Raw genomic sequence first — 72089 nt, forward strand, 5'->3', positions numbered from 1 at the left:
CAAAGTTCATTTTTTCCCAAAATATCATTTTTGTAGACGAAATAGCTACGTTTGTTCTTCACGTTTGGCTGAGAAATTGCCCGGAAATTGCAGTCACCACAACGCCGAAAAATATTCAAAATTAGCTCCATAATATTGACAGAAGGTCAAGGTCGAGGTGCTTTTCTAATATCGATTCGATAATATATCCATCGGGACAATTCATTTTTCACTAGGACCGATTGGAGTAATGGCTACCTCTGTATTTTACGCGAGAATCTCTCTCGAAACCACCATGTGACCACTTACGCAATGTGGCCACCTACGGCTATTCTTCAACAGAAATGCGTAAAACTACGTCACAATGCTGTAGACACCTTGGGGAATACGTAGAAAGCGTAAGCTCGTTGATGGTACATTCACAGCTGAATAGGGAGTCATTGGAACGCAGCGCTTTCAAAACCTGGGGCACTTCCGGATTGGATTTTTCTCAGGCTTTCGCCTGCAACATCAGTTCTGTTATACTCACAGACAATATCTTTACAGTTTTGGAAACGTTAGAGTGTTTTCTATCCAAAGCTGTTTGCAATTGCATATGCATATTCTAGCATCTTTTTCTGACAAAATATCCCGTTTAAAACGGGAACGTTTTTTATTCCAAAATGAAAATACTGCCCCCTAGTACCTTAATTGAATGTAGGAGAATATAACACAGTAGATCTGGTGGAAGAAAAGTGAAAGAAAGAGCATATGTTTTCTGTTTTTTATTGTTGTAGTATCATCTTTCACATGTATTAGAATAGCCACACAGTCAGATAGGATGCTGGAGATCATTTTGATGGATAACACAAGAGGGCAACTGTAGGTGTGCAAAGTTTCAGACTGATAACTTCAGGAATGGGCGAGCTACATGACATTTAGCATGAAGTCACCCAGGTGTCCCACACAAGTTGCCCAAATGTACCCAAGTGGCCGAATTGGTGAAATGACCTATAACTATATACAACATATCAAAAGGCAATTCTAACACACACAAAAACAATATTAAAATGTTTTAAAAATATTAGAAAAAAAACATGGGTAGACCGTTTGGAAGTCCTCCACACAATATTTTGCTGCCTGTGCCATGTCCCATAGCAGTCTCTTTCTGATGTAAAGCAGAGGCAAACTGAACAAGTGGTGCAGGTGATGGGGGACTTCATGTGACACAGAACACAACGACGCCTCCATGCTGTGCCCTTTTGGCCCGGAGGCACAGTCATGCCTGCAGTAATGAACTGTGGCATATGAACACCACTGGAGGCAGAAGTAGAGGGGGCAGAGGTAGAGCGGGAAGCTTGGCACCGGGGGTTCCCAGTCAGAGTCGCTATCACTGTGAAAGAAAACCTTTAAAAAAATATTTGTATTGTATGAGCCTTTTATCATCACATAAAATAAACAGATATGTATTGTATAGAGCAGAGGGAACAGTCGCTAAGGTGAAGTGCTGTTCCATTCAACTCCGGCCATTGTTGTGGGCCTGCCCTCCCCCCAACAGCACCCAATGGCTTTTTCATATGGAAATGGAGAGGAGTAGCAGGCGCAGTGGCCATGTGTGTGTTTGCTGTTCTACTCCATTCCATTTGAATAAAAAATTGAATATATATTGATAATTGTTGTGTGATTTTGTTGTCAGCACATTCAACTATGTAAAGAAAAAAGTATTTAGAATATTTCATTCATTCAGATCTAGGATGTGTTATTTTAGTGTTCCCTTTATTTTTTTGAGCACACACGCACGCACGCACACACACACACACACACACACACACACACACACACACACACACACACACACACACACACACACACACACACACACACACACACACACACACACACACACACACACACACACTATGGCCAATATGTACTTTACACATTTCATCACACATTTCATTGCAAATTGCAAATTGCAAAAAATGTATATATTGTATATATATTTATATTTCATAAAACGGCATTAGTACTTACCCGTACAGAAGTACGTCCTGTCCTTGCAGAAACAGCTCCTCAATGTTTGAATCATAACACTCAAAGATTCCTCAAACAAAAAAATCTGTCTCACTTTCCCGATCAATCTCTTCTATAATCTGGTGCAAATCTGTATACTTAGACTTGGACTTCGCTTTTCCTGATTTATTCGATATATATCTTCAATGAAATCGTTGAAAAAATACTTTCCAAAATACTACTTTCCAAAACACTGCTGTGCGTAACAAGCGTGACTGCAACTACTCTGATGGTCAAGGCGAGAATGAAGTTCGTTACGCTTGCGTTTACAAACAAGGGATGGTGGTCCACTGTAATACCTGTTGTATTCGGTGCATGTGACAAATTCAATTTGATTTGACCTATTGAGTTGCATCCCCTGTGCTTCCCACAGTTTGGTCAAGTTGGCTGTTGGACCATTCTTGAACACACAGGAAACTGTTGAGCGTGAATAACCCAGCAGCAGTTCTTGACACAAACCAGTGCGCCTGGCACCTAATACACGTTCAAAGGCACTTACATATTTTGTCTTGCCTGGTCACCCTCTGAATGGCACACATACACAATCCATGTCTCAATTGTCTCAATACTTAAAACTCCTTCCTGTCATCTACACTAATTGAAGTGGATTTAACAACTGACATCAATAAGAGATCATAGCTTTCACCTGGATTCATCTGGTCAGTTTGTTAGTTTGTCAGGGAAAGAGCAGGTGTTCTTAATGTTTAGTATACTCAGTGTGTCTTGATTAGATAAGTATTCACCCCCCTGAGTCAATACATGTTAGAAACACCTTTGGCAGCGATTACAGCTGTGAATCCTTTTGGGTAAGTCTGTAAGAACTTTGCACACCTTGATTGTGCAATATTTGCCCATCATAATTTTTTTCAATTACATATATATATATATATATATATATATATATATATATATATAAAACTCCCTAGAAAGGCAGGAACCTAGGAAGGGACCATATATATACACTATATACAAACCTATGTGGACACACCTTCAAATTAGTGGATTTGGCTATTTCATCCACAACCGTTGCTGACAGGTGTATCAAATTGAGCACAAAGCCATGCAATCTACTTAGACAAATATTGGCAGTAGAATGGCCTTACTGAAGAGCTCAGTGACTTTCAATGTGGCACCATCATAGGATACAACCTTTCCAACAAGTCAGTTCGTAAAATGTCTGCCCTGCTAGAGCTGCCCCAGTCAAATGTTATTCTTAAGTGGAAATGTCTAGGAGCAGCCGCGAAGTGGTAGGCCGCACAAGCTCACAGAACAAGACCGCTGAGTGCTGAAGGGTGTACATATCGTATGACCTCGGTTGCAACACTCACTACCGAGTTCCAAACTGCCTCCGGAAGCAACATCACCACAACAACAACTGTTCATCTGGGACTGCTCGGCCATGGGTTTCCATGGCCGAGCAGCCGCACACAAGCTTAAGATCACCATGCGCAATGCCAAGCGTCGGCTGGAGAGGTATAAAGTTCGCCGCCATTGGACTCTGGAGCAGTGAAAACGCGGCTTCTGGTTTGGAACTTGTGGTTTGTTAAAGGAAAGATTCACCCATTTTGAATGTTTTATATTGTTTTTGTGCATCTCTGAGAAATGTTCTATCGATTCCCCGGCTCATTTCATGTTTTCATGTGTGTATCCAACCCTGTTCAAGCATACCGGCTATATTCTGCCTGCTTGAATGGCAATAGGTACGATGTACATAAAAACATGAAATGACACAAGGAATCAATAGAACATAGCTCAGAGATGCACAAAAACAATATAACATTAAAAATGGGCTTATCTTTCCTTTAAGCAAATGTTTGTAAAACTTATTTAGGCTTGCCATAACAAAGGGGTTGAATACTTTTTTAAATCATTTGCTTTAAAAAAATTCAACAACAACAAAAATCCACTTTTACATGATGGGGTATTGTGTGTTGATCGGTGACACAACATCTAAATGTAGTAAATGTTTAATTCAGGCTGTAACAGTAACATTTGGGAAAAGTAAAGGGGTGTGAGTAGTTTCTGAAGGCACTGTATGGGGTATTACCCTAAAACAAGAATAGAATTACACCGAAATGAAGGTGTACCTGGGCAATATAATGTAAACTCTAACGTGTTACCATACTATTACCATGTTAACACCACTTTATTTTGAGCTGTGATGTAAAATGCAACGCTATAGCTTTTAGCAGCCTTTTTACGCTTTTGATCAAACATAGGTTAAAGCAGTGTTCACTATTAAGAACAGTAGCCAGACCAATCATACCCATTACATGTAACAAGTAGGACAGATTTGTTTACATACATATTTCTTCCTGTGAATTGAGCATCTGTGAAAAATCCTTCTGTGAAAAATGTGTTGGGAAATGTATCTGAATATGAATTGAATCTAAAAAAAGTTATTGTTTCATTCATGACAGTGTTGATACAACAAGGTTTAAAAAGACTGAGTCATCCGGATAGTTCTACCAGACACTGCACTGCAGTGCTAAAGACTTTTTGATGTTCAGCTTTAGAGTAATCAATCCATTGTGAATTCAGTCACTTTAGAAAAGACATTCGGGTAACGGGCTAACTAACTGTTAAGTATGAAAGCGATTGAAAAGGTTAACCATGACAATATTGACCTTCAAACAAGAGAACAGTTGGCACTGTTGACTGTCTGTGCAGCAGCTACTGGTTCAAAACATGAAATGTGATCCATCTTTCACGTTATACTTGTAGCAGTATATTTGCAGTAGTACTAGAGTTTAGTAGTATACTGTACAGCGGTGTAAAGTACTTAAGTAAAAATACTTTAAAGTACTACTTAACTTAAATCGTTTCCTGGGGTATCTGTACTTTACTATTTATATTTTTGACAACTTTTACTTCACTACAGTCCTAATGTACTTTTAACTCCATACATTTTCCCTGACACCCTAAAATAATTGTTACACTTTGAATGCTTAGTAGGACAGGAAAATGGTCCAATTCAGTTATCAAGAGAACATCCCTGGTAATCTCTACTGCCTCTGATCTGGCGGACTCACTAAACACAAATGCTTTGTTTGTAAATGATGTTGGAGTGGCTATCAGTAAATAAAAAGAAAAAAAAGAAAATGATGCTGTCTGGTTTGCTTAATATAAGGAATTTGGAATGATTTATGCTTTTACTTTTGATACTTAAGTATATTCTAGCAATTACATTTACTTTTAAAACTTAAGTATATTTAAAAACAAATACTTTTTTACTTTTTCTGAACTAGCATTTTACTGGGTGACTTTCATTTTTACTTGAATCATTTTCTTTTAAGGTATCTTTACTTTTACTCAAGTATGATAATTGGGTACTTTTCCCACCACTGGTAGTATATAGTACAAGTACTATACTATATGTCAAATATTTGAAGGTACATTCAGAGCAAGAGGAAAAAATACATCATACCGGAACTTAAAAAACACACAAACTCCAGACTTCTTTAAGAATAGTTCTTTATATATTTCTCTATGTGAAACAAATGACAATCATACTACACAAATAAGCAAGTACTGTTGTAACAGTCAGAGAAAACCACTCTGGAAATTAGTACATAACATGAAATACAGATACCAGTATATAACTGTAAATTATTGCTTGATTGCTACTTTGTTTTTTGGATAACTACAGTACAATACACAATATTCAGATTTCAACAGAACAGTATACAACAATAACGGACGGTATTGACCTTGTTGTATTGTAGACTTTCCAAAAAAACATTCAAACAGAGTCAATTTTCAACACGACGCAATGAGAATTGATTTGATCGAGCATTTCAGGACTTCGTTTTTTAAAATCTTTACATCAACATAAAAGTAGAAGCCACAATTTTTTGTGATGCACGCTGGAACTGGTCTCGGCAACAAAAACACTTGGCATATATACATAAATATACTTTTTCTCTTTTCAACAGTGACCAAAAATGCACCCAGTTTCAAAGACTGTAAAAAACATCAGATAAGCATCATCAACATAATCATCGTCATTGTCATCAATCATCAATATTTTCACCAGTCAGCACAACTAAAAACTGCTTATGCCATTATGGTGCGTTTCAACACTTGCTGCCGGCTTCGTTTTTAGAAGTCACCTCTGAAAGGACAACGCTTTGCACATGGAAGTATGTTCCAGAGACAAGCCCTGAAACAAAAAACACACATTCGTTCTGTGGTTGCAACCATCTATCCTGTCAAAAGACAAGTTTCCCTGTTCTTCCTTCCACACCTATTCAGTGGTACACTTATATCCAAAGGACTCCCGAGCCTTCAAAACCCCATTAGCGAGAGGTGGAATTCAGATAATTTGAGAGTCGGGACTCACACTGCTCTGTTGGTGAGAAGGCTTCCCAGGTGTTCATCTTGAAAAACAGAAGATAAAAAAATAACAGACAAAAAGAATGTCGATGAGGAGCGTTCTCTCATCTTACAAGGATAAAAAAGAAAATGCAGAAAAAGTGCTCGCATGCAGAGACCATAATGCATTTTTAATGCTATCTAACACGGAGAAGGTTTACGTTCACCACTGAGGCCAAATGTACTGTATTGAACACTTGAACACTCCACCTCAATGGTTGGGCTTTAATTTAGAAGAAAAAAACCCTGACTAGATTCAAAACACCTTTTCATGATGGGAATAAAATCAAGGACTCAACATGGAATAGTCTGTATTCGACAGTCTCACTACATGGAATATGTTTCTGTGACAAAACAAAAACATAAGGACTTTTTATGGCATGAAATCATTGTAATGACAGACACTTGGCATCACATATTCTTTTATTCAAGGTGCATAGTGGGGAGAAAAATCAAACATTCTGGAAATAGTTACTCCTAAAATGATTGGCTAAATGGCTAAAAGCACACTTTATTTATTTAGGAGTTGGTAATAGCTTTTTTTTGGAGGAGGAAAGTAACAACTGTGAATGCAGCAGTATTCCAAATTGGAGTGAATCAAATCAATGCTTTCTCTTAAGTTTCTTGAGTTTCCAATGATTCGTGTTGTGACTGCAAGGTGAGACGAAGGCGTTGGTTGATATCTCCAGAGGCAAGGAGGCCAATTAACAATTTTCACTTTCTCAGCAACGCTTAATGTCAATCATTAAAACCTAATGGACTATTTCAACCTACTGACTATTCAGCTATTTACAGCGAGAACGAAGAAGCGGCCTTAAACTCTCAAGAGCTGACAGAGGAAATTCAGGACATTCCTTCAGTGTAGCTCCAGAGATCTCGAGATTTTCAGTGCAAAACGAGCAATATAGGTCTCAGAAGAAGAAAAACATATATATATATATATATATATATATATAAACTGGGTTGATATCATAACAAGAACCAAAAACAATTACCGGAAAGATGGGAATCATAAAAATGCCCCCTGAAAAAACATCAACACTCTTGAAGATTAACGCTAGCTTTTACTCCTATCCTAAAAGCCCAACTATTAGGCTTTAAGAGAGAGACCTACTCTTAGGCCTTTACTCACACTGTAAAGGTTTCGTTTCACTCTCAGTCTTATATCTTGCTCAGCCAGCCTCTCCCCTCTCACTTGACACTATAAAATTATAGATATGCGTGTCGTCAAAAGCGTCATTCCATTTCCCTGTCGTCTGGACCAGTATAAAACGCCTCAGCTGCCGACTATAGTAAGTAAGCATGCAAAAAAAACGATTGTTTGTGGTATCAAATACATGTTAAGAGGAAGAACACACATCTAGTTCAGCAAAAACCAACATACACATCTCTGATTTAAAAAAAAAAGAAGGACAGAAGCAGAACCAAAAAAAGAAAGTGCAAACACCACCGCAACTTTGTTGTTACCACATGGCGACCTTTTGTTATGTCGTGTGTGACCTCGATAGGTTCCTTTGCTTCGTACAGTAGTTTAGTGTTTGAGTCTCTGTAGTAAGTATTTTTCTCATAAGAACTCATATATACATGCAGACGAGAGGAATACCAGGCAATCACTCCTGATTCCTGTGATAGCAGAAACAACCAATCGGCTGATATGATAAAAGAGCAGAAGAAGAACCGATGTAAACAACCAAAATCTCTCTTCGGAGGTATTGCATGTCCCCGAAGTCCATTGCACACAACTAACCGATGACGGAAATGAAGGAATGAAGAAGGAGAGGTCAGACTAGCGGAACTACTACAGTACTAGCACATATGAGAGCTGAGTGTATGATTCTATGACAGTGTGCCTGCTTTAGGGGGGACACGGTGTTACATTACCACCCCTGGCTGAGTAAGGGTCAAGGGTTCCGTTATCCCTCCCTCTCTTTCCTTTTGAGTGTGATGAGTGTGCGTGTGAATCTCATCCATCCTCCATCATCCATACAGGCCAGGCCGCCTCATTCCATCCAATAGCCACGCTCCGTCCACAAACACCACCAAATGTTTGTCGTTTGTTTGTTTTTGGTTGAATTGAAATGAGGGGCGTTGTCTCGTTGTGTCTCTGCGAGTGCAGAGACAGAGAAGACAGGTCTAGGTGTGTGTTTTGGGGGGTCGTAGGAGTGGGGTCCGAAGTGGAGGGTCCTAGTTGAGGACTTGCGGTGGTCCGTCGGGGCGCCGGGTTTGGACAATCTGCTGTTTCTGCTTGGGGCGCGCTTCGGCGTTGTTGTCGTCTTCGGCGTCACTGTCGCACACCTGCACGACCACACTGGGGGTCGACTCCGTGCCCGCGTGCAGCTCATAATTCTCCCCTAGAGAGGGAGTGGGGAGGGAAGGATGGAGGGGGGGAGGAGAGAGACAGGGAGGGAGAGAAAGAGAGTGAGGGAGAGAGAAAAAAAGAGAGACTAATATACCAGACTTTATTTGCCTTTACAGTGCTACACATGCATCAACAGGCCTACATCAGCATTCCAGTTTAAATATTTTGATTAGATAAGCCCCTGAATGTCGGATCTCCCACTGAAGCAGATTGAAGCGAGTCAACCCACTCCAGGAACAGATGCAAAAGCCAGGAAAAAAATGGTTCTCTCTAGAACCTAAAACGGTTCTTCAGCTGTCCCCATAAGATAACTCTTTGAAGAACCCCTTTTGGTTCCAGGTAGAACTCTTCAGGGGTCCATGTAAGACCCTTCCTGACAGACGGAACTCCCCTGCAATGACCGGTGGTTCCCAATGGCCAATGCTATCAGTTGTTGCAACACTGGCTGGCTGCAGCCTAATGAAATGTACTGCAAGATAGGATAGGATCAAACTGTCTGTTGCTATCATGTGCCAAACAACTAGAGAATTGGCTACTAGAGAATATATAACACGTTATAAATGTTATATGGCATGGAACAAATGTTACTAACGTTATATGATTCTTAAAATATACAGCCAGTATAATATATCAAATAGAGGTGGAATAATACAGATATCAAGATTTTATATACTTCGGTATTCGTGTCATAAGAAGGAATTCTCCTCAACCACGCCCACAAATTTGGAAAAACAGACATTCTTTCCCATTGACCCCCATTGTAAAAGAGCCAACTTCCGTCGTCGATCTTTTGCTATACAGAATTGACAAAACTTCCAGAAAAGCTGCTGGGTTGTTCAATGTGAGTGTAAACAGGTAAAAAAATCCTGACCATTGGTTCGCAATGCGTCCACGTAAGGAAATAGAGCCTACGAGAATAGCCTTCTGGCTTCAAGCTATTCGGTGTGGAAGAGTGCGTGTATTATACATAGCTATGTGTGTGGAAAACATTTAATCATAGCTTGTTTAGTATAGTCTGTTTGTAACTCCACTTACTACTTGTAGCTTTATAGTCTTTATGTTTGTGTTGTTGGTCTTGGCTAGATTAGAATATATTCGTTTTTAGATGAGTTTATTACTCACATGCACATGGTTGCAGATGTAATTGTAGGGTACTTTCACACCCTGATCTGTCTCACCTGTCTTTGTGCTTGTCTCCACCCCCCTCTAGGTGTTGCCCATCTTCCTCATTATCTCCAGTGCATTTATACCTGTGTTCTCTGTTTGTCTGTTGCCAGTTCGTCGGTTCTGACCTTTCTGCCTGTCCTGACCCTGCCTGCTGTTCTGTACCTTATTGACACTGACCTGGAAAGGGGCATGAAGGAAGCCCTCACGTGGCTTAATGTTAGCACCGTCATGAAAAGGGGCATGAAGGAAGCCCTCACGTGGCTTAATGTTAGCACCATCATGAAAAGGGGCATGAAGGAAGCCCTCACGTGGCTTAATGTTAGCACCATCATGAAAAGGGGCATGAAGGAAGCCCTCACGTGGCTTAATGTTAGCACCGTCATGAAAAGGGGCATGAAGAAAGCCCTACAATATTAAATATTTCTAAGTAGTGAAAATGCTTGGGAGCAGGCAATGTTGAAAAGTAATCTAGACATGTTGTACATTTCTTAAATGTAGTTTTGTTATTGACTAAAACAAGCATAAAACAAGAGAATTGTGTCTGAAAAAGATTGTTTGTTTTTGCTGTGAGCCAATTGGGTAACCAAGGTAACCACATGTTGTTTTCCCATAGGTGGGCAGTGCCTCAATGTTCTATTTAATACCGACTAGGCAACACCAATGCTCACATCACAACTGCCCTCAAATACGCATGCAGATTGTATCACGGTTGCCATGAAGACCAGACAGGGCAGAGGGAAACGTGATAAGAGGTTTCCCACACCACTGTCTGACAGGAAAAACAAGGCCCTATTTTGTCCCGGGAAGGTCACTACCATAGGCGGCCAGCAGAGAGTGCTAGGGTGCCACACTGCAGCAAAGCACTAATCTGAATCCGAGGCAGGCTAAAGAAGCCCAAACAAGCGTCAGCTCTATTTCCTGATGCCTCCTCCTGTTACCATAGTAACAGTGAGTGCAGCGGTGGTCTGGGCTTCAACATGGTAAATCATGTAATGTAGGAATCATGATTGTTCTTGTAATGCATTAGAGGGGGTTGTGTTGGTGCATTTGAAATTAAGCCATGTCAGAGGCTAAATGGCATAGGCTATATCTCGTTTAACAGCCCTTAATGTTCCCTGGTAGACTATAAGAGAAGCACTCAAAATGGTACTGCATGTCCTGATGTCTGGATGAAAAGACACTTCACACACAAACTTATTGACACACATGTAGAGTGAAGAACACACACCTATAATATAACTAGGCACCAGACCTTTTCCTGACAACAGGCCAGGAGTTTTTCTTGGATCAGGTCACGTGGGCCTATTAAAAACATATTATGGTGTAACTGACGACCATATCTTAGAAGGGTCTCCTTTTTACAGATGACAAGGGTCTTTAGCATCATTAACAATGAATATGTCCTTCCTCCTGAAGTGTGCAAATTGTTGGTTCCCTTCCCTTCATTAACATTTGTGGGGAGTTGTGTATGAGCGCAAACATCAGGAGAAAGGACATGTTACTGGGACGCACACAGTGAAGAATCCTGGGAGCTTGGTGACCTAGTAAACCATGTGACCCTCCTGACCCCAGTATGAAAGAACACGGGTGTCATTACTCCAACACAGGTGTCATTACGCCAAACACAGGTGTCATTACTCCCTGTTTGATATGGCTGGCATCTCTCAAAGGTCACCGCCTGCCTGCAAACGCTAGCCCTTTACTCAGCCAGAGAGACAGAGAAGTGTGGATGCCATAACAGAGAGGCATGAGGGAACATAATATAATATATAGTCTGAGGATGAATCTCTTTTTCTGATGGACATTCATACTTAGTCAACCACCCAGCATGCCGCACAAAGCAATTGTATGCTTGAATGCTAATTGGTGCCCTTCTTGTGACCTTACTGTTGTCCTATGATTCTCACGATACCACAGCAGATAAAGCTGGTGAACTCAGTTCAGTTAACAATTTGAGTAAATGTTTATAAAAGGGTAGAGTGTGTGTGTGTGCATTTGTGTATGTGTCTATATATGTATTTATATGTCTGTGTCCGTGTGTGTGTGTGTGCACAAGAGTGTGTGTAAAGTGTGTGTGTGTACTGACCTGGGCCTAGCTTGGCCACAGCACACAGCAGGTCGTAGTTGATGACGGGCGTTGCGTCTTCGCTCTGGCTCCAGCCCACGGCCGGCGAGGCGGGGGGCGAGATGAGGAACTGTTTGACGGGCGCGGGAGGGGCCAGGTACGACTTGTCTATGTCCTCCCCAGAGTTCTGAACCTATAGAGGGGGAGAGAGGAGGAGAGGAGACAGGGGGGCATGTCAGAACGGATCATGTTCATTTGGACACACCATGGAAAATTTTTAAAACATTTCAATGCTGGAAACATTAAAGTAGAAAACATTAAAGATACGTTGTGCATTAATGAATACACCCCGGCTGCTGTTGTATAGGAAGCACACTGTGTTCTCTTCCTGTTGGCTCTTCCTGTTGGAACACTATGTACTGGATCATATCTATATAATACACGCACTCGATGTAGGGATGGACAAGAGTAATAGAGTACTCGAACGAAAGTTTGATTTTTTTTAACCTGAGATCACATTTATTTTCAAATACTGTATAATTATTTGGTGGAATGTGCTTAGTGCCTGTCTGAAAAAAATGCATTTTGTCTTGAAGACGATGTTAATTTGCTTTGACTCTAGTGTTCCATTTGTACATGTGCATTTGCAGAGCACAAAAAAAAAAGAAACCAAGCCAAGCATTAGACAGTTCTTCTCCCTACATTTCCTTTCCCCTTCCATGTCTCATTCACTCAATTGCGTTCCGACCGCTCCTTCTACACACGTGTGCTGAGTGCACACACAAGCTCCTGTTACGCATACAGAGATAAATGCATCTAACTGATGGGATACTACACAAGCTACACAACCTTGCCAAATAACGACAGTTTCATCACAAATTGAAAATGGACTGGTTGATTGAAGTAGGAAAATATGTGTTCCAACAATGAGCTGCAGTTTTGGAATAATTGCTTCCTGTCTATTTTCCTCTTAGGCTACTTTGCCAACTGCTAGTGCCATTTCCCGATTGGTTAGCCTCGGCTATAACTCAATAGACAGATTCCACACTGAAAATAAGCAAAAAATCTAGTTTGATAAAGACAGTGTATTTTTTTATCAGAATCATTAAGCATAGGCCTACATAGGTAATTCATAATCATGCAGTGTTCAATGTGTAATTGTTCATCCTTTTTGAACAGGCAGAATAAACTAAATCGAACTGTAGACACATTTTGGTTTGTAACCTTGAAAAAAAAATTGTCTTTCAACTCACCAAACTGAGCCCTGCTTCAAATGATCACCCCGTGAGAAAGAATGTTCCAGACGCGCGAGATGCATATCACATCGCACTGGCAACTTGTTTAATTTGGAGAAAAAAAAAAGTATGTTCTATTTTATTCTGTTATATTACATCATGTTTGTTTTTTTTAACTATAAAATAGGTTTGTCTTGACTGTGATAAGGCCTTGGAAAATAAGAGCTTCTTGTCTGCTCAATTAACAAAACACTACAACAAACAATTCCACACACAGACATGGCGGGAACAGAGGGTTATATACACGTCACGAAATGTGGGAAAACAAGACAAAACAAATGGAAAATGGAAGGTGGATCGGCGATGGCTAGAAAACCGGTGACGTCGACCGCCGAACGCCGCCCAAACAAGGAGAGGAACCGATTTCGGCGGAAGTTGTGACATGGTTAGTCCCCTTAGCGGCCCACCCACGTAGAAAACACACTCAGAACAAACACATGCTGAGCACAACCAAGGAGCATAGTCATTAGCAGAACCCACTCACTCATTCACACACACACACACACAATACACACAAGGACGCATGCCCGACTACACACTCTCACGCACAAACACAGAACACACTCACGCACACAATGCCTGTAGAGAGGCATACAAAGACACACACACTTGCAATGACACAAAAGGGAAAAAATGTGGAATTAATGACAACGCTTCAGAAAAACCTCAGACTGAGGGACCTGAACCCATTGTGAGTGGAGGACGAGGTCAGGTCTCGCTCAGAGGCCACTACATTCTCAATGGGGAGAGTACAGTATAGAAATAGAGAAAGAAAGGCTGCACACAAATATGCTGCTCCCGAGTGCTTTGATTCAACCTGCACCACAAGGCTATCTGTCTTGTATCTTGCATATGAAACATCTCTCTCGTGGAACCAGTGCAAATAAAGTACTTGGGAAAGTACTTAATGGGAGCAGCTGCCAATGGCATGTGCCGGCTCTATCTTCGTAGTACATTGCACTCCACATATAGTGATCACATTTGTTCTGGACGATTTGATCACTCTAAGCAGTTGATTACAACAATTACAGAAAGCGCATTCACAATAACAGAGTGTATGGTTTTTGTTGTCGGGCCATGGACGGTGTGAACATTTGGGATGAGCAAATCACTTCCTCACACAGCGTTGGAGAGTACAGTAAAGTAAGGTATGTACCTGAGGATACAGTGTACTGACGTGTGGCAGGTAGCCTAGCGGTTAAGAGCGTTGGGCCAGAAACCAAAAGGTCGCTAGTAAGAATCCCAGAGCCGACTAGGTGAAAAATCTCAACCCTATAAGTCTTCTGGATGAGAGAGTCTGCTTGATTACTAAAGTGTAAAATGTAAGTGCAGGCCCCCGGTGTCCGGTCTGGAGTGTGAAGTCACAAAATACTCCTCAGTTTTATCAGCTGTCCTGGTGGTTGGTCTCAGACTATCCCGCAGGTGAATAAGCCAGATGTGGAGGTGGGCTGGCGTGGTTACACGTGGTCTGCGGTTGTGAGGCCAGTTGGATGTACTGCCAAATTCTCTAAAACTACATTTGAGGCGGCTTATGGTAGAGAAATGAACATTGAATTCTCTGGCAACAGCTATGGTGGACATTCTTGCAGTCAGCATGCCAATTGCATGCTCCCTCAAATCTTGAGACATCTGTGGCATAGTGTTGTGTGACAAAACTGCACATTTTAGAGTGGTCTTTTATTGTCACCAGCACAAGGAGCACCTGTATAATGATCATGCCGTTTAATCAGCTTCTTGATATGCCACACCTGGTGGATGGATTATCTTGGCAAAGGAAAAATGCTCACTAACAGGAATGTAAACAAATGTGTCCCCAAAATATGAGAGAAATAAGCTTTGTGTGCGTATGGAAACATTTCTGGGATCTTTTATTTCAGCTCATGAAACATGGGACCAACACTTTACATTTTGCGTTTATATTTTTGTTCAGTATAATTAGTATAATACATAAATCCCCATAAAAAAATCTGTCAGTTTAAGCTAGAGATATCTATTTCTATGCATTGGATGAGTCACACTTCCGCATCTGCGGTGAAATCTGACAGAGCTAGAGCGGTGTTTGTCAGACCATGAGTTATCCAGAATATAGGTCTTATCACAAAATCATTTTTTGCATCCGGAACTGTTTGGCCTACAAACAATTATGACTACTCTATCGAAAGGGAAGACTCTCACGAACATGAAGTTTACATTAAGTTACCAACGAACAGTTCTTGTGCTTTGCTTCCAGAATCACTGAGCTCTTCAGTGAGGCCATTCTGCTGATAATGGTTGTCTATGGAGATTGCTCAATTTTATACTGGCTGAAATAGCCAAATCCACTAATTTGAAGGGGAGTCCACATACTTTTGTATATATATTGTACGTCTGACACTGCAGGATTTGAGTCCCTGGCGGCGTAGTGTGTTACTGACGATAGGCTTTGTTACTTTGGTCCCAGCTCTCTGCAGGTCATTCACTAGGTCCCCCCGTGTGGTTCTGGGATTTTTGCTCACCGTTCTTGTGATCATTTTGACCCCACGGGGTGAGATCTTGCGAGGAGCCCCAGATCGAGGGAGATTATCAGTGGTCTTGTATGTCTTCCATTTCCTAATAATTGCTCCCACAGTTGATTTCTTCAAACCAAGCTGCTTACCTATTGCAGATTCAGTCTTCCCAGCCTGGTGCAGGTCTACAATTTTGTTTCTGGTGTCCTTTGACAGCTCTTTGGTCTTGGCCATAGTGTAGTTTGGAGTGTGACTGTTTGAGGTTGTGGACAGGTGTCTTTTATACTGATAACAAGTTCAAACAGGTGCCATTAATACAGGTAACGAGTGGAGGACAGAGGAGCTTCTTAAAGAAGAAGTTACAGGTTTGTGAGAACCAGAAATCTTGCTTGTTTTTAGGTGACCAAATACTTATTTTCCACAATAATTTGCAAATAAACTCATTAAAAAACCTACAATGTGATTTTCAGGATTTTTTTTTCTCATTTTGCCAGTCATAGTTGAAGTGTACCTATGATGAAAATTACAGGCGTCTCTCATCTTTTTAAGTGGGAGAACTTGCACAATTGGTGGCTGACAAAATACTTTTTTGCCCCACTGTATGGAGACTGTTTAGTGCTAGAAATATGGGGATAAATACAGTTGAAGTCAGAAGTTTACATACACCTTAGCCAAATACATTTAAACTCTGTTTTTCACAATTCCTGACATTTAATCAGAGTAAAAAATCCCTGTCTTAGGTCAGTTAGGATCACCACTTTATTTTAAGAATATGAAATGTCAGAATAATGGTAGAGAGAATGATTTACTTCAGCTTTCATTTCTTTCATCACATTCCCAGTGGGTCAGAAGTTCACATTCACTCAATTAGTATTTGGTAGCATTGCCTTTAAATTGTTTAACTTGGGTCAAACGTTTCGGGTAGCCTTCCACAAGCTTCCCACAATAAGTTGGGTGAATTTTGGCCCGTTCCTCCTGACAGAGCACGCTTTTTCAGTTCTGCACACACATTTTCTATAGGATTTAGGTCAGGGCACTGTGATGGCCACTCCAATACCTTGACTTTGTTGTCCTTAAGCCATTTTGCCACAACTTTGGAAGTATGCTTAGAGTCATTGTCCATTTGGAAGACCCATTTGCAACCAAGCTTTAACTTCCTGACTGATGTTGCTTCAAGATATCCACATAATTTTCCTGCCTCATGATGCCACCTATTTTGTGAAGTGCACCAGTCCTCCTGCAGCAAAGCACCCTCACAACATGATGCTGCCACCCCCGTGCTTCACGGTTGGGATGGTCTTCTTCGGCATGCAAGCCTCCCAAAGTTTGTTCATCTCTAGGAATGCGTCTCCAGAACGCGTCTCCTTCCTGAGTGGTATGACGGCTGTTTAAATGCACAGTCAACTTAGTGTATGTAAACTTCTGACCCAATGGAATTGGGATACAGTGAATTATAAGTGAAATAATCTGTCTGTAAACAATTGTTGGAAAAATTACTTGTGTCATGCACAAAGTAGATGTCCTAACCGACTTGCCAAAACTATAGTTTGTTAACAATACATTTGTGGAGTGGTTGAAAAACGAGTTTTAATGACTCCAACCTAAGTGTATGTAAACTTCCGACTTCAACTGTACATGTAAAAAAAAAAAAAAAAAAAAAGGTTCCTGATCTTTCTTATATCTCTCAGATCGAGGACAAACACTTCACAACACATTTCCTTTAGATTCTGTTAGTCCATGTATTCAATGTGTTTGTATTGGCTAATAGCAGTCAGCCAATTATATAAAAAAGCATACTTTTTTTATACTTAAAGGAATTTTAAAATTCAAAATCAAAGCAAAATTATCCTTGGTATAACCTTCTTAAAACAATTCCTTATAGCATAGTAGAACCCCCTAAGGGCGTTACCTGTATTAATGGCACCTGTTTGAACTTGTTATCAGTATAAAAGACACCTGTCCACAACCTCAAACAGTCACACTCCAAACTCCACTATGGCCAAGACTAAGTACACCTGCAGCGATCGGTTAGCTGCTCAGATAGCTGATGTTTAAAGTTAGTGAGGGAAATGTAAGTCTCCAGCTTCCGCGATTTTTGCAATTCGTTCCAGTTACTGGCAGCAGAGAACTGGAAGGAAAGACGGCCAATGGAGGTGTTGGCTTTGGGGATGACCAGTGAGATATACCTGCTGGAGCGTGTGCTACGGGTGGGTGTTGTTACCATGACCAGTGAGCTGAGATAAGGCGGAGCTTTACCTAGCATAGACTTATAGATGACATGGAGCCAGTGGGTCTGGCGACGAATATGTAGCGAGGGCCAGCCGACTAGAGCATACAGGTCGCAGTGGTGGGTGGTATAAGGCGCTTTGGTAACAAAACGGATGGCACTGTGATAGACTACATCCAATTTGCGAAGTCGAGGATCGGTAGGATAGTCCGTACTACTAGGGTAAGTTTGGCGGTGTGAGTGAAGGAGGCTTTGTTGCTTAATAGTGTCTGGATTGTGACCAGATTTCCCTGGTCCCTCCCTGTATGCAAATTATTTTACAGCTATTATTTCAAAAATAATATTTATTTATTTATTTTAAGATACATATTGATGCATAAGTCAATGGTGCCACCTGTCAATGATTTTATAAGGTGGGATAATGATGACTTAAATGGTTTTACTGTCCTGATCCATCTACACATGTAAGATATCCAGACACAATGCGTGCCTGACTACCTCCGGAAGAGGTCAGGAAGATCTGATCACAAACAGTTCACAATGCGTCTTTTAATCGTCTACACCTGTCTGAAAATGTGGGCACAATCAGAATGTGGAAAAAATCAGGACAAAGGATGCATGTTAGAACTATGTATAAACGGGGCTTCTGTAACACCTGGGGTCGTGTTTACTAGGTACCAAATTGAAAAAGAAACACTGAAAAATGGAGGGACTATCCAATCTAGACTTTAAAAACATTCATTTTAGTTTTCCATTGCAAAACAAACCTTAAACCAGGAAGAGTTCACTCACCTGGGCAAAGTAAAGCTCGAGCTGCTTCCCGTTGAACTCGGTCTCGTGGAGCTCGACACGAGCGCGGGCGGCTGCCTCCGGAGTGCTGAAGCTGATGCGGACTCGCCTGAAGCTCTTGAACATCTGGAAGGACGTCTGCTCGTCATAGATCCTGAATAAGGCCTCAAACCGCTCCTGGGAGAGAAAGAAAGAACAATTGGCCATTTTAGACTGGAGTTGATCCTGCACCTGTCCTGAAATGTCACCATTAAGCATTTCAGGCATTTTTTGTAAGGTAGCATATCCCTACACTGCAGCATAGCTCCAGAGGTATGTCCCCCCCCCCCCCCCCCCCCCCCCCTTACAAGGATTTGAGCATCTGGAAAGGTGTTATATAAATGCAATCAATTAATGTAATTATTATAAACCTACATATATAAATCTATATCCATAGATGCTGCTCCATGGCTGACCCTGTGCCTTGTGTGTGTGTGATACACGTGGATGTGTGCATTTTGGGGAGGGTTAAGATTAGGCTGAAATCAAAAAAGGGACAAAAGGGACAATATAGTATATATTCTATTAATTAATGAAAGGGAGCAGACAAACAGTGGGAGAGAGGGGAGTAGTGAAAAGGGTGGGTGAATCAATCATTCAGCCATTTGAAACAGAATATGATCTTGTCATTTGAGCAATAGGGGACATAGGGGTGTCCTGTGTCATAGTTCCTCTCTTGTGGCCCATTCTCTGTTGTGGTAGCACTCTAGCGGCATCTGCTACGCGTATTGGATTTTCTGGACTGGCGGACATGTTGGATTGTGAAATTTGAGGTTTTCAACTTTCCAGGTCACCCTCCCCTGTTGTTCACTAAGCAGACTGGAAAAGGCAGACTTTTTGAAAGAATAATAGTGTATATCAGATATATTATAGTGCATTTGGAAAGTATTCAGACCCCTTGATTTTTTGAAAAAATAATAGTGTATATCAGATATATTATACAGTGCATTTGGAAAGTATTCAGACCCCTTGACTTTTTCCACATTTTGTTACGTTAGTCTTATTCTAAAATGAATTCAATTGTTGTTTCTTTCTCATCAACCTACACACAATACCTCATAATGACAAAGCAAAAACAGGATGGTTTTTTGTGTGCAAATGTATTAAAAATATTCAGACCCTTTCCTTAGTACTTTGTTGAAGCACCTTTGGCAGCGATTACAGTATCGAGTCTTCTTGGGTATGATGCTACAAGCTTGGCACACCTGTATTTGGGGAGTTTCTCCCATTCTTCTCTGCAGATCCTCTCAAGCTCTGTCAGGTTGGATGGGGAGCAGTGCTGCACAGCTATTTTCAGGTCTCTCCAGAGATGTTCGATCGGGTTCAAGTCCGGGCTCTGGCTGGACCACTCAAGGACATTCAGAGACTTGTCCCGAAGCCAATCCTGTGTTGTCTTGGCTGTGCACTTAGGGTCGTTGGTGAACCTTCGCCACAGTCTGAGGTCCTGAGGTTTTCATCAAGGATCTCTCTCTCCCAGTCCCTGCCACTGAAAAACATCCCCAGAGCATGATGCTGCCACCACCATGCTTCACCTTAGGGAAGGTGAAGCATGGCAAACTCCAAGCAGGCTGTCAAGTGCCTTTTACTGAGAAGTGACTTCCGTCTGGCCACTCTACCATAAAGGTCTGATTGGTGGAGTGCTGCAGAGATGGATGTCCTTCTGGAAGGTTCTCCCATCTCCACAGAGGAACTCTGGAGCTCTGTCATAGTGACCATCGGGTTCACCTCCTTGACCAAGGACCTTCTTCCCCGATTTCTCAGTTTGGTTGGGCAGCCAGCTCTAGGAAGAGTCTTAGTGGTTCCAAACTTCTTCCATTTAAGAATGAAGGAAGCCACTGTATTCTTGCTGACCTTCAATGTTGCAGATCTGTGCCTCGACACAATCCTGTCTCGGAGCTCTATGGGGCAATTCCTTTGACCTCAAGGCTTGGTTTTTGCTCTGACATGCATTGTCAACTGTGAGACCTTAAATAGACAGGTGTGTGCCTTTCCAAATCATGTCCAATCATTTGAATTTACCACATGCGGACTCCAATCAAGTTGTAGAAACATCTCAAGGATAATCAATGGAAACAGGATTCACCTGAGCTCAATTTCGAGTCTCATAGCAAAGGGTCTGAATACTTACGTAAATAAGGGATTTCTGAATTTTATTTTTAATACATTTGCAAAAAAGTCAAAAACATATTTTCGCTTCGTCACTATGGGGTATTGTGTGTAGATTGATGAGGGAAAAAGATATTTCATCCATTTTATTATAAGGCTGTAACGTAACAAAATTTGGAAGAAGTCAAGGGGTCTGAATACTTTCTGAATGCACTGTAGTTTCGAAATCGTGACATTATGAACTTTTTAAGAGAATAAGCTGTTTCTTGACTCTATATACATGAATATACAGTGCCAGTCAAAAGATTGCACACACCTACCTACTCATTCAAGTATTTTTCTTTATTTTTTACTATTTTCTACATTGTAGAATAATAGTGAAGACATCAAAACTATTAAATTACACATATGGAATCATGTAGTAACCAAAAAAGTGTTAAACAAATCAAACTATTTGTTTTGTTGCCTTGATGATAGCTTTGCACACTCTTGGCATTCTCTCAACCAGCTTCACCTGGAATGCTTTTCCAACGGTCTTGATGGAGTTCCCACATATGCTTAGCACTTGTTGGCTGCTTTTCTTTTACTCAATTTGGTTGAGGTCGGGGGATTGTGGAGTGAGCTTGTGGCCACAAAATGGGACCACGAGTGTTAAAGTGCATAAAAATAATCTGTCCTTGGTTGCAGCACTCACTAAGGAGTACCAAACGGCCTCTGGAAGCTATGTCAGCACAAGAAGTGTTCGTCAGGAGATCTGTGAAATGGGTTTTCATGGCTGAGCAGCCGCACACAAGCCTAAGATCACCATGCGCAATGGCAAGTGTCAGCTGGAGGGGTGAAACGTTCACCGCCATTGGACTCTGTAGCAGAGGAAACGTGTTCTCTGGAGTGATGAATCACGCTTCACCATCTGGTAGTCCGACGGACGAATCTGGGTTTGGTAGTCGTCAGGAGAACGATACCTGCCCGAATGCATAGTGCCAACTGTAACGTTTGGTGGAGGAGGAATAATGGTCTGGGGCTGTTGTTCATGGTTCGGGCTAGTTCCAGTGATGGGAAATCTTAATACCACAGCATACAATGACATTCTAGATGATTCTGTGCTTCCAACTTTGTGGCAACAGTTTGGGGAAGGTCCTTTCCTGTTTCAGCATGACAATGCCCCCATGCACAAAGGGATGTCCATTGAGAAATGGTTTGTCGAGATCGGTGTGGAAGAACTTGACTGGCCTGCACAGAGCCCATACCTCAACCCCAAATGAACACCCTTGGTATGAATTGGAACACCGACTGCTAGCCAGGCATAATCGCCCAACATCAATGCCTGACCTCACTAATGCTCTCGTAGCTGAATGGAAGCAAGTCCCCGCAGGATTGTTCCAAAATCTAGTGGAAAGCCTTCCCAGAAGGGTGGAGACTGTTATAGAAGCAAAGGGGGGACCAACTCCATATTAATGCCCATGATTTTGAAATTAGATGATAGATGAGCAGGTGTCCACATACTTTTGGTCATGTAATGTGTATATATGCCCAAAAGTATGTGGACACCTGCTCGGCTGAAATAACCGAATCCACTAATTTGAAGGGGTGTCCACATACTTTTGTATTTATAGTGTAGAAAACATTAAAAACACCTGCTCTTTCCATGACATAGACTGACCAGGTGAGCTATGATCCCTTATTGATGTCACCTGTTATGTCACCTGTTAAATCCACTTCCATCAGTGTAGATGAAGGGGAGGAGACAGGTTAAAGAAGGATTTTTAAGCCTTGAGAATTGAGACATTGATTGTGTATCTGTGCCATTCAGTGAGTGAATGGGCAAGACAAAAGATTTGAAGTGCCTTTGAACAGGTAATGGTAGTAGGTGCCATGTGCACCAGTTTGAGCGTGTCAAGAACTGCAACACTGATGGTTTTTCACACTCAACAGTTTCCTGTATGTATCAAGAATGGTCCACCACCCAAAGGACATCCAGTCAACTTGACACAACTGTGAGAAGCATTGGAGTCAATACGGGCCAGCATCCTTGTGGAACGCTTTTGACACCTTGTAGTTCATGCACAAACTAATTGAGGCTGTTCTGAGGGAAAAAGGGGGTGCAACTTAATATTAGGAAGGTGTTCCTAATATTTTGTAAACTCAGTGTATTTAAGGTATACACAGTGTTGGTGAGTAACGGATTACATGTCGTCCGTGTACATGTAATCCGTTACATGTAAAGGATTACAAAAAACAGTATCTGTAATCCATTTTGTTACCAGCTAAAATAGTGTAATCAGATTATAGATATTTTGAAAAATTTGATGATTACCTCGAAGATTACTTTGAAATTCAGAAAGGATGCTTGCGGGAAAAAATCTTTAACACTTCTCTGTTTTCTCAATGACATTCAAATCAGCATTGAAAAAAGTTTGTTTGTTTGTTCCTCCTGAGCGAGTCTGACCACAAGTCAGAGACCACTATGATGGCACATCAAACACATTTGGTGTATCGCGGGAAAAGAGCAGGAATAGACTTTTGTAGGCTACAGTCCAGGCTATGTCTTCCAATGGTGCAACTGCTGTCGGCATTTGGGTAATCTGAGTTTGCGTAATCCAAAAGTTACGTTACTGATGACAATTTTGGACAGGTAACTAGTAACTGTAACGGATTACATTTAGAAAGTAACCTACCCAAGGCTGTGTTTACAGTATTATGATCAGAGCCATACAATACATATGGCCCTTGGTCAGATGTGTGTCTGTCATATTTAGCAAAACAAAATCTTGTTGAGGGAGTTCCACTTTCATTCAGTGTCAACATTCAGAATGGTGGTATTAGTTTATGCCTAATATATATATATATATATATATATATATATATATATATATATATATATATATATATATATATATATATATATATATTTATTTATACACTGCTCAAAAAAATTAAGGGAACACTAAAATAACACATCCTAGATCTGAATGAATGAAATATTCTTATTAAATACTTTTTTCTTTACATAGTTGAATGTGCTGACAACAAAATCACACAAAAATGATCAATGGAAATCAAATTTATCAACCCATGGAGGTCTGGATTTGGAGTCACACTCAAAATTAAAGTGGAAAACCACACTACAGGCTGATCCAACTTTGATATAATGTCCTTAAAACAAGTCAAAATTAGGCTCAGTAGGGTGTGTGGCCTCCACGTGCCTGTATGACCTCCCTACAACGCCTGGGCATGCTCCTGATGAGGTGGCGGATGGTCTCCTGAGGGATCTCCTCCCAGACCTGGACTAAAGCATCCGCCAACTCCTGGACAGTCTGTGGTGGAGCGAGACATGATGTCCCAGATGTGCTCAATTGGATTCAGGTCTGGGGAACGGGCGGGCCAGTCCATAGCATCAATGCCTTCCTCTTGCAGGAACTGCTGACACACTCCAGCCACATGAGGTCTAGCATTGTCTTGCATTAGGAGGAACCCAGGGCCAACCGCACCAGCATATAATCTCACAAGGGGTCTGAGGATCTCATCTCGGTACCTAATGACAGTCAGGCTACCTCTGGCGAGCACATGGAGGGCACCATGACTGACCACCCGCCAAACCGGTCATGATGGAAGATGTTGAAGGCAGCAGAACGTTCTCCACACCGTCTCCAGACTCTGTCACGTCTGTCACGTGCTCAGTGTGAACCTGCTTTCATCTGTGAAGAGCACAGGGCGCCAGTGGCGAATTTGCCAATCTTGGTGTTCTCTGGCAAATGCCAAACGTCCTGCACGGTGTTGGGCTGTAAGCACAACCCCCACCTGTGGACGTCGGGCCCTCATACCACCCTCATGGAGTCTGTTTCTGACCGTTTGAGCAGACACATGCACATTTGTGGCCTGCTGGAGGTCATTTTGCAGGGCTCTGTCAGTGCTCCTCCTGCTCCTCCTTGCACAAAGGCGGAGGTAGCGGTCCTGCTGCTGGGTTGTTGCCCTTCTACGGCCTCCTCCACGTCTCCTGATGTACTGGCCTGTCTCCTGGTAGCGCCTCCATGCTCTGGACACTACGCTGACAGACACAGCAAACCTTCTTGCCACAGCTCGCATTGATGTGCCATCCTGGATGAGCTGCACTACCTGAGCCACTTGTGTGGGTTGTAGACTCCGTCTCATGCTAACACTAGAGTGAAAGCACCGCCAGCATTCAAAAGTGACCAAAACATCAGCCAGGAAGCATAGGAACTGAGAAGTGGTCTGTGGTCACCACCTGCCGACCACTCCTTTATTTGGGGTGTCTTGCTAATTGCCTATAATTTCCACCTGGTGTCTATTCCATTTGCACAACAGCATGTGAAATTTATTGTCAATCAGTGTTGCTTCCTAAGTGGACAGTTTGATTTCACAGAAGTGTGATTGACTTGGAGTTACATTGTGTGTGTATATATATATATATATATATATATATATATATATATATATATATATATATATATATATATATATATATATATATATATATATATATATATCAGGGGTAACCATGGTGTTCCTCTGCCCATCCACTGCTGTGTTTGGTAAGGAAATTAGATTTCCCATCTGAATCCTTCTGGCCCTCCAGATGCTATCGTCTCTCTCCTCTCCCTTTCTCCCAACCTCTCTCTTTTCTATCTCCGACACCCTCTTTTTCTCAATGTTCTCCCTCTCTCTCCATCCCTCTCTCTCTCTCTCTCTCTCTCCCTCTCCCCCTGTCGCTCTGTCTCTCTCTCTCTCTCTCTCACTGCTTGGACAGAGTGACATTTTAGCTGTGAATTCAATCGATGGACTCTGTCGGGAGCCAGTAACTGGGAAGAGACCAGGGAAGGTGGAGGCTGGCTAGTTGATACAGGGGGCTTGTCACAGCACGCTCCACAGACAGAGCATTCAAGGAGACTATTCTTTCTCTCTCATCAAACCTGTTTTTGAGAGAGGGAAGAAAGGTAGCCATGAAACTATAGGCATAATTTAAAAGGAATTGGTGACGACTTCCTTTTGGTCGGCTCGGCGATGCCATTTTGGGTTAGAGCAACTGTAGTTGAATTCAGCTAAACAGAAAGGCTCTCAATCACATACATATCATAGTTTTCCTGAAAGGACACAATTGATTGAAGGAAGCATTTACTATCACACTAAATAATAATTACTCCTTCAAATGGAAATGCTAAAATAACAATAATATTGGTACTGGTACGCGTATGTGTCAGACTTTACTATTGGTACAAGAGCATAAGACGTAATTCACCTCTTGTTCCAAAGGTATCGTCAAACACATACACGTTTGTACCGCATTGCTATGGGGATACGGAAGTGTCAAGGTATGAGACACTGACAGTAACAGGTTGATAAAGAGCGTAAACTGTGGAAAAGTGAATAAGCTGCTTGTAAAAGATGAGCACTCCTCAACCCCCATCTGAATTTCCTTATCTGCTTTCCAGCCAGAGCTAGATTCACTATCGGCGGCACATCTGATTGGTGTTTAACTCACCATACAAGAGCCTTTCCATTCATTGGCCAAGAAAATTGTTCAATTTTTGTTTCTGTGTCTTGACTCCGCCCTTCAGTCTGTAGCCGTGCCAACCCCCTGACATAGGGACTACTTTTCCACTCAGAGCCTCTGTACTGAACGAGTAGTGATGAACCCCCTGCAGTTAATTCTAGACTACCATCATCAACACCCATGACTAACATGTGGAAAACACACACACACACAAAAACATCATGGATATACCAAAGTCCTCCTGATGTTGAGCTGCCAGGAAGTGGGTTGCATATCAAACCCTATTACAGTAGGCTACATTCATCCACTACTTGAGTTATGGCTGTTTTGTGACCCCTGTCAGTTTCAGCTCTGTCACCAATCACATGTTATGCTGTGGTTCGCCTCGTCGCGAACCAGGATTCCCTAAAACGGGAAAACAGGATTCCCTAAAAAAGTACTCATTACATGTTTAATACTTAGCAGGACAGGAAAAAGGTCTAATTCACGCACTTATCAAGAGAACATCCCTGGTCATCCCTACTGCCTCTGATCTGGCAGACTCACTAAACACCAATGCTTCATTTGTAAATTATGTCTCAGTTGTTGGAGTGTGCCCATGGCTATCCGTAAATTTAAAAAACAAGAAATCAGTCTGGTTTGCTTAATATAAGACATTTTTTTAATGATTTATACTTCTACTTTTGATACTTAAGTACATTTAAAACCAAATACTTTTAGACTTTTACTCATGTAGTATTTTACTGGGTGACTTTCACTTTAACTCGAGTCATTTTCCTTTAAGGTATCTTTACTTTTACTCAAGTATGAAAATTGGGTACTTTTTCCACCACTGCGCCTCACAATATGTCAAAAAAAATCAAATGCCTTGCTTGGGCGGAGCTCCAAAGGTGCTCACCAGAAGAGTGCCGTAGGAGCACCAGTGTGTGAGGACAGAAAATGTCAACATAACAAGCCCTGGTGACAAACCATTTTAGAATGTTTGCAGCACACTAGTTTTCACAATATTTCTCTGTCATTTCGAGATTAGCTAAAGCTCAAGGAAAAGGGGATAAATGCTCTTCAATGCTGGCCATATCAATATTTTTTTACATTTTGACGTTTCTGAAGTGATATTTGCCTGTAAAGGCTAGCATGAGGGACAAGAAGTAGCTAGCCACAACGAGGTTCGTTTTGAGAAGTCAGCTAACCTTGTAAGCTACCTAGGTATAACTAGCTAGCCACTAGCTACACTACAAGACCAAAAGTATGTGGATACCTGCTCGTCAAACATCTCATTCCAAAATCATGGGTATTAATATGGAGTTGGTCTCCCCTTTGCTGCTATAACAGCCTTCAATCTTCTGGGAAGGCTTTCCACTAAATGTTGGAACATTGCTGTGGAGACTTGCTTCCACACAGCCACAAGCGCATTCGTGAGGTCGGGCACTGATGTTGGGCGATTAGGCCTGGCTCACATTCGGCGTTCCAATTCATCCTAAAGGTGTTCAATGGGGTTGAGGTCAGGGCTCTGGGCAGGTCACTCGCACACAGACACCAAGCCCCTCCCCCTGCCACTCACAACGACGAAAGATAACTTTAAACAAGCAGTTTAAACTCGCTATTTGCATTTGCGATTTGGTCCAACAGACGAGAACCTAACCTTTCTAACGACACCCTTTTTATGTCTCAACTCCCATGTAGAATAGAGCAGACACTACTAGAACGAGAGTATCAATGAACATGATTGTGGAAAATGGATGCTCAGTTTGTCTCGTACCACGTACCGCTAGCAGCGTTTTAGCCACAGACTGTCATGTTCTGTCTGTGTTTTATACATGTGCAATGAGCATACCAATCTTTAATTTACATCAGGAATAGGCAACTTGTTCTCATTCTAAGAAACAGGTGTCTTCCTAAGCAGGTAAGCCACTTGATTTCAAAATCTTAAAGTGAATAGGCTATGCTGTTCAAACAGCTGGAGATGGGTGTATTCATAACATTTAACTAATCTACCTTGTTAGCAAGCAAATAGTTCCAAGTTGGCTAGACTTTAAATATAAAGATTAGCTGGCTACTCACTAGCACGTGGGCTTGTGCTCGAGATTGTTTTTTGAGACCAGTGCTCATTTTCTATAATTGTCACGCCTGCTCCCACTTCCCCTCTCTGGCGCTCGAGGGCACAAGGCTACCCTTCATTACGCACACCTGTCACCAACATTATGCGCATCTGCGCTCATTGGACTCACCTGGACTCCTTCACGTTTTGATTGTCGTTTTTGTTTTCCCCTGTCCAGACGCTGTCCCTATTCTGTTCCAGTCCGTGTTTCATTAAATGTTCGCTTCCTGTACTTGTTTCACATCTCCAGCGTCTGTCCTCACAGAATGCTGACACCAATATTTGAAGCATCAGAGAGGTTTTAGTTTTTTGTTTTGTTGGTGATGTCAGGTCCGGGTGGTACTGTCACGCCTGCTCCCGCTTCCCCTCTCTGGTACTCGAGGGAGCCAGGCTGCCCTTTATTACGCACACCTGTCACCATCATTACGCGCATCTGCGCTCATTGGTCTCTCCTGGACTCGTTCACGTTTTCATTGCCTTCACTATATCTGTCCGTTTCCTCTGTTTCATCCCCGGCATTATTGTCATTTTTGTTTCCCCCTGTCCAGACGCTGTCCCTATTCTGTTCCTGTCCGTGTTTCATTAAATGCATGGTTCTGGTTAAATTTGTAACAAAAATGGCATTTTCATTGACAGACTTACAGACAGATCATTATTAGTGGGTCTTATGGGTGTGGAAGGCTTACATTTAACCTAGGTATAATTTTGTATGCAGTGTATTGACCTTTAATTGTGCGATAAAGCTTATTTAGAGAACTTTAAAATACAATATAGAAGATATATATCGTGAATCGCCCATAAGTTAGAAAAAATGTAGATATGATTTTTAGCCCATATTGCCCAGCCTCACCTAAAAGGTTAACTGTGTTAGCCCAGTCACTAGCTTATCCAGGGTCAATGGTACATAGAGCAACCATGTACAGTCTATGGGAACAACTGCAATAATCTCGCAAGCAACATTTCTAAAATGAATGAAATGAAGGAAAAAGGACACTGCTCTTGGTAGTATCACTGATATTTAATAAGCTTATGTATCGGCCTCACGGACTTCGTCAGAGCTTTTGTGAATCTTTTTAAATTAGCACCCTTATGTAGACCTAGCCCCACCCACATCAGTTCATCTTGTTCAATTGTTGCCATGCACCTGCAAAGAGATTGCTCAGATGTGCGAGTGCCTTTTGAATTTAAAATGAATTAAATAAAATGAACCTAATTACAAGGGTTGGATTTGCACTAAACAATTTATATGTCAGCACTTAAAAGGCATGCACAAAATCTGGTATATGGTTTGTCTACTGGTACTATTTTAAATTGCAAACATATAGTGGTGAGTTTAGCTATTCTCTGCTTCAGATGACAGATTTCCATAAGACCAGTAACGCAATCATACTGTAGGCCTATGGCTGCATTGGCAATGCATGCTATATGTTAAAACTTCTTAAGGCTAGGGGAAACTATTTTCACGTCCGGATGAATAGTGTGCCCAAAGTAAACTGCCTGCTACTCAGGCCCAGAAGCTAGGATATGCATAATTGGTAGATATGGATAGAAAACACTCTAAAGTTTCTAAAACTGTTAAAATCTGTCTGTGAGTTTAACAGAACTTATTTGGCAGGCGAAACCCCGAGGACAAACAATCCAGGATTTTTTTTTTAGGTCACTCTCTTTTAAATGGGTTTTCTATGGGGATCTAGATTTCTAAGGCACTTGCTTGCAGTTCCTATCGCTTCCACTGGATGTCAACAGTCTTTAGAAATTGGTTGATGTTTTTCCTTTGAGAAATGAAGAAGTAGGGCTGTTCAGAACGAGGGTTGAGTGTAGTGTACTGTTGTGGTTGGGGCGCGCGACCTGAAAGCTCGCTCCACTTTGTTTTTATCCGCTATTGAACACAGTTTATTCCGTCTTAAATTGTATCGATTATTTACGTTTAAAAATACCGAAAGTTGGATTAGGAAAGTTGTTTAAAATGTCTGGATCAAGTTTACAGGTTATTTATTAGATACTTTCTAGTCATGTTGTGCGAGTTGGAACCGGTGTATTTGCAGAATCAAACGCTAAATAAATGGACATTTTGGGGATATAACGACAGAATTAATTGAACAAAAGGACCATTTGTGATGTTTAATGGACATATTGGAGTGCCAACAGAAGAAGATCTTCAAAGGTAAGGCATGAATTATATGTTATTTATGACTTTTGTGTCGCGCCTGGTGGGTTGAATTATGATTTTCATGTGTGTTTGTTTGATGGGGTGCTGTCCTCAGATAATAGCATGGTTTGCTTAACAAGAAGTTAATCTTTAAACCGGTGTATAACACTTGTATGATTTATGAATTATTATTATGAGTATTTCTGTTTTTGAATTTGGCGCGCTGCTATTTCACTGGGTGTTGTTAAATCAATCCCGTTAACGGGATTGGCGCGCGAAGGGATCGCTAAGAAGTTAAGCTGCAAAATGGATCCACATAGCGGATATACAAGAGTGCCAATCAAATAAAATAGATTGGAGATCTTACAACTAGATAAAAAGGACATGTTCATTTGAGAATACAACACAGAAACACAGACACATTAGGAGAAAGAACCCCTTCCCCTCTTTATTAAAGGATTGAGATATGTGATTCATCAACATTGACATTAGTTCATTTTGAATAATAGTTCAACAATTAAAACAAATTTAAACACTTAACTTGAAAGAATCAACACGTCATCACTTCAAAGTGTACAAATAAGCTAACTCGTATGTAAAGATTAGACATCTTAGTCTAAACAACAATATATATAATTGAGTAGTAACAAGTAGGCTTTTATTACTAAAGCAATCATTTCAGGTTAACAAAAAAAACTCAACCTTGCTCCACTGATCCCTGATCTACTGGGTGAGAACACTTCTATTCCAGCCCAGCAATAGCACACTTGATAATCAACTCATTAGATTTGATAAGTTGAATCAGGTATGTTATAGCTGGGCTGATGCAGAACATGGCACATCCAGCAGACCTCCAGCATGGTTGGCTTGCTCCAATTGTAATAGGTTCATACATGGTTTGTGATGTATTTAACTGTATTTCTGTATGCAACGTTTGCTAAAATGGGTAGGCCTACACGTATAACCCATGGCATATAGGACATACCCTTAGTATCTTGGACAATTCATTGGAACCTCTTTTTTTCATCTGCAAACAGGTTTTCGCAGCTTAACATATCTTGAGGACTGAAAACATCACAAAGAAACATACTTCATTATACTCAAATTAAACAGCACTGAATATTATGTTGCTCTGTCCTCAAAGTTTTCCCCTCTAGCGACCGGAACTGGAGAATCTTTTCATAATGTCCTCCCACAAAATGACCTGCACTATCCAGTAGCCTACACTCTCGCTTTACTGACAGCTGGAGCTGCAATTTCAGCCTCTTCCATGGCTGTTATCTACAAATGCATTTGAAGATGGTGTTTTTAATTTACAATGATTACATCAAGACAGCTAGATAGCTAGCTGATGATATTTAATTAATTTAGCTGAACAGTGTGTTTTAAGTTAGCAGCTCAGTTGAGTCAGTCTACAAAGTGGCCTACTGTAGCCTGCTAGCTAGCTAATAATAAAGGGTTTGTTTTTACATAGAACAAATGTATTTACTTACTTGAATAGGTTCCCCTACTACCTCTGTTTTTGGGGTCCTAATTGGCAATCTTCACAATATTTCTGGTGATAGCAAAGCCAGCAGCCATGTGGACGAATGGCGACAAAGAAAAACGTTTCTGTCGCCCGAGTGGTTTAGAAAGTGTTGTGATGTTTGACTTTACCAGCTTAATCCACTTTCAATTTCAATAAATATAAATCGCAGACTGTCAGCCACACCTGATAACTAGCACTTGAAACTAGCATAGGCAACCACTACCCTGACGGAAAACAGTGACACACATCACCCCATCTACGACCCAACAACGGTGTTCAACTCCTCAGTTCACAGTTACATCTTACCTCACTGTAAGACTGGTGATCACATAATATTGTTATGGCTGTGCCTGTGAGTCAATCTCTCCCAGTGGTAGTCAAATATAAATAGATGAAACTCAAGCTAAATATTGCATAATGCAGTGCCACTCAAAAGCTGTTATGGTAGAGTGGGCCAGGAATTGCGTGTTTATGTGGGCAGCACTTTGACAGACAACCTCTCCCAGCCAATGACAACGCTAATTTCAATTCCAATTCCTGGACCACACAAATGTTATACATCCTTCCAGCCAATGACAACACTCATTTCAATTCTACATCCTGGACCACACAGACTTTGATACATCCTTCCAGTACAAGTCCTAGCCCTCAGCAGCCACGCACAGTAGTTCCATAGCAACAAAACATATCTCCTACAAAATATATGTGATGTTGGCAAGAGGATAGTCACTTGGCAGGCGACTCGACAAAACTGCCACTCAATGTGGGACTTGAATCCACTAAACTTGATTCCTTGGCACTGTTTGAGACGAAACTCAAAGTTACCCCGGTTCTCTGAGAATATGATTGAGATGTCTCACTATGGTATCGCTGGATAGGCGGATCACTACGGAAGAACCAATAACACAACTTCTGTCGGAGAGGGACAGGTTGAGTGTCGAATGAGGTGAGCCCCTCCCTCTTTATAAGGCGCCACTCAATACACCCTCTGGTCATTCTCAAGCATGTCTCTCTTTTCCTTGTGCTCTTGCGAGCATCTCACTCATATTCTCAGAGAATTGGGGTTACACAAGTCACCTTGGGTTCTCTTTCAAATACTCGTTCCCATGTCTCACTGTGGGATTTGGCCCTTCGAAGCCAGGGTCCAACATCATCACGCCTCAGAGGCTCTGATACTGAGGACAACATGCCACATCACAAATCTCCTGTACAGAGATGCCTTTGAACAGTGCCCAAGAGGTAGCCATACCTCTAGTGAAATGAGCCCTCAGGCCATCCAGTGGCCTTGCTATTATCAGCCAGTATAATAGCCTCCACTATCCAACGGGATAGCCGTTGACGAGAGAGAGTGCCCAGGATACAGAGTTGATCGCTCTTTCGCAATGTACTCGTTCTATCCAAGTAAATGCGCAAAGTGCATACTGGACACAAACGGTGGAGACACTATTCCTCCAGTAGAAGAGAGGGGAGGCGCATGGAAGGCCAAAAGCTCTAAGGTGAGGAAATAATAAGTATTGCTGGCAGTAGGCAAACAGGCTGGGTTGGGTAACAAAGTCACCTTGGAAAAACTAGGGCAAACTGTCGGCACGAATGGTGGACTGACAGTGCATGCAGCTCACTCACTCGCTTTGCAGATGTAAGGGCAATCAGTAAAGCGCTTTTGAAGGAGAGATTTTTCATCTCCATACTTTTCATTGGCTCGAAAGGCTGCTGTGAAATGGCCTCAAGCTCAATAGATACAGTGGCTTGTGAAAGTTTTCACCCCCGTGGCATTTTTCCTATTTTGTTGCCTTACAGCCTGCAATTAAAATGGATTTTTGGGGGGTTTGTATCATTTGCTTTACACAACATGCCTACCACTTTGAAAATGCTAAATATTTTTTCTTGTGAAACAAACAGGAAATAAGACAAAAAAAAACGTAAACTTGAGCGTGCATAACTATTCACCCCCCCCCCCCCAAGTCAAAACTTTGTAGAGCCACCTTTTGCAGCAATTACAGCTGCAAGTGTAACAAACTTCTTCTTCGTCTCATGAGTAGGAAGGATCAGACCAAAATGCAGCGTTGTAAGTGTCCATGATAATTAATTATATCAGAACACGAAAAATACAAAATAACAAAGTGAAGGAAAGAAATGAAAATCGAAACAGTTCTTTCTGTATGGTGAAAACACAGACACAGAAAACAACTAGCCACAACCCATAGTGGGAAAACAGGCTGCCTAAGTATGGTTCTCAATCAGAGACAACGATTGACAGCTGCCTCTGATTGGGAACCATACCAGGCCAAACACGTAGAAATATAGCACACAGAACAAAACATAGAATGCCCACTCCAACTCACGCCCAGACCAAACTAAAATAGAGACATAAAAAGGAACTAAGGTCAGGACTTGACAGCAAGTCTCTTGGGGTATGTTTCTAGAAGCTTGGCACATCTAGCCACTGGGATTTATGTCCATTCATCAGGGCAAAACTGCTCCAGCTCATTCAAGTTGGATGGGTTCCGCTGGTGTACTGCAATCTTTAAGTCATACCATAGATTCTCAATTGGATTGAGGTCTGGGCTTTGACTTGGCCATTCCAAGACAATTAAATGTTTCCACCTAAAACCACTCGAGTGTTGCTTTAGCAGTATGCTTAGGGTCATTGTCCCGCTGGAAGGTGAACCTCCGTCCCAGTCTCAAATCTCTGGATGACCAAATACAGGTTTCCCTCAATAATTTCCTTGTATCTAGTGCCATCTATCATTCCTTCAATTCTGACCAGTTTCTCAGTCCCTGCCGATGAAAAACATCCCTACAGCATGATGCTGCCACCCCCATGCTTTACCGTGGGGATGGTGTTCTCGGGGTGATTAGAGGTGTTGGGTTTGCGCCAGACATAGCGTTTTCCTTGATGGCCAAAAAGCTACATTTTAGTCTCATCTGACCAGAGTACCTTCTTCCATATGTTTGGGGAGTCTCCCACATGCCTTTAGGCAAACACCAAACGTGTTTGCTTATTTTTTTCTTTAAGCAATGGCTTTTTTCTGGCCACTCTTCCGTAAAGCCCAGCTCTTTGTAGTGTACAGCTTAAAGTGGTCCTATGGACAGATACTCCAATCTCTGCTGTGGAGCTTTGCAGCTCCTTCAGGGTTATCTTTGGTCTCTTTGTTGCATCTCTGATTAATGCCCTCCTTGCCTGGTCCATGAGTTTTGGTGGATGGCCCACTCTTGGTAGGTTTGTTGTGATGCCATATTCTTTCATTTTTTTAATAACGGATTTAATGGTGCTCCGTGGGATGTTCAAAGATATTTTTTTATAACCCAACCATGATCTGTACTTCTCCACAACTTTGTCGCTGACCTGTTTGGAGAGCTCCTTGATCATCATGGTGCCGCTTGCTTGGTGGTGCCCCTTGCTTTGTGGTGCCCCTTGCTTAGTGGTGTTGCAGACTCTGGGGCCTTTCAGAACAGGTGTATATATACTGAGATCATGTGACAGATCATGTGACACTTAGATTGTACACAGATGGACTTTAACTAATTATGTGACTTCTGAAGGTAATTGGTTGCACCAGATCTTTTTTAGGGGCTTCATAACAAAGGGAGTGAATACATAAGCACACACCACTTTTTCGTTTACATTTTTTTATAATTATTGAAACAAGTATTTTTTTTAAATTTTGCTTCACCAATTTGTACAATTTTGTGTATAACCATTACGTGAAATCCAAATAAAAATCCATTTAAATTACAGGTTGTAATGCAACAAAATAGGAAAAATGCCAAGGGGGGACCACTTTTGTAAGGCACTGTAGGTCCCAAGATGGGGCTAAAGGCTTGGAGGCTAATTCATAAAGCAAGACAACAGGGGGATGCCTCCCTACTGTGTTGTTATTGAAGCCTATATGAAAGGCAGAGATAGCGGCTAAATAGACCTTTACAGCGGAAACGCACCACTTGTTATCATACAGTGAGCGTATAGAAGGGGCTCTGGCACTCTGGATCCAGAAAGGGCACTCAGAATGGGGCGCTGCAGTTCGCTCTGAAGCCACCCATTTTCTAGATTCAGTAGCAAGTGGAAACTCAGCTCGCATACTAGAGCAGGAAATCTTCCGAGACCACGGGTCCGGCCATGGAGGTAAAACGCAGTGCCCGGACTGGACCTCGGCGCCGAAGAAGGCTCCGGCCATGGAGATGAGTTGGCCGCCGTGCCTGGACTGGGCACCGGCGCAGAGGAAGGCTCCAGCCTTGGAGCGGGACTGGACACCATGCCTGGACTGGACATCGGCGCAGAGGAAGGCTCCGGCCTTGGAGCGGGACTGGACACCATGCCTGGACTGGACATCGGCGCAGAGGAAGGCTCCGGCCTTGGAGTGGGACCGTTGACCCTCGCTGGAGGTTACGGAACATTGACCGTCGCAGGAGGTTCCGGACCGTGGACCGTCGCAGGAGGTTCCGGACCGTGGACCGTCGCAGGAGGTTCCGGACCGTGGACCGTCGCAGGAGGTTCCGGACCGTCGCAGGAGGTTCCGGACCGTGGACCGTCGCAGGAGGTTCCGGACCGTGGACCGTCGCAGGAGGTCCCGGACCGTGGACCGTCGCAGGAGGTTCCGGACCGTGGACCGTCGCAGGAGGTTCCGGACCGTGGACCGTCGCAGGAGGTTCCGGACCGTGGACCGTCGTCGGAATCTCCGGACTGTGGACCGTCGTCGGAATCTCCGGAATGTGAAACGTTGCCGGAAGCTCTGGACTGGGGACCGGTTTCGTACCGTTGACCGTCGTAGGAGGTTCCGGACTGTGGACCGTAGCAGGAGGTCCCGGACTGTGGACCGTCGCAGGAGGTCCCGGACTGTGGACCGTCGTAGGAGGTCCCGGACTGTGGACCGTCGTAGGAGGTCCCGGACTGTGGACCGTCGTAGGAGGTCCCGGACTGTGGACCGTCGTAGGAGGTCCCGGACTGTGGACCGTCGTAGGAGGTCCCGGACTGTGGACCGTCGTAGGAGGTTCCGGACTGTGGACCGTAGCAGGAGGTCCCGGACTGTGGACCGTCGCAGGAGGTCCCGGACTGTGGACCGTCGTAGGAGGTCCCGGACTGTGGACCGTCGTAGGAGGTCCCGGACTGTGGACCGTCGTAGGAGGTCCCGGACTGTGGACCGTCGTAGGAGGTCCCGGACTGTGGACCGTCGTAGGAGGTCCCGGACTGTGGACCGTCGTAGGAGGTCCCGGACTGTGGACCGTCGTAGGAGGTCCCGGACTGTGGACCGTCGTAGGAGTTTCCGGACTGTGGCCCGTCGCAGGAAGCTCCGGACTGGGGACCGTCGCCGGAAGCTCCGGACTGGGGACCGTCGCCGGAAGCCTGGTGCTTGGAGCCGGCATAGGTGGCACCGGACTGGTGACACGCACTTCGGGGCGAGGAGCAGGCACAGGATGTACCGGACTGGGAACACGCACTTCAGGAAGAGTGTGAGGAGGAGACACAGGACGTACCGGGCTGGGAAAGTGCACTGGAGGCCTGGTGCGTGGAGCCGGCACAGGTGGTACCGGACAGGTGACACACACTTCAGGGCAAGTGCGAGGAGCTGACACAGGATGTACTGGGCTGTGTAGGCGTACTGGAGACCTAGTGGGTAGAGCCGGCACAAATTGTACCGGAACGATGACACACTTCGCATGGCGAGTGCGGGGAGCTGGCACAGGACGTACTGGGCTGTGAAGGCGTACTGGAGACCTGGTGCATGGAGCCGGCATAGTTTTTACCAGACTGCTAGCACGCTCCTCAGGACGAGTATGGAGAGCTGACTCAGGTGGCATCAAACTGATGACATGCTCTTTAGGGCGAATGCCGTGCATCATTTCTCTCTCCTCCAATTTCTCCATCAACTCACTGACGGTCTCTGACTCTCTCCGTTCACTCTCCTCCAATTTCTCCATCTTCTCCCAGATTGGCTCTGGTTCACTCCTCGGCTCACTTGCTACTGAATCCAGAATTCTGTTGTAAATGGGTGGATTCATAGCAAACTGCAGTCTAAACCCCATTGCAACTGTGGACGAGACCCAGGGCTGGACTGTGCATGTGCACTGTAATAGTACTACGAGCCATCTATTCGCCAATGTCACAGGGTTCATCAAGCTTAATATCTTAGTGATGTATTACAACACACTTATGGAATCAATGGCTGTGTGTTAAGTCTGAGTAGCCTGGTCCCAGATATATCTGTGCTCTTGCCAACTCCATTGCTGTAGGCTGTCATTGTCAAGACAAAATAGTTTGGCATGAAAACGAGTGACAAGGAGTTGGCATGATCAGACTGGTACTCAAACATACATTTTACATTTGCGTCTTAGTCATTTAGCAGACACTCTTCTTCAGAGCGCCTTATTACAGTCAAAGGCAATCTTATCCAGAGCAACTTAAAATATAATAATATATGCCATTTAGCAGACTTACAGTCATGTGAGCATCCATTTTACATAAGTGTGGTGACGGGAATTGAACCCACTATCCTTGCGTTACGAAGGGCAATATGCCATATAGCAGACACTTTTATCAAAAGCGACTTACCGTTTTGCAAGCATACATTTTACGTATGGGTGGTCGCGGGAATTGAACCGAAGGGCCATGCTCTACCAACTGAGCTAAAGAGGACTTGCATATTAGACCAGGCTCATGTTGTGATTATTTGACAAGTGTCATTTTGACGCTCCAGAGCAGCGGTGGTGCCTGTCCTGATAACTTCGTTTCTCATCTGGGCTCTGATGTAACCTGAGGATTTGTTCTCTCGTAAATAAGGGGTCATGTCCGCATGTGGGCACGGGCAAAATAATAATGTGACAGGTAATGCACCTCAAACCCAATTGGAGCTGACGGACGACCGTGGGGCCTGTAAAGGAAGACTGACCCGGGCTTTTTTAATCCAAGGTGTAAAACACACACACGCTAACACATAAGGACACACAAAACCACTCACTCACTCGCTCGAGCATGCAGGCACGCGCACACATCGCACTGAACCTGCTATCCACAGTAAGAGAGAAGCATGAAGACATGGTGGACAAAGGATGAGTATGAGGTAAACAGAACAAGCTGTTCTTGTTTTTGACTCTCTCAAAGGTGACTTTTTATCAGAGATGGCCGCTGTGGGCCCTGTTCCTCTAACTTCATGGAGGTAAAGTTTGTGCAGGAAATTGGGGTACATTTTTTGTCACTAGATGAAGTAACGGGGCAAAACAGGTAAGGCTGAATGACTGTTCAGATCATATGTCTGTACTGTACACAAGTGAGTAAGTAGTCCTGCACAAGGCTTGGCTTAAGCGAGCCGAAACAGCTTTTAGGAGTAGGAGCCTGTTTCTGTAGGGCAGGGGTGTCAAACCCGTTCCATGGAGGGCCTAGTGTCTGCTGATTTCTGACCGCAGGTGAGCCGAGTTCCTTACTAATCAGTGACCTTATTTCGTCAATCAATAACAAGGGATGAGCGAAAACCCTCAGACACTCCACCCTCCGTCGAATGAGTTCGACACGTGCTGTAGAGTGCGGCCAGCTTGATGTACAAGTACAGGACGCTAGTCTATCGCAGGGCCTTTACCCCCAATCTAGCTCTTTACTGCTGAGTGCCAAGCAGAAACTCACCAGGTCCCCATTTTTACAAGTCATTGGTATGACTCGGATGAGGATAAAACTCCCAACCTTCCAGTCTCAGCGTGGACACTCAGACCACAAGGTCAATGAGTAATGAGTTGGGTCTCCTACTCTATAACGGAGGGGGAATAGCCCCAGAAAAAGCCAAGTCAGAGACAGACAAAAGACTCTGTTACAATAGCCAATAGCCACACTAGATTATAACACTTAATATGAAGCAATCCATTTGGCATCCATTCTAAGTAGTAGCCTATGGTAGTATGGACATTGAAACGTGGCCAAAGTCTAGCTCCTCAAGAGCTCCAAGAGAAAATATGGCCATTACCGCATTACCCGCGCCCCTCCACTACCTCCCCATGTCACCTTTATGAAACACTCCAGGTTACTTCGGCTGGCCAATGAGCTGGCCCAAATTAGCCAAGAGAGAGAGCGAGAGACAGACAGAGGCGAGTGACACAATCCCATCTTTTAGCAGATTGCCCTGTGGGTAATGAGACGGTCGTTTTCCTGATGGTAATGGGAAAAGCTGTCACGGCTGTAACAACGGGACACTGCCTTGACTCACATTCATCAGCACCAAGATGACACAGATAGGAAGACAGGAAATTAGTTAGAAATGGAATTTAAATTAGCAGTCTCTACGGTGTTAAGTGTGGATGAGAGAGGAACACACATACACTCACTATGTGGCTGTATGCTGTGTTATGTAAAAGTATGAGTGAGTTTGTTTAGATTAGCATATGGCTCAGTGACGATTAGCCGGGCCCATACTGCTTTGCTAGCCGAGTAAACACACACACACACACACGTTTGTTTTACTATCCTTGTGTGGACCAAACAATTGATTCCCATTCAAAATCCTATTTCCTCTAACCCTAACCCTAAACCTAACCTTAACCCCTAACTCTTAACTCCTAACTCTTAACTCTAACCCTAACCATATTTGTAACCCTAAGCCCTAAACCTAAAATAGCCTTTTTTTCTTGTGGGGACTGGCGAAATGTTCCCACTTGTCTGAATTTTATTTGTTTTAATATCCTTGTGAGGACTTCTGGTCCCCACAAGGATAGTAAAAAAAAAAACCACACACACACACACACACACCACACACACACACACACACACACACACACACACACACACACACACACACACACACACACACACACACACACACACACACACACACACACACACAGCAGCCAAACCAGGATAATACAGAAACTGCAGGGCTGCACTGGATTCTGTAAACATAGAAGTATATAGCAAAGTTCAAGCAGTAATTATCCCTACTGCTTGAATATATATAAAAATATATCAAATATAATCTGTAATAAAGCCTCAGACATTTAATATTTGCAAGGTCAACATAATGTTGACAAAATGTTTTCTGATGACATAAGCCTTGAACATGCTTTATCGGTGGAAATAAACGGATGGTTGTCATCTCACCATAACATTGCCTTGATCTTCCATGTCTGATAAATGCATGAGCGACACTCATCCAAAGAAAAGCCCTCTCGACTAATGGGCCTACTGTCATTTTATAGATCACACAATGTGAGACATCGTAAAACCCTTCACACTCCATCGGCTGACACGTTACATAATGGAGTTAAATCAGCAGGCAGGGGAGCGTTCAATAGCAAAGAGAGTGGAGAGAGCAGTCGCTGGCTGTAGACTACCAGTTTGGAACTTGTTTATAGCCCGGGTTGTTTTCATTAAGCACCAAATGGAAGAAAGCGGACTGAAATAAAGAGGGCCTACCTGAACATGTCCAATAAGAAACACTGGTTTTTAGTTTTCAGTTGCAAAACATTTTGCTACAGTGTGCCCCAATATGACCCCGGATGGCTAGTCAAAAACCGATATCCGCCAAGTCAGCTGGTAATCAGAGCGTTCCCTTGAGGCAGGGCTTTATTTAAGGACAAACTGAAGAGACTCTCATCCACTGCAGGAGATTTGGGTGAAAACCAACAATCTAGGCCATGCCGCCCGGAGGGATTCAGGAAGGACTTTAAACTAAAGATAGAGTGTGCTGAAATAATTAAGGAAATCTATCTCTTAAGTGTGCCAACAATCTTTTTTAATTACAGTCCCCCTGTCGGCTGAGCTGGAGCCAAACAAAGCAGGTCAGGGGATGATGGGAGCAGTTGAGTGATCCACCTGTTATCTCTGGGTGTGCGGACACACACACACACACACACACACACACACACACACACACACACACTCTCATGCACGCATACAAACTACACTTCCTCAAGTCAGAGGAGACATCTCTAATCTCACCTACCAGACAATAAGGTGGCAGTTGGTAGGAAAGTGTAGCTTTGAAAGAGTCTAGATTAGAATTTCACAGTTGGAAAATAAATGCATGTCATAATGAATGATGCGAGTGTTTGTTTGGTGTTAGCACAATGTTATCCCCTGGTACTGGCTTGTAGAGCAGGGAGGAGGGTGTTAGTGCCCAGACTAATGCTTGTTTACTGTCTGAGTCTTCCAGTGGGAAGATTGACACACTGGGTGAGGCCTGAGGTTGGCGCCTCTGGGAACCACTAACCACAGACTAGTCTGGATAACTCCAACAGACACTATAATGAGCATTTACCTCAGAGTGGATAGCTTTTCCCTCATATGCTAATGCTACAGACTATAACAAACCAAAAACACACCTTCGCCTAGCAGCACTTAAGCCTTACCCAGTGAGCAAAATTAAGTATTTTCCAAACGTTAAAATCACATTTATTTTTTGGTTCTGATTGAAAGTTGAAAATACATCTCTTCCCGACTTTTAAAGAACGGACGTTGAAAATACAGTACGTATTTTTTGGGTCATTGTTTCTTTGGCCAAATTTCAACAGTACATACAATCATTTATTTCTACATGTCAATGCAGAAAACATTATATTCCTCTCACCAATGTTCCCTGTAATGTTTTGGGGCACCGAGCAAATGTTTGGTCTTGGGAGCGGAAACTTGAACGTTGTGAGATTTTTTTTCAACTTCCGGCGCGTGTTTACAGTTAACACTGAGGCTTTACCCTTACAGTTTTAGACAGTAGCCAATAGGCTATTGTGGCTATTTGAGCATAATAGGCCTACCAACTAAACCAATGGGGAAAATCCCATAACATTTTCACATGGAAACAGCTTTGAATAATTTTGCACGCCCAATTTTTCAGTTTTTGATTTGTTAAAAAAGTTTGAAATATCCAATAAATGTTGTTCCACTTCATGATTGTGTCCCACTTGTTGTTGATTCTTCACAAAAAAATACAGTTTTATATCTTTATGTTTGAAGCCTGAAATGTGGCAAAAGGTCGCAAAGTTCAAGGGGGCCGAATACTTTCGCAAGGCACTGTATGTAGTGCAAGCTAATGGGGTGAACTCAGTAAAGTTTGAACTCTTGCGTCTCTGCGCAACATGGCATTTATTCTGTGCAGCAGTCCAGGAGGAGGTGGGCGCACCCGCGCAGCTTAAAGGAAAAGTTGCCTCCCATCTGTCACATGCACTTATGTAACTTTTTTTAAAGCTTTAAAACTAGCAATGTTCATTTTCAAAGTTTTCAGACCAAAAAAAAATGTATAAAAAAGAACACACAACTACAGTAACATTCTCAGTAAGTTACAGAAAGGCTTTTGTTGCTCTGACTGTGGTATGTGGTTGTTTATCCACTGACTAAGTCACTCTGAAAAATAACATCTGCTAAAAGCACAAAATGTAAAATGAAATGTAGAAAAATACATCACTTGCAAAGCAAGCTGGGTATTAATGAATGAGCTCCGCCCCCAAACAAGACCAAATTTGGTCAGTCCAGACCGGAAGTATTTGTTTCACAAGTTTGGGCAACACATTACAGTACAGCACAGTAGAGTTTAGTTCAGTAGAGTACATTAGAGAACAGTACAGTAAAGTAGGGTACAGTACAGTACAATATATGCTGTACTTTACTCTAATGTACTGAACTATACTTTACTGTACTCTACATGACTATAATGTATTGAACTGTACTGCACTCTGCAGTGCTCTAATGTGCTGTCCAAACCTGTGATACATAGACATCTATGATTGGTTCAGATTTGGTCTGGACTGTTGCAAAATACATGTGCACATACATGTTATTCCATAATTTCACCCACACACGTGAAATAGCGTCTGTGTGGCTAAGCGCTAAAATAGAACACGGATCAGGAAGATACAAACCCACGTGGATGCTTGAAAGATTAATGAATAACTAAAAACGAACTCGATTTTCTTTTTTTATATGTGTGTATTAATCGTCGGCATAGAGAACCCCACAATTTTGTATGACTCCAAGTCAAAATTCTACAAAGAACCAGCTAAAAAGAGGACCATATGCATGTCAGGTAAAAATAACAAACCAATATTAATCTCCTTGGCCAAACTAGCTAGCAACAGATAGCTAGCTACTTAAATGTCCATGAATGTTTCATGTGTTTTTTCGACCTGCCGCTAAAATTAATATAGTTGGTTCAGTTGTTTTTTCTATTTTAACCCGAGTGTCATGATCGCATCTGGTGCGTGTGGCCAGTGTAGTCAGCATGTTAGTCTAGTCTTCAGCGCTACAAAACAACAATGCAGCAAAACAACTCATGACAAATGACAGTAAGGCTACCTAGAGCCTCATATGCTAATTCTTCAGACCTAGCTGCACTATGCTCTTAGCCTAGCCTTCAGCGCTGCAAAGCGGGCAACTAAAAAGCAGCCAAAACCGGCCATGTAATTGCTATGGGATCAATACGGGAGTGGGAACAGTATCCAGTATTGCCAACCATTTTTTTTTCAGTGAGATCCGCTATTGGCCCCTTGATTTTAGTCGCTAGAAATTGCTAGATTACGTTTAGCTGTTGCCGCGACAACGTCACTGCACCAATTTGACTTGCTGCTGCAGTCCGTTTTCGCCCCCCTCTCCCGCCGCACACCCCCTCCCCTTGTGCTTCTCTGCCTGTGTGTGCCGTTGCTGTGACTGTTGCACAAACAGCTTCTCCCACTCTGGTTTGAGGCAGAATTTAGTGGGAAAATTCACTAAATGCTATCAAAACCATAGAAACCCTCTGTCAAAACTCCCCAAAGGCAGCCTGAAAAGTAGCTACATTTTGTCGATAGAATCCTTTACCAATAACAGTAATTGGAGGGGTATGAAAACTCCCTAAATATAGAAACAAAGTTCTTAAATTGGAAACGCTGATGGTATTGACGGGTGAGACGTAATGGCCTCTGAGAACTCGCTCTGTACTGGAAAATAATCCTTTTACCAATCTGTCATTTAGGTATTTCACTGTGGAAGACAATTTCTTTCATAATCTTCATCATCAATATCCTTCCCAAACTTCCAATGGTTGACATAACCCTGACAACATCCTCCAGAAGATGCTGTGATGGTGGGTCACTCTCACCTTACGCCTCAGCAGCAAATGTAATGAAGCTCTCTCCCTCGCGTGTCACTTTGTGTCACCTTGGTTGTGAGCTAGGTCTAGGTCTTTTTAACGCGGTAATTCAGGACTACGGAGCGCTGTAGAGGTCATTTAACTGACAGACTGACAGATTGACAGACGACTATATCCAGTATCCATATCCTCGGCCACATCATTAACGCCTACTGTAAGCCATCGTTCACTTGATATTATTTATTAAGTATTGCACCAATCATGATCGTAGGACTCCAACTACACAAATTGAATGACTCCGTTGAGCTTACAATGGCCCTTGCTAGCGGAGAGACTCAAAATATGAACATTTTCATAAATATAAATAGAATTTGCTCCTTGAATTAAATCTAAAAAATGGGGCTGGTTCTATTGGCAATCTGTGTGATGTAAAGGCACTGATGCCTTATCCAAATGAAAGCTCTGAAACGTTCATTTCAGATAATGCTTTTACATGGCAACAAAGTGGTAGCCATGAATAAAACATCAAGTGACTAGACTTCATGTCATCCTGCCATTGATCCCAAAAAATCTCCACTTCAATGGATAAAAAGCCTTTTCCTTTAGCCTTCACCTTAACATCTCACAACCCTGTTGTCTTGGCTCTTGTATCCCGGCGCAACGCCAACGATAGAAGTCGGAGTTGGAGACAAGACTTTTATTCTTTGTGTTTTTTTTCTTCTATGTCACTCCAGCGGACATCGTCCTAACCTTTTACGTGACACCTGAGACCCAGAGTCTCTCTAAGGTTTCGGGGGAATGTGAGACGACCGTGGCCCAGATCGACATATCCACAGACTGAGAGCGGTGAACACCTGAGCCCCCTACTCTGGACTAGGCTATCAGAGTTATACACAGGTGGACCATGGGCCTAGGCCTTGTCCACCTGCCAGGGCCAGATCTGGTTTCCCACCTGGACAGAACATAATATGGCCATCCGCTTCATCCTCCACTCTTTCCCCTTCTGCTATACCTGTTTGACTGACACACGCCGTTTGTTATGTCTCTACTGTAGCAATGCAAACCTCTACAGAGCTGTTTCAGAATAGTTATATCATCGAGCAAGTGCCTGCGTTTGTGAGGGCTTGCTGAGTGCAACCTTGCTGATAGGTTGCTGATTGTTTGAAATATGGATAGATTTTTTTTTTTTATCAATGCAGGTTTTTGAAGATGATATGATGACCGTACTAAAGCAAGCCAAACAGCAATCCAAATGTTCCATGTTTTCAATCAATTATAATTTCATACGTGACGTTTTGACACATCCACATTGAATATACCATTGGTACGTGCTTGATAAATAGGCAAGAGACCAAAACAGGCATCAAAAAAAGATGTGGCTCCTCAAAGCTCTCCCCTGAGTTTCCAGGGCGGTAAGCAGAGGTACAAGTGACACAGACGGCTGCCATTGTTATGATGATAGGCTTGGGAACAGACAGGCAGACCACAAATGCTGATGGAGAGAAAGTAGGGTTCTACAAGGCCTGGGATTTAGTCTGGAAGGATGGAGGTTTGCTGACAGAGGGAATCTACAACAATTACCTTTTTCTATCCTGTCACCACTGTGAAAGAGAGAGAGCATGTGCACGTGATCCTATATAATGTATGTGGAGTGTGTTTGAAGGTCACAATGTGTTGTTTCTTTTTTCACTTGTTTTACATTTTAGTCATTTAGCAGACACTCTTGTCCAGAGCAATCTACAGTAGTGAGTTCATACATTTTTTATAGTGGTCCCTCGTGGGAATCAAACCCACAACCCTGGAGTTGCAAGCACCATGTTCTACCAACTGAGCCACACTATAAGGGGAAGTTATCTGTGACCCTCTGCCTGGATTCAGTCCTATGTAGCAACATTTTTAATGATATTTATTTTACATTGGATAAAAGTAAAGACTAGAAAATAGTATATCATGCACTGCAGTTGAGGAACAATGGGAAAAAATTCTGCTTTGAAAGTTGATAAACTATAACCCCACTTTTGAGAAAATGGCCCTTGAATGGTCCGGTACACCTACTGCAGAGCTCTTCATTGTCTCCACCCATTCAGCATCGTTCACACCCTCTTAAATCTTATCCTCCCCCATCTCTTTAAGGATTCACATGTGAGGCCATATGCTAAACAGAGTAAGTAGTGTAGTTAACAAGACTAAAAGTAGTAGCCTACAAATAAGGTAAAACTCCAGGTAAAAATACACTTTATCTAGTCCTTAGCATATATCCTAATCTGACTTTGGTGCAGGCCATGTTCTTCTTCACATTACCGTTTCTGGTAAACACACATAATATCAAATTCACATTCACAGGATACAGAAGGTGTAAACAGTACATTGAAATGGTTACTTTTGAAGTATCAATATCAAAAACAGAAAATGTCCAGAAAAAAATATTTGATAAACATTTTATCATTATTAGATGATGCTTACCCAGACATACTTATCTAAATTGATGGGTCATGTGAAAGAAATGCTATAACCATCCCCCAGCGACAGCTAGCTAAATGGATGGGTCATTATTGTCTAGACATGTACACATGTTCATGAAATACAATAGATTGCCATAATCACTCCCAGACACACCTGGCTAACTTGATGGTCATGTAATAATCTGGTAAAGTTGAGTCTTTTGTTTAGACATGTAGCTAGCTAGCTAGCTAGCTAAACAACGAACCGGAATAATCTCAACTCATACTACTACCAATACAAACATTGTCATAGCTGTAGTATGAATTGGCAGGTAGATCAAGCTAACCAACTAGGTTCAATGTTAGCTAACTAACATTAGGCTATAACTATCAATGCAAACTGTTTCTGATTCGAATAATATTACTACACAGATCATACATGTAATGTTAGCTAGCCAGCCAGCAAGCTAACGTTTGCTAGCTAACAGTACGCTTTAACTTGAAATGAAAACGACTTCCTGCCAGAATTTGAAACTTATAATATCGGAAAATGTAGCTAGACTCTTACCCATGTAAATGGCTTCACGGCCATTGATCTCTGTTTTGTTTCAAGCTACATCTTGTTTGGCCAGCGTTGTGTCAAGTCACTCCGGGTCACACTGACCGTGGCGTGTGCAGAAAGTAGCCCATCACTACTTTTTCCAACTGATCTGTCGATAGCGCCGGCTAATCAATGTTGTTGAGAAAGTAGTAAAACTTTTGTAGTTCTCGATGGCTAACGTTATATCTTTCAAAAACGCTGCGGTAGAAAGGACTATCAACACATACTGAGCAGCTCAGGTTATAGACAGAAGCATGCTACATGGCAGACTAATCCACACTCATCTCCTGGCATGTCCAGCCCATCCATTATGTCAGTAAATCATGACTAGCGGAAAGGTTCCTGTCTTTTTCCGTGGCTAAACCAACTAGACTCGTAATGTCACAATTTTATTTGTATTTACAGATGGAATACCCATTAGCTGCTGCCATATACAACATGTATAATACCACCATACAACAATATTACAATGTACGCGTGTCTGTACATTTGTGTGCGTCTCTTCACAGTCCCCGCTGTTCCACAAGGTATATTTTTACCTGTTTAAAAAAAATCTGATTCTACTGCTTGCATCAGATACCTGATGTGGAAAAGAGTTCCATATAGAGTTCCATGCAGTAATGGCTCTATGTAGTACTGTGCGCCTCCCATAGTCTGTTCTGGACTTGCGGACTGTGAAGAGACCTCTAGTGGCATGTCTTGTGGGGTATGCATATGGGTTTCCGAGATGTGTGCTAGTAGTTTAAACAGACAGCTTGGTACATTCAGTTTGTCAACACTTCTTACAAAAACAAATAGTGATGACATCAATCTCTCTTCCATTTTAGCCATGAGAGATTGATAAGCATATCATTAGTGTTAGATCCCCGTGTACTTTTAAAGGCCAGCCGTGCTGCCCTGTTCTGAGCCAACTGCAATTTTCCTAAGTCCCTCTTTGTGGCACCTGACCACACTACTGAACAGTAGTACAGGGGCGACAAAACTAGGGCCTGTAGGACCTGCCCTGTTGACAGTGCTGTCAAGAAGTTAGAGCAACACCTCATCGACATACAACAGTATCAATGGGGAGAAGTATCAATATGTTTTGACCATGACAGTTTACAATCCAGGGTTACTCCAAACAGTTTAGTCACCTCAACTTGCTCAATTACCACATTATTTATTACGAGAGGTAGTTGAGGTTTAGGGTTTAGTGAATGATTTGTCCCAAATACAATGCTTTTAGTTTTGGAAATATTTAGGACTAACTTATACCTTGCCACCCATTCGGAAACTAACTGCAACTCTTTGTTAAGTGTTGCAGTCATTTCAGTTGCTGTAGTAACTGACGTGTATCGTGTTGAGTCATCCACACTGGCATACACACTGGCTTCACTCAAAGTCGTTAGTAAGGGGCCTAAACAGTAAGGACCCTAAACAGCTACACTGGGGAATTCCTGATTCTATCTGGATTATGTTGTAGAGGCTTCCAATTAAAGAACACCCTCTGTGTTCTGTTAGACAAGTAAATCTTCATCCACAATATAGCAGGGGGTGTAAAGCCATAACACAAGTTTTTCCAGCAGCAGACTATGATCGATAATGTCAAAAGCTGCACTGAAGTCTAACAAAGCATTTGTTTAAGTGCTTGTTGAATGTCCTTCTCAATGAGAGTGCTGTTGTAATTTTGTTTACTATAAAATAGCATTGTATCTGGTAAAACCCAATTTTTTCCAGAAGTTTACTAAGGGTTGGTAACAGGCTGATTGGTCAGCTATTTGAGCCAGTAAAAGGGGGCTTTACTATTATTGGGTAGCAGAATGACTTTTGCTTCCATCCAGGCCTGAGGGCACACACTTTCTAATAGACTTAAATTGAAAAAAAATAGCAAATAAGAGTGGCAATATTGTCCGCTATTATCCTCAGTAATTTTCCACCCAGATTGTCATACCCCGGTGGCTTGTCATTGTTGATAGACAATCATTTTTTCATTAACAATGTCTTCACTGTATTTCTGATCAATTTTATGTTATTTTAATGGACAAAAAAATCAGCTTTTCTTTCAAAAACAAGGACATTTCTAAGTGACCCCAAACGTTTGAACGGTAGTGTACATTTATATTTAGTTCATTTAGCAGACCCTTTTATCACACCATAGTGTCATCAGACCTTTGATACCATGAAAGTGAGCCACAAAATGTGAACTGCTATAAAAAAGAAAATGGTATAGAAATTACAGCTCTCGAAGGTATCTTTGTTACAAAATACCGTGGAGTGTATTTCAGCCCAATGTAATTCAAGTTACAAAATACTCAGAAGTCATTTAAATACATTGTAACAGAATTACTGCCCATCTGCATGTGTCTGTGTGTTTGTACTTTCTATGTTCATTTGTGTGCGCGCGTGTGTGCATGTTTGTATGTGCATATGCTGTCTAACATGTGAGAGAGCCTGTTCATGTAGCTCATTCCTGTGATCTTCACATTTAATCTGCTGATGCTGCTCTATATTCTCCAGGTAACAGTGTTACAAACCACCACACAGACTAATCCATCAGCTATCGCAAGTCCTATAGCAACTGCTAAGGCCAGCCATATACTTAAACTAACCCTGTAAGCACCCGTTAGCGTCACTCGCATAAAAACACTGGGCACAGCACTAAATTAACTAGCGTGGTCCCAGATCTGTTTGCGATGGCATGACAATAACCATAGGAGTTGGCAATACAGCACAAACAGATCAGGGACCAGGCTATCAATTGGCATTACTAACCTAAAGCCACAGGTTCAGCCTATACTATTGAGAAAAGACCCAACCGGTCCTTCTGACTGACTAATCCTAGACCAGTGGCAATCGGAAAAACATAGTATAATCATCTCGAAACAGACTGCAAGCTAAAAGCTAGCTATGGTCCAGGGGCATTATTGAATATTCCTCTACAAACACTGTTAGTAAAGGAATGTACATTAACGCCTGCCTGGACCAGAGCTAGATATACTCTTAGTAGGATATTGTAGGTAGCAATTCCTTAATATTTCATAGTCTGCATGGTAGAATCAGAATAGTCTCAGTTCTAGGTTGGCTATGAACCACACTTCCAGATGGACAGCATAGTATCAAACACAACCAGACACTGTATCAGTATTAACCAGCAACAATATCATCACACACTGTCCCTCAATTCCTACACGGGCTCCTTGGCTCAAGGCAAGACACCTCAACAAGATGGCCTACCCGGCTAACACATTTTCGTTCCCAGAACGTAACGGGAAAGTTGTTTTTCGAATAACCAAAGGAGAACCTTTAGGAAACGTTACAGGAAGGGTTTATGCTAGCTGTCTCAACCTAAACTTTGATCTGAAGCCATTCTTCTGATGATTGTGATTTTGCTATTGTAAATGTTTGTAGGCTCATGTAGCCAAATTGTATCTATGATCGTACTCTATTCATTTATATTTTTTGTATGCTATTTTAATATGAGAATTAACCAACGATATCAGGCCACACCCAGCCATGATTACAGACACCTGTGTGTGTCTTTTGACACTATATAAATGAGTCATTCCGCAGTGTTTGTCATTATACCCTGATGAAGACAGCTTGTCTGTTGAAATGTTGGACATAAATCATTTTGCATCTGAGCTCCTAGAGTGTGCAGCTCTCCTTTATTTTTTTTAAGTGTTCCACTCCGCTAGCCAGCACTTCGCCTAAATAGGTGTGCGTTTCTTTCGCCTCTAGATTGTGCTAGCTGGGTAACATTTATATCTCAGCTATAGCTTCAAAGTCCATGCTATAATATTTATGTTACTTTAGATCAGTGGTCGCCAACCGAGTAAGTAAAGTGTTCCCATGAGACAAACTCCGCCTACCCGGCGGAACAGCAAATCTGTGACTAAATCGAGTGCACCTACTGCGCTGCCCAATCGGATAGCTCAAATCACCGTGGCTACAGAGCTTCCATGACCCTGGCCACAGCCAAGTTTAGGCTACTAGTCTACGTAATTCTATAACTTTTAAAACTATGACCACAGAGAGACTCAACGAATACAGCAAAGAGCTGTTTAAGTTTATATTCAGCACTTTCACTGTTTTATTCAACACTATTACAAAACGCGCTTCTCCGTACTTCCGCTCGGGCTGAAGCTGCAATGAAAGAGTAGCCAAGTATCGACAGCCCTGCGTTGTATTGTTATTATTTGCAGCTCGTCATGACGATTTTAATATTAAGGAATATTTAACTTTCTCTGGTCATAGGAACAACATGATTTCGTGCATGAGGCAGATGCGGTGTGACTCGAGCTTCGCCATCAGGTGGAAGACGGTGTCCCCCCTCTCTGATCAGTCTCACCGGAGGAAAGGAATGAGAGAGCAGGGACCGTGAGAGGCGGTTGGGAAAAATAGTTTTGAACGGTCATCCAACTCGGAATTCCAAGTCGGAAACTCTGGCATCTTTCTAGAGCTCCGATTTTTCGACCTGAAGATCACCCATGTCGTGATTTGACCTTGTTGACATTCAGATGCAGGTACAGTGCCTTGCAAAGTTTTCATCCCCCTTGGCGTTTTTACTATTTTGTTGCATTACAACCTGTCATTTAAATGTATTTTTATTTGGATTTCATGTAATGGACATACACAAAATAGTCCAAATTGGTGAAGTGATTTTTTTTTTTATTACTTGTTTTAAAAAAAAATACAAAAATGTAAAAACGGAAAAGTGGTGCGTGCATATGTATTCACCCCCTTTGCTATGAAATCCCTAAATAAGATCTGGTGCGACCAATTACCTTCAGAAGTCACACAATTAGTTAAATAAAGTCAACCTGTGTGCAATCTAAGTGTCACATGATCTGTCACATGATCTCAGTATATATATACACCTGTTCTGAAAGGCCCCAGAGTCTGCAACACCACTAAGCAAGGGAAACACCATACAAGCAGCACCACGAAGACCAAGGAGCTCTCCAAACAGGTCAGGGACACAGTTGTGGAGAAGTACAGATCAGGGTTGGGTTATAAAAAAAATATCTGAAACTTTGAACATCCCACGGAGCACCATTAAATCCATTGTAAAAAAATAAAGAATATGGCACCATAACAAACCTGCCAAGAGAGGGCCGCACACCAAAACTCACAGACCAGGCAAGGAGGGCATTATTCAGAGAGGCAACAAAGAGACCAAAGATAACCCTGAAGGAGCTGCAAAGCTCCACAGCGGAGATTGGAGTATCTGTCCATAGGACCACTTTAAGCGTTACTCTCCATAAAGCTGAGCTTTATGGAAGAGTGGCCAGAAAAAAGCCATTGCTTAACGAAAAAAATAAGCAAACGCATTTGTTTTCCAAAAGGCCTGTGGAAGACTCCACATACATATGGAAGAAGGTACTCTAGGCAAATGTAGCTTTTTGGCCATCAACGCTATATCTGGCGCAAACCCAACACCTCTCATCACCCCGAGAACACCATCCCCACAGTGAAGAATGGTGGTGGCAGCGTCATGCTGTAGGGACTGGGAAACTGGTCAGAATTGAAGGAATGATGGATGGTGCTAAATACAGGGAAATTCTTGAGGGAAACCTGTATTTGGTCTTCCAGAGATTTGACACTGGGACGGAGGTTCACCTTCCAGCAGGACAATGACCCTAAGAATACTGCTAAAGCAACACTCGAGTGGTTTAAGAGGAAACATTTAAATGTCTTGGAATGGCCTAGTCAAAGCCCAGACCTCAATGCAATTGAGAATCTGTGGTATGATTTCCAGATTGCTGTACACCAGCGGAACCCATCCAACTTGAAGGAGCTGGAGCTGGAGAAGATTGCCTTGAAGAATGGGCAAAAATCCCAGTGGCTAGATGTGCCAGGTTTATAGAGACATACTCCAAGAGACTTGCAGCTGTAATTTCTGCAAAAGGTGGCTTTACAAAGTATTGACTTTGGGGGGGGGTGAATAGTTATTTCACGCTCAAGTTTTGTTTTTTTGTCTTATTTCTTGTTTGTTTCACAATAAATAAATATTTTGCGTCTTCAAAGTGGTAGGCATGTTGTGTAAATCAAATGATACAAACCCCCCAAAAATCCATTTTAATTCCAGGCAACAAAATAGGAAAAATGCCAAAGGGGATGAAAAATTTCGCAAGCCATTTCAATTCATGCTCCACAGTGACTCACTGTGATCTATTTTGTTATCAAAGCTCGAGTTTTGAAATATAATATGGTCTGATTAACAATATTGGCAGGCCAATCATATAGCCAATATGCTGTGATAATGTGCTAGGCCTACTGCCCAAACCTCATTTCTACAAAACTGTTTGTGTGAGGTTAATGTAAAAAGTACAAATCTGAGCAGTAGATCTCAGCTTGCTTTTTGACTGCGGAAATGATCTTGACTCAGAAAAGGTTGTTAACCACTGCTTTGGATGAATAAAGGTAGAGAGAAAGAACACACAGACAACAGATGAGGCCTCCTTGAATGATATTTGAAAACAATGAACCAAACCGCAAGCTGCCTGGGAGAGATGATCTCAATCAGTGTTCCCCAACCACGTGCATGCCCCGCTAATCTTTCCCCCCAAACCCCTGTCCTCTCGTGCCCAGACTGCCAGAAACACGGATTAGTCCTGTTCTTTGTGCCATCCTATTCCAACATGAGCCTGCGCGCGCTTCCCTGCATTGCATGATTTCACGAGCATCCCCAGGCAAAAGGTGGTAGTAGGGTTTTGGGAGTCAGTGAGGTGAAGAGTTAGGATATGTAGAGCTTAGGTTTGAATGTCAAAAAAATAAAAGGTGCTTTGTTTTTGGAGTCGGTGATGTGTGTGTGTGAGTGTGTGCACGAGCACACATGCATAATGTCTGTGTTTATTGAGGCCATGGCAGAGCTACTGTTTACTTTTTCATAGCATAAGACCTCTGTTCAGACTACATAACTGTATTTAGGAAAGACTTAGTCTCCTAATACCTTGTTGTTCTTGCACGGCACGCGCTGTCCTCTGCAATGGACAATACAATTGCCAGCCTTGATCCACAATGAACCATTTGAACAACATATGTGCGGCATTTCAATGAATTATTAGCACTTTCTTATTCCAAGGCTACAACGTGTGGGCATATAAGTACCGACATCGTCTGCCCCGTGACGGTTGGATTCGATCGATGCGCTCCCTAAAGTAGCAGTCTAGCTATCTGGCGCCCCTGCAATGCTGAAAAGGGAGGGTTGAGGGGGGTCCGACTCCGACACTGCGTCTAAAAGAAATCTGAATTTCGTTCAGCGCTCCTCCTCAAGTTCAATTCGATAACCCCCCCCTTCGCATTTAACCATGTAACTTGCGTACCAAAACTGACCTGTGGTGAGATGTAGTCTGAAGCGCATACAGTGAAAAAAGTATAGGCTACTGCATGAGGCTTTTTTGTCCGCCCTCCCGTCCCCACTTCTGCAACCCCACAAACGTCAATCAATTATGACATCGAGGACAACTATGCGCATTCAAGACGTGCATCTTGACGAACTGCGGTTTCATTGATAAATATCCATGGTGAAAAGGTTACTCCATAAAACGTCATCAAGACAGGCACTTTGGGCCATGCAGAAAATCCGGTCATGCGTAATTCGGAGCACAAAACGAAAAATATAATCAAAATATTGAACGTACGGTTTTATGAAACTGTTGGCCTACCTGCATTTTGTCGGACGTAAACACTTCGGTATCTACCTCGCAGGCGATAATGGTCACCATCTCCAGTTTCATATTTATAGATGGCATTCCCTTTCGTAGCTAATAAATAAATAAATAAAATATTTCGTTGGGTTCTTGTCTGCTTCAGAGAAAGTGCAGTCACAGCCTCGCAGGTGATTGTACACTCCAATGGGTTTGCTTCGGATGAAGTGGTGTCCTCGCAGTTTGGGTGCGCTATAGGAAGTGATGCTGCAGCTGTAAACTCTCACTCTCCTACACCGCTTCAATACAGAACGACCGTCAGAAGCGCTCGCGAGCGCACCAACCAGCGCGCGCTCAGGCACAACATTGACGTCATGCCTCATTTGTTCGTTTAGCGATGCTGTAGGGAGGAGGCACTGCAGCTTGTAGCCCACGGAGCGTTTCTAACTGCCTCCCTTTATTTCTTTCTCCTTCTCGTTTAGCCAATGAACATAACTGCGAAAATAACTCTGAAATGATGTATCCTAGGCCTACTTCTCCCAACAATAATAATCAGGACTGCCTATAAGCACAGTCCACAAAAAAATTGCCTGGAATTGAATTTGATAATGTCTTGGTTCCATAGAATAGGCCTAGGCTACTTTCTCTCTGACATGGGACGCACCATGCTCAATCAAATGAAATAAGTCAGTTTGTGTTTACTCAAGTTCAAAGTGATATGCATGCTCATGTTATATACCCATCCTTTCCCACAACATGTGTAGTGACCCTATTGAATATGTATTTATGGGGTAGGCTGTCTGAATGCTTCAGTAGTCTTTTGTCATTATAATGTTCCCAATGCATTTGACCGTAAAGTGCCTGGTGCAAATACAGAACAATCCAGACAAATCCAGTATACTCTGCTAATATGTTGTGGACCTTGCAGAGGCAGCCTGTAGTACAATAACTTCCCACAATTGTCATATCTCCCTTACTCATTATGATGATGCCATGTGACATGTGCATTCTCACTCTCAACTTCATCTGATTGGCCCAAACTTCTGACAGACTTCAGTATTGCATTACCTCACACTGCTCAACTACAGCACCAGCTCTCAGTTTCATCATTCACTAGCTAAGAAAATAAAAGTTGTCATAAGCCATGATGAGTAGGCAATAGGCTGGAGGGAGTGGGCTGTCTGTCTGTGTGTCATGTAATCTACCACAGGGCACATTGTCCAGAGACAGACAACCATGCAAACCAGATATTATCCACTGTTAACTGGGGTGGCTCAATCTGGTTCTGACCGGCCTGAGGCTATGGCCCCGCTGTTAGTGTGAATTGACTAAGAAGCACTATGTTGCTAGAGTAGAATGGAATAGAATATAATCGAATGGGATGGTGTTTCACTTTTTGAACCATTATCATTGTACTACTTTCTATTAGTAATATCATGCAATTCTTATAAAATATGAGTAGATTGAGGATGTGCTCCCCTTTTAGAGTTTTCTTACTAATTTCAAATGATCTCAGTCAGCATTTTCTAAACTCATCTTAAAATCTATTTGGAATAAAACCATCATCTACCCTCATTAATCCAGTGTTCTCAGAGGGGTTTATCCTCCTTGCAAATATATCTGTGAAATTAATATTTTTACTCTATGAATTGCAATTATATATATTTTGAGAGTGTCCTGGATATTCAACCGTCATTCCCCTCACCAGATCCTTGATTAATAGGGGACCTAAAATTGTCACACTGTCACGCCCTGGCCTTAGTGATCTTTGTTTTCTTGATTATTTTGATTAGGTCAGGGTGTGACATAGGGGATTTATGTGTTTTGCCTGGTCTAGGGGTTTTGTATGTTTATGGGGTGTTTTCTAGTCTAGGTGTTTATGGAAGTCTATGGTTGCCTAGATTGGTTCTCAATTAGAGGCAGGTGTTTATCGTTGTCTCTGATTGGGAACCATATTTAGGCAGCCATGTTCTTTGGGTATTTTGTGGGTGATTGTCTTCTGTCTTTGTGTCATTGCACCAGATAGGACTGTTTCGGTTTTTTTTTTTACATTTGTTGTTTTGTATTTTGTAGTGTTCTCGTATGGTCTATATTAAACATGTTGAACTCTAACCACGCTGCATTTTGGTCCTCCTCTCCTTCAGCGGAAGAAAGCCGTTACACACACTAATAGATGATCCACTCATAAAAGGTTACTTCAGACCACAGAAGTACACAAAGAACTGTCCCAAAAGTTGACTGTACCAGGGTTATCATCCTTGCCCGTCCAAAAAAAATATTGAAATATTGATTATGTATTTGGCTGACATGCTAACCACACCGCTCGCGTCGCATTTGCGAGCGTTGCAAAATAAATGTACAGATACATGTTATTCAATCATTGCACCTACACTGCTCGCGAGCGCCACTGAGCGTCTGCGTTGCCATGCACTAAAATAGAAGTTAGTTCTATTTGTGACACTGAACGCAGTGCAAGTCCTGCCTCTCCCATCCCCTCATTGGTTTATAGAAGCCGATACCTACGGGCCATATCCTCATTGGTGATACCCACGTGGGTGATTGAAAGATGAATTGAGGTTGATCAGTTCATGAACTGAGGTTGATCTAGATACTTTTTGTAACCTCTTTGGATTACAACCAAATTATGATACATGTACTATATTATGTATTGGATCACAAAAAAATACAACTTTGACATTACTGTGTAGTTTACCAACAAAATGGTCTGGTGGTGATGTGGACATTCTCAGTTTTCATATCCCGTAGGAAAGAAATTCTCTCTGCAATACATTTAATTAGAAATTGAGCAAGAATTGATAACCACTTGCTACCACCAAAAGGAAAATACCTGTCTGTGTAAAAATCACCCTGATTAACTCTTTAGTCATAACCCAGTTTACCTACTGTGCATTTGGAAAGTATTCAGACCCCTTGACTTTTTCCACATTTTTGTTACTTTAAAGCCTTATTCTAAAATGTATTAAATAATATTGTTCCTCATCAAGAAGATGACCAAGAACCCGATAGTCACTCTGACAGAACTCCAGAGTTCCCCTGTGGAGATGGTTGTCCTTCTGGAAGGTTCTCCCATCTCTACAGCACTCCACAAATTAGGCCTTTATGGTAGAGTGGCCAGACAGAAGCCACTCCTCAGTAAAAGGCTCATGACAGCCCACTTGGAGTTTGCCAAAAGCCACCTAAAGGACTCAGACCATGAGAAACAAGATTCTCTGGTCTGATGAAACCGAGATTGAACTCTTTGGCCTGAATGCAAAGCGTCACGTCTGAAGGAAACCTGGCACCATCCCTACAGGATGTCCTTGAGTGGCCCAGCCAGAGCCATCAAGCTTGACAGAGCTTGAGAGGCTCTGCAGAGAAGAATGGGAGAAACTCTAAGTACAGGTGTGCCAAACTTTTAGCGTCATACCCAAGAAGACTCAAGGCTGTAATCGCTGCCAAAGGTGCTTTAACAAAGTAAAGGGTCATGAATACTTATGTAAATGTATTTTCAGTTTTTTTTATATACATTTGCAAAAATCTAAAAAAAAAAATGTTTTTGCTCTGTCATTATGGGGTATTGTGTGTAGATGAGGGGAAAAACAATTTAAACCATTTTAGAATAAGGCTGTAACGGAACAAAAAGTCAAGGGGTCTAAATACTTACAAATTATGGTTAAACTCAAATAAAGTAATTTAATATATATTTATATATTTTTTTTTCATGGGAATTACATTTTTTAGGACGGTATAATCTTTGTAAATTATATCCTAAATAGGACTGGTGGAGTTATGCCACACATGCAGTTAACAAAACTATATGGAAATGTCTGCTCTAATCAAAAGTACAACCAACTAATTAGCAACATTACCAAAAATGGAAGATGCTAGGGGGAAATAGTAAGGAGCTTCTGTCGGCCCTGCGTTATAGACCAACATTGGTTGAAGAGAATTGTGATAAATAAAAAAGTATACCAGTTTAATTTAAGGACCAAAACATTTACAGCTGTGCCATATGGATTGCAAAATAGTTGGGAATAGATTTTTGATTTGCCAATTCCATGGCACTTGGAATATGAACTGATTCGGAAAACGACGACGGATTCAAAACTTAAGAGTTTTTCAATATAAATGATTATACAAAATTCTTGCGATCAATAGAATTGTAACGGTCGTCTGCTGAAGAAGGATCGGACCAAAGTGCAGCGTGGTAAGTGTTCATGATTTATTAACACTGAACACTAGAACAAAATAACAAAGTGAGAAACCGAAACAGTCCTGTCATGTGCAGAACACTAAACAGAAAACAACTACCCACAAAACACAGGTGGGAAAAGGCTACCTTAAGTATGGTTCCAATCAGAGACAACGATAGACAGCTGTCCCTGATTGAGAATCATACCCGGCCAAAACAAAGAAATACAAAACAGACAAATGAACATAGAAAGCCCACCCAAATCACACCCTGACCAAAGCAAAATAGAGACATAAAAAGCTCTCTAAGGTCAGGGCGTGACAAGAACGCTATATATATATATATATATATATATATATATATATATATATATATATATATATATATATATATATCCCAGCTCTGCAGATTTTGCTGGCTCTGGATTTTGCTGGCTCTGTTTTGGTACTGTCCTGAAGAATAGCTGAAGAATTGCAACATTTACCTGGAGCTAACTCTGCAAATAGATCAACAATATAATAATATATATATATATATTTTTTTACAATCTGTAGAAACTATGAGAATAGAAAGATTCAAAACTTTTGTGAAACATCTCAGCACAATTGAAAAATATATGGCAAATTTAATATAAAAATGGATGATGTTAAGAAATAGATGAGAGGGTTGAGTGGAGCTGAAGGGTTGGACTAAAAACAACAAGAAAACTAATGTAAAATACAGTTGAAGTCGGAAGTTTACATACACTTAGGTTGGAGTCATTAAAACTTGTTTTTCAACCACTCCACAAATTTCTTGTTAACAAACTATAGTTTTGGCAAGTCGGGTAGGACATCTACTTTGTGCATGACACAAGTAATTTGTCCAACAATTGTTTACAGACCGATTATTTCACTTATAATTCACTGTATCACAATTCCAGTGGGTCAGAAGTTTACATACATTAAATTGAATGTGCTTTTAAACAACTTGTAAAATTCCAGAAAATGTCATGGATTTAGAAGCTTCTGATAGGCTAATTGACATAATTTGAGTCAATTGGAGGTGTACCTGTGGATGTATTTCAAGGCCTACCTTCAAAAACTCAGTGCCTCTTTGCTTGACATAATGGGAAAATCAAAAAGAATCAGCAAGACCTTAGAAAAAAAAAATTGTAGACCTCCACAAGTCTGGTTCATCCTTGGGAGCAATTTCCAAACGCCTGACGGTACCGCGTTCATCTGTACAAACAATAGTACACAAGTATAAACACCATGGGACTACGCAGCCGTCATATCGCTCAGGAAGGAGATGTGTTGTGTCTCCTAGAGATGAACGTACTTTTGTGCGAAAAGTGCAAATCAATCCCAAAACAACAGCAAAGGACCTTGTGAAGATGCTGGAGGAAACAAGTACAAAAGTATCTATATCCACAGTAAAACGAGTACTATATTGACAACCTGAAAGGCCGCTCAGCAAGAAAGAAGCCACTGCTCCATAACTGCCATAAAAAAGCCAGACTACGGTTTGCAACTGCACATGGGGATAAAGATCATAAAATGTCCTCTGGTCTGATGAAACAAAAATATAACTGTTTGGCCATAATGACCATCGTTATGTTTGGAGGGAAAAGGTGGAAGCTTGCAAGCCGAAGAACACCATCCCAACCGTGAAGCATTGGGGTGGCAGCATCATGTTGTGGGGGGCTTTGCTATAAGAGGGACTGGTGCACTTCACAAAATAGATGGCGTCGTGAGGTAGGAAAATGATGTAGATATATTGAAGCAATCTCAAGACATCAGTCAGGAAGTTAAAGCTTGGTTGCACATGGGTCTTCCAAATGGGCAATGACCTCAAGCATACTTCCAAAGTTGTGGCAAAATGGCTTAAGGACAACAAAGTCAAGGTATTGGAGTGGCCATCACAAAGCCCTGACCTCAATCCCATAGAAAATTTGTGGGCAGAACTGAAAAAGCGTGTGCGAGCAAGGAGGCCTATACAATCCTGACTCAGTTACACCAGCTCTGTCAGGAGGAATGGGCCATAATTCACCCAACTTATTGTGGGAAGCCTGTGGAAGGCTACCCAAAATATTTGACCCAAGTTAAACAATTTAATCACAATGCTACCAAATACTAATTGAGTGTATGTAAACTTCTGACCCACTGGGAATGTGATGAAATAAATAAATAAATAAATATTTCTACTATTATTCTGACATTTCACATTCTTAAAATAAAGTGGTGATCCTAACTGACCTAAGACAGGGAAGTTTTACTGGTATTAAATGTCAGGAATTGTGAAAAATTGAGTTTAAATGCATTTGGCTAAGGTGTATGTAATCTCCCGACTTCAACTGTATACTGTGTCCGTAAAATGTATATAGGTTCCGAACTTTTGTGAAACAGCAAAGTTAAAAAATATATGGCGTCTACATTGTAGACAACATCAAAACTATGAAATAACAAATATGGAATAATTTAGTAACCTAAGAAGTGTTATACAAATCAAAATATATTTAATATTCTTCAAAGTAGCCACCCTTTGCCTTGATGACAGCTTTGCAAACTCTTGGCATGATCTCAACCAGCTCCATGTAGTCACCTAGAATGCATTTCAATTAATAGATGTGTTTTGTTAAAAGTTAATTTGTGGAATTTCTTTCCTTCTTAATGCGTTTGAGCCAATCAGTTGTGTTGTGACAAGGTAGGGGTGGTATACAGAAGATAGCTCTATTTGGTCAAAGACCAAGTCCATATTATGGCAAGAACAGCTGAATAAGCAAAGAGAAATGACAGTCCATCATTACTTTAAGACATTACAACTTTAAGAACTCCCTCAAAAAACAATTTTTCAAAAACCAAACATAGCTACTAGAACTAACTTGTCAGTAAACCCGCTACAATCATGCAATACAGTGTACGGTCAGCAGCAAGTAGTTTAGCAGTTACACCGGCGTACCACGGTGGCAATAAGTGAATACAACCAAAATTGTTTCTTGACTTGGAAGACTTCTAGTATTGGATAGCCATAGCCAGCTAGCTAACATTGCATCCCTCTCTGTTTGAGCTGGGTGTTTGTGTAGGATAAACTCGCTAGTTGCATTCGCTAGTTAAGTAGTCCAAGTCAAAGTGAACAAAATATCTCTCATTTCTGAATACATTTGTTAAACTGTTCCAAGTATTGTCTTTCTCTTTGAGTCAACTATTGACCATAGTTTATGCACTGCAGTGCTAGCTAGCTGTAGCCTATGCTTTCAGTACTATATTCATTCTCTGATTCTTTGATTGGATGGACAACATGTCAGTTCATGCTGCAAGAGCTCTGATAGGTTGGAGGACGTCCTCTGGAAGACATTTACAATGTCTACACTGAATCCAACCCACAAATGCTGATGCTCCAGATACTCAACTAGGCCAGTTTTATTGCTTATTTATTCATAACAACATTTTCAGCTGTGCTAACGTAATTGCAAAAGGTTTTTCTAATGCCTACATTGTATTTCTGATCAATTTTAAGTTATTTTAATGGACAAACATTTTTGCTTTTCTTTCAAAAACAAGGACATTTCTAACTGACCCCAAACTTTTGAACGGTAGTGTAGATTCTTATTATTTTCTATTGGTATCATGATGAAGATAAGCCTACTCTCAACGTAAGACCCTATGCCTGCTCCTTAACAAAACAGAGTGAGGGTAGGAAAGAGATGAAACATGGATCAAAAAAGCTTGGGCTCTGTTTCAAAATATCACCTTTTCTTTATTACTGTATGACTGTGGTTCCGTGGAAAAAAACATTATGTATTTTATTCTGTTATTTTCCATTATATTCTTGTCTGTTTAATAAACGGAATAGTTTAACTATTGATTTCATATGCATGGTGCAGACATTTAGCATATAGGCTGCACAGACCAGAAACATCATTCAACTCAAAATATGCCATTCTATTCTTTTGAAAATATATTTGATTAGTCTTATAATATTTCCTATGACCTGCCTACAACAAATGAATAATGGATTTCTTTGTTATGGTGTATATTCAATGGATTTTTTCAAATAGATGTCCACCCACAACGGCCCATATCTACTCCCACTCCTAAACTTGCAGGCATGTGCACTGGAGATATAATAGGCTTATCCTGGCAATAACGTGGTAAATGTATGAACTGGGCTCTTAAAAACATTGCCAGATTATTTATTTTTTACCGGCAAAGTATCGTAAAGTCTGTCTGTACAGGGTCACACACACACACGACCCCCAGAGATGTTTCTTTGGTCTTGCAATTCTACACATTTGGCCATGTGATGGCGAGACAATTTCACAGTTTCAAAGCAAATTTCCTGCATTTCTACACATTTTGCCATAGGATGGAGAAAAATATTGGCAGTTTTAAAGCTAATTTCCTGCAATTCTACACATTTTGTCATGTTCATATGATATCTGAGTGAGAGTGACTTGGGGGCCCCCTGGAGGTCAGGAACACGGTCAGTAATTTGGCCATGATTACTACAATGTTTAGATAGCTGGTTAGGATAGCTTACCTAGCAATCTATAGATTGTCTGCGGACATGGGCTAATTGAATGACAGTCAGAGACTGACATAACAAGAGGAAAACTGCTGATGTGCTACCAAATGTAAAAATTGAACGTTGTTTATTCTACTGTCCTAACTAACAGTAAGTTGAGACCCCGACTGACTTCCTTTTTTGGTTGGGGGCTCCCGTATGTCGCTAATGCCTAAAAACAGCAATGTACCCCCCCACACACACACACACATATACACACACCATCACTGTGCCCTCGCAGCGATGGAGGCTGCCAGTGCCACACTTCCTCACTCGGCCCTGCTCAGCCACCCCCTGGCGCCACTGCAGCTGCCATAATTTAGGCCGAGCTAATAATAAAACAAAGCAGCCAAGTACAGGCATAGGGAGCCAGGGGGAGACAGCGAGAGAGAAAGGGAGCATGCGGAGAGAGAGGGTAAGGGAATAAGAAAGAAAGAGTGAATGGAGAGAGCAGAGAGAGAAAGAACAGAACGTTAAAGAGAGGAGAGTGAATAAGAGAGAGAAAGGGAGAGAAACAGAGAAAGGAGGGGGGAGAGAGAGAGAGAGAGTCATGGGGAACAGGGAAAAAGCAAGAACGAGAAAGAGATAGCGAGAAGCAAGGTGCAGAGGACAAACCTGGATGAGAGCACAGCCGAGGAAGACCAGTACTGAACAAATGATAGGAAGAGTATTCCTTAAATGCATTATAACGCGTGATGTACACTATTAGAAAGAAAGGTGCTATCTAGAACCTTAAAGTGCTATTCGGCTGTCCCCATAGGAGAACCCTTTTAAGTACCCTTTTTGGTTGCAGGTAAAAACCCGTTTGGGTTCCATGTAGAACCCTTTCACATTTTGTTATGTTACAGCCTTATTCTACAATAGATACATTTCCCCCCCCCCTCAATCTACACAGAATACCCCATAATGACAAAGCAAAACAGGTTTTTAGATTTTTTTGCAAATCTATATAAGAAAAAAAAATCTAAATTTACATAAGTATTCAAAACCCTTTACTCAGTGCTTTGTTGAAGCACCTTTGGCAGCGATTACAGCCTCGAGTCTTCTTGGGTATGACGCTACAAAGCTTGGCACAACTGTACTTGGAGTTTCTCCCATTCTTCTCTGCAGATCCTCTCAAGCTCTGTCAGGTTGGATGGGGAGCGTCGATGCACAGCTATTTCAGGTCTCTCCAGAGATGTTCGATCGGGTTCAAGTCCGGGCTCTGGCTGTGCCTCTAAAGGACATCCTGTAGGGATGGTGCCAGGTTTCCTGCAGATGTGACGCTTTGGATTCAGGCCAAAGAGTTCAATCTCGGTTTCATCAGACCAGAGAATCTTGTGTGCCTTTTGGCAAACTCCAAGCGGGCTGTCAAGTGCCTTTTACTGAGGAGTGGCTTCTGTCTGGCTGCTCTATTATAAAGGCCTGATTGGTGAAGTGCTGTAGAGATGGTTGTCCTTCTGGAAGGTTCTCCCATCTCCACAGGGGAACTCTGGAGTTCTGTCAGAGTGACTATCGGGTTCTTGGTCATCTTCTCCCCTGATTGCTCAGTTTGGCCGGGCGGCCAGCTCTAGGAAGAGCCTTGGTTTTTCCAAACTTCTTCCATTTAAGAATGATGGAGGCCACTGTGTACTTGGGGACCTTCAATGCTGCAGAAATTCTTGGTACCCTTCCCCAGATTTGTGCCTCGACACAATCCTGTCTCGGAGCTCTACGGACAATTCCTTCGACCTCATACTGTAGCTTGGTTTTTGCTCTGACATGCACTGTCAACTGTGTGACCTTATATAGACAGGTGTGTGCCTTTCCAAATCATGTTCAATCAATTGAATGTACCACAGGTGGACTCCAGACAAGTTGTAGAAACATCTCAAGGATGATCATTGAAAACGGGATGCACCCGAGCTCAATTTCGAGTCTCATAGCAAAGGGTCTGAATGGTTACGTAAATAAGGTATTTCTGTTTATTTGACTAAATCTGCAGAAATGTCTAAAAATCTGTTTTTACTTAGTCATTATGGGGTATTGTGTGTAGATTGATAAATATTTTTTATTTATTTAATCCATTTTAGATTAAGGCTGTAACCTCTGTAAGGGGTCTGTATACATTCCAAATGCGCTGTATGTCAGCCTGAATAGCCAGCAGCTGGAAAGACAAGAGGATAAACAAACGTTGAAGACAGCACAGTGCTCCAAGACTTAAGTGTGTCATTTCCACGAGGCAAGCAGACAGAGAGAAGTAGCATTGCTATTTACGAAACCCACAGGCTCATAAATGCAAGGGATGGAACTTTGCTTAAGGATAGAATGTGTTCCCATTCCTTTTTAGTCTCTCTCCTGTTTTTACAATGCCGTTACGAGATCTACAGTTGAAGTCGGAAGTTTACATATACCTTAGCCAAATACTTTTAATCTCAGTTTTTCACAAATCCTGACATTTAATCCGAGTAAAGAAATACATGTTTTAGGTCAGTTAGGATCACCACTTTATTTTAAGAATGTGAAATGTCAGAATAATAGTAGAGAATCATTTATTTCAGCTTTAATTTCTTCCATCACATTCCCAGTGGGTCAGAAGTTTACATGCTACCAAATATCAATTGAGTGTATTGCCTGTAAATTGTTAAACTTGGGTCAAACATTTTAGGTAGCCTTCCACAAGCTTCCCACAGTAAGTTGTGTGAATTTTGTCCCATTCCTCTTGACAGAGCTGGTGTAACTGAATCAGGTCCGTAGGCCTCCTTGCTCGCACACGCTTTTTCAGTTCTGCCCACAAATTTTCTATGGGATTGAAGTCAGGGCTTTGTGATGGTCACTCCAATACCTTGACTTTGTTGTCCTTAAGCCATTTTGCCACAACTTTGGAAGTATGCTTAGGGTCATTGTCCTTTTGGAAGACCCATTTGCGACCAAGCTTTAACTTCCTGACTGATGTCTTGAGATTGCTTCAATATATCCACATAATTTCCTGCCTCATGATGCCATCTTTTCTGTGAAGTGCACCAGTCCCTCCTATAGCAAAGCACCCCCACGCTTTATGGTTGGTATGGTGTTCTTTGGCTTGCAAGCCTCCACATTTTTCCTCCAAACATAACAATGGTCATTATGAGGAAACAGTTCTAGTTTTGTTTCATCAGACCAGAGGACATTTCTCCATAAAGCAGGATCTTTGTCCCCATATGCAGTTGCAAACCGTAGTCTGGCTTTTTTTATGGCGGTGTTGGAGCAGTGGCTTCTTCCTTGTTGAGCGGCCTTTCAGGTTATGTCGATATAGGACTCGTTTTACTGTGGATATAGAAACTTTTTTACCTGTTTCCTCCAGCATCTTCATATGGTCCTTTGCTATTGTTCTGGGATTGATTTGCACAAGTGCGTTCATGTCTAGGAGACAGAACGCGTCTCCTTCCTGAGCGGTATGAAGGCTGCCCAGTCCCATGGTGTTTACACTTGCGTTCTATTGTTTGTACAGATGAACGTGGTACCTTCAGGTGTTTGGAAATTGGTCTTAAGGATGAACCAGACTTGTGGAGGTCTACCATTTTCTTCTGAGGTCTTTTCTTGATTTTTGGGGATTTTCCCATGATGTCAAGGTCGGCCTTGACATACAGTGGGGTAAAAAAGTATTTAGTCAGCCACCAATTGTGCAAGTTCTCCCACTTAAAAAGATTATGGGTTCATTCATTTATTTCAAATGACTGATTTCCTTATATGAACTGTAACTCAGTAAAATCTTTGAAATTGTTGCATGTTGCATTTATATTTTCGTTCAGGAGTAACATCATCCCCCTGATGGCATTGTATTGTCATTGTGCACTGTGCCATGTAACCCTCAACTCCGAATTTACAATTAGTCAGAGTGGTTAGGGTCAATTCGAATTGAAAACAGTCAATTCAGGGAGTAAACTGAAATTCCAATTTAATAATTGAAAACATTGCTTCACAACAGACCGAAGAGGATAAACAATTACAAAAGTTCATACATTATTTTTATTTAATCAATTCCCGATTTGATTGAAACCCTGCAATTCGTGCTATAGTATACTATGGTGGAAGCACAGCATTGACTGTTTGTACAGTTGGGGAGCAGCAGAGCAGAGGTTAGTGTTGTGGCCTGTGTATGTTTGTTTGTATCTAGAACCGAGAGATTAAAGCCAGTCTGAAGGAAAAATATCATATTGGATGGAGCTGCTGTGCTGCGTGTGTTATGTTGTCCGTCTATTTTGGGGTCTCTGTCCCGTAGGGGGAACGTGCGGGAGGGCGCACAGAGAGCTGAAGGTCACCCATGATGCACTGTTGCAGAGTGTGTCCATCGTCCATTCCTCTGGAAGACTTCTGGAAGTCTTTGGTGAGGTAAGCCTTACTCATAGTCAAGTTCATGGTCTTGTAGTGGCTGATCTCAGCATCCACAAGGAAATCTTGAGCACGTCTGTCACAAGACATAATGACTGCCCTTACAAAAAAGAAACTTTCAAATTGCAGTTTAGAATAACGTTTTCACCTCAATTGTAAATTGCAGTTTCACATGGGAAATTTCAATAAATGCTACCTTGTTGAAGTTCGATAACCAAAGTTTTATGCAGGTTGTTGTTTTTGAAGGAGGGATGACATTTAAAGTATACTGTTATTGTGTCCTTTGGAAAGGACATCGTCTTGTTCTTTGCTTATGCATTTTGCCACTGCAATTTGCCTGGCAGGGAGGCTTGCTGGAGGATGAAAAATCTATGTATTACACTCTCTGTTCCTCTCTTTTTCTATCTCCCCCAATGTCTCTTTCGCTCCACTTATCCCTATCTTTATCCACCTCTCTTGCCCTTAATTACTCTCCATCTCTCTTTTATCCCTTCTCTCTCAAGCTCTATTTATTCCTCTCCTGTCATTTATATCTCTCTGCATCTCTCTCTAAAGGTACAGTCTATTTTTATTTCCCTGGCATGTTAGCTACATTTGAAGTCGGAAGTTTACATAAACTAAGGTTGGAGTCATTAAAACTAGTCCACAAATTTCTTGTTAACAAAACTATAGTTTTGGCAAGACGGTTAGAACATCTACTTTGTGCAGGACACAAGTAATGTTTTCAACAATTGTTTACAGACAGATTATTTCACTTATGATTTGCTGTATCACAATTCCACTAAATTGACTGTGCCTTTAAACAGCCTGGAAAATTCCAGAACATGATGTCATTGCTTTAGAAGCTTCTGATAGGCTAATTGACATAATTTGAGTCAATTGGAGGTGTATCTGTGGATGTACAGTGTAGCGAAAAAGTATTTAGTCAGCCACCAGTTGTGCAAGTTCTCCCACTTAAAAAGATGAGAGAGGCCTGTAATTTTCATCATAGGTACACTTCAACTATGACAGACAAAATGAAAAAATGAAAAATGAAAATAAGTATTTGGTCAAACTTTTGTTATCTCAATACTTTGTTATATACCCTTTGTTGGCAATGACAGAGGTCAAACGTTTTCTGTAAGTCTTCACAAGGTTTTCACACACACTTGCTGGTATTTTGGCCAGTTCCTCCATGCAGATCTCCCCTAGAGCAGTGATGTTTTGGGGCTGTTGCTGGGCAACATAGACTTTCAACTCCCTCCAAAGAGTTTCTATGGGGTTGAGATCTGGAGACTGGCTAGGCCACTCCAGGACCTTGAAATGCTTCTTACGAAGCCACTCCTTCATTGCCCGGGCGGTGTGTTTGGGATCATTGTCATGCTGAAAGACCCAGCCATGTTTCATCTTCAATGCAATTGCTGATGGAAGGAGATTTTCACTCAAAATCTCACGATATATGGCCCCATTCATTCTTTCCTTTACACGGATCAGTCGTCCTGGTCCCTTTGCAGAAAAACAGCCCCAAAGCATGATGTTTCCACCCCCATGCTTCACAGTAGATATGGTGTTCTTTGAATGCAACTCAGCATTCTTTGTCCTCCAAACACGACGAGTTGAGTTTTTACCAAAAAGTCATATTTTGGTTTTCATCTGACCATATGACATTCTCCCAATCTTATTCTGGATCATCCAAATGCTCTCTAGCAAACTTCAGACGGGCCTGGACATGTACTGGCTTAAGCAGCTTCTTGATATGCCACACCTGTCAGGTGGATGGATTATCTTGACAAAGAGGAAATGCTCATTAACAGGGATGTTAACAAATTTGTGGACAAAATTTGAGAGAAATAAGCCTTTTGTGCAGATGGAAAATGTATTCAGTATAGTTAAGCTTAATATAACCACAATGTATTGGATTTTCCTGGTGTTCAAAGCACTAGATTGTATGGAGATACTAATAAATAACTTTTTTTTGCACTACCAATGCTCCGCTACTGTTTCATTGCAGTATGTCTGTACCACAAAGAGCATTGTCTTATGGTTTTGGGATGGGGGTTCTACTTTAATCATGATTAATGATTAAATGATTGATTAAATCACTGAATGATTGACATTGACCTCATCCCGACAGTAGAGGATGCCTGGTTATTCTTTAAAAGAGCCTTCCTCACCATCTTAAATAGGCATGCCCCATTCAAAAAAATGTAGAACCAGGAATAGATATAGTCCTTGGTTCACTCCAGACCTGTCTGCCCTTGACCAGCACAAAAACATCCTGTGGCGTTCTGCATTAGCAGAATATGCAACTTTTCAGGGAAGTTAGGAACCAATATACACAGGCAGTTAGGAAAGCTAAGGCTAGCTTTTTTAAACAGAAATTTGCATCCTGTAGTACAAACTCAAAAAAGTTCTGGGACACTGTAAAGTCCATGGAGAATAAGAGCACCTCATCCCAGCTACCCACTGCTCTGAGGCTAGGACCAACCAACAAATCCACTATAATTGAGAATCTCAATAAACATTTCTCTACGGCTGGCCATACTTTCCACCTGGCTACCCCTACCCCGGTCAACTGCCCGGCACCCTTCACAGCAACCCGCCCAAGCCCCCACCATTTCTCCTTGACCCATTTCCAGATAGCAGATGTCCTGAAAGAGCTGCAAAATCTGGACCCCTACAAATCAGCCGGGCTAGACAATCTGGACCCTCTCCTTCTTAAATTATCTGCCGAAATTGTTGCAACCCCTATTACTAGCCTGTTCAACCTCTCTTTTGTATCGTCTGAGATTCCCAAAGATTGGAAAGCTGCCGCGGTCATCCCCCTCTTCAAAGGGGGAGACACTCTAGACCCAAACAGACCTATATACAGTGCCTTGCGAAAGTATTCGGCCCCCTTGAACTTTGCGACATTTTGCCACATTTCAGGCTTCAAACATGAAGATATAAAACTGTATTTTTTTTTGTGAAGAATCAACAACAAGTGGGACACAATCATGAAGTGGAACGACATTAATTGGATATTTCAAACTTTTTTAACAAATCAAAAACTGAAAAATTGGGCGTGCAAAATTATTCAGCCCGTTTACTTTCAGTGCAGCAAACTCTCTCCAGAAGTTCA

General features: G+C 41.9%; 1 protein-coding gene across 1 annotated transcript; it reads right to left on the reverse strand.

The window, feature by feature from the left end:
* Positions 1 to 5488: 5488 nt before the first annotated feature.
* Positions 5489 to 56272, reverse strand: rcan3 (regulator of calcineurin 3). Its single transcript, XM_021584390.2, has 4 exons — positions 55942 to 56272; positions 18797 to 18970; positions 12018 to 12189; positions 5489 to 8756 (listed from the first exon to the last, which is right to left on the reverse strand). Exons 1-4 carry the CDS (start codon positions 56026 to 56028, stop codon positions 8590 to 8592), a joined length of 600 nt encoding a protein of 199 aa, XP_021440065.1. The 5' UTR covers positions 56029 to 56272; the 3' UTR covers positions 5489 to 8589.
* Positions 56273 to 72089: the final 15817 nt, after the last annotated feature.

The sequence above is a fragment of the Oncorhynchus mykiss genome, chromosome 25, assembly GCF_013265735.2.
Source record: "Oncorhynchus mykiss isolate Arlee chromosome 25, USDA_OmykA_1.1, whole genome shotgun sequence".
Classification (NCBI taxonomy): Eukaryota; Metazoa; Chordata; class Actinopteri; order Salmoniformes; family Salmonidae; genus Oncorhynchus; species Oncorhynchus mykiss.

Excerpts from the sequence above, each read along its gene's own strand:
- rcan3 (XM_021584390.2), bottom strand. The coding sequence starts at position 56,028 with ATGCCATCTATAAATATGAAACTGGAGATGGTGACCATTATCGCCTGC. Across the intron at positions 12,190-18,796 it reads TCGAGCTTTACTTTGCCCAG|GTTCAGAACTCTGGGGAGGA; the intron begins GTGAGTGAACTC and ends CCCCCTCTATAG. Across the intron at positions 8,757-12,017 it reads TGTGGCCAAGCTAGGCCCAG|GGGAGAATTATGAGCTGCAC; the intron begins GTCAGTACACAC and ends CTCCCTCTCTAG.